At 36.1% G+C, this 72,089-nt stretch overlaps 4 protein-coding genes across 4 annotated transcripts; 1 reads left to right on the top strand and 3 right to left on the bottom strand.

The window, feature by feature from the left end:
• Positions 1–18,617: 18,617 nt before the first annotated feature.
• LOC145156316 (protein SEEDLING PLASTID DEVELOPMENT 1-like) lies at positions 18,618–20,561 on the bottom strand. Its single transcript, XM_079075739.1, has 5 exons — positions 20,337–20,561; positions 19,868–20,258; positions 19,298–19,803; positions 18,960–19,212; positions 18,618–18,757 (listed from the first exon to the last, which is right to left on the bottom strand). The coding sequence occupies exons 2-4, from the start codon at positions 20,107–20,109 to the stop codon at positions 19,034–19,036; spliced, it is 927 nt and encodes a 308-aa protein (XP_078931865.1). The 5' UTR covers positions 20,110–20,258; positions 20,337–20,561; the 3' UTR covers positions 18,618–18,757; positions 18,960–19,033.
• Positions 20,562–28,311: 7,750 nt separating this feature from the next.
• LOC145159058 (glutamate decarboxylase-like) lies at positions 28,312–31,482 on the top strand. The gene is made up of 5 exons (XM_079077955.1): positions 28,312–28,521; positions 28,765–29,170; positions 29,270–29,738; positions 30,233–30,285; positions 30,869–31,482. The coding sequence occupies exons 1-5, from the start codon at positions 28,436–28,438 to the stop codon at positions 31,334–31,336; spliced, it is 1,482 nt and encodes a 493-aa protein (XP_078934081.1). The 5' UTR covers positions 28,312–28,435; the 3' UTR covers positions 31,337–31,482.
• A 9,824-nt stretch (positions 31,483–41,306) lies between these two features.
• Positions 41,307–42,335, bottom strand: LOC145157387 (protein FAR1-RELATED SEQUENCE 1-like). Its single transcript, XM_079076434.1, has 2 exons — positions 42,015–42,335; positions 41,307–41,930 (listed from the first exon to the last, which is right to left on the bottom strand). The coding sequence occupies exons 1-2, from the start codon at positions 42,333–42,335 to the stop codon at positions 41,307–41,309; spliced, it is 945 nt and encodes a 314-aa protein (XP_078932560.1).
• A 63-nt stretch (positions 42,336–42,398) lies between these two features.
• Positions 42,399–44,394, bottom strand: LOC145157386 (protein FAR1-RELATED SEQUENCE 5-like). The gene is made up of 6 exons (XM_079076432.1): positions 44,164–44,394; positions 44,005–44,008; positions 43,622–43,927; positions 43,102–43,516; positions 42,834–43,029; positions 42,399–42,650 (listed from the first exon to the last, which is right to left on the bottom strand). Exons 1-6 carry the CDS (start codon positions 44,392–44,394, stop codon positions 42,399–42,401), a joined length of 1,404 nt encoding a protein of 467 aa, XP_078932558.1.
• Between the last annotated feature and the right edge of the window lie 27,695 nt (positions 44,395–72,089).

Raw genomic sequence — 72,089 nt, 5'->3', positions numbered from 1 at the left:
TAAAATGATTTATTAATATGTTATGAAAATAATATATTAATTATAAATCATTTTGTTTAATTAATATTTAATAGGAAATTAATTTGGAATTAATTTTGGGATTAAAGGAATTAATTAAAAGTATATGGGCTGTTTTGCAATTAATTAATAGTTGTGGTTTTGGGCTCTTGGACCATCCTAGAAGGGATGGATGAAAGTTCTAGGGAGGCCCTAAGGATTTTCGTCCAAGGCCTTAAGGATGAGGAGTCCATGGGCTGCTTAGGCCTTAAGCTGGAAATTAGGGTTTCCTCTAGCAAACCCTAGCTTTGGCTCTAAGCAACCAACAACTATACATAAAGAGCCCCAACCCCTTGAGATTCTGGCTACATGCTTCCAAACCATAGAAGAGCCAAATTCTAGTGCTTCCTCCTCTTCTCTCCTCTCATCCTCTTGCTTGGTGTGTTGGTGAGCCATTAGAGGTGTTACACTTGTGATGCTTGCTCTCAAGAGTTCAAGATCTTCAAGGATTTCATTATTATTACAATATAAGAATAAAGGTATGTATCCTAACAGTAGTTTAATGTTATTTTCGAAAATAATGCATGCCTCCTAGGGTTTCTAGTTTTTGTTTTCAATGCTTGTATGTCTAATAGAGAAAACATAGATCCAACAATTAGGGTTGCATGCACTCATAAGATTGTTTGCTATGCTCGAAACCCATCAATATTCAGGTTGATGATCGCCAGAATTATGTGGAGAGACCAGGGATGATTTTGGATAGGAAAACAAAGGCCTTGCGCAACAAAGTGGTTTCATTGGTCAAAGTTCAGTGGCAGCATCGGACGAGTTCCAAATGGACTTCGGAACCCGAGTTAGAGATAAGAGATCACTACCCTGATTCATTCGCAGCGTCGGACTTCGAGGATGAAGTATGATTCAAGTAGGGGAGAATTATAACATCCGGATCTCGATGTAATTTGTTTTCCAAATATTTAAGCATGGGAAATTTGCCACGTCGTGGGGAAGGCGCCACGACATGGCACTTCAAGAAATAAATTTTGGGCTTATTTAAGGCCGCCACGTGTGGCAATATATGGCCACAACATGGCAACTGGAAAATGGCAAAGCCCAATTTCTGGGTTTTTCTCCCTATTTAAAGGAATGATGAGGCTAGGGTTTGCTTACCCTCAGCCTTCCTCAGCCCTCTAAGTTTTCGCTAACCCTAATCCCCCTCCTCTTTGATTAAACCTTCTTTTAGGTGCTCTTTGAAGCCATTGAAGGAAAGAAAAAGAAGAACGGAGTTATGAGCCAACAAGTAACTCTTCTCATCTACCTTGAGCACATTCCTGGACTCTTGTAATTCCTTAAAATCGAACCTTTATGCTTTATGTGGCTAGATCTATCTATGTTGTCCCTTAATCTTCATGTTCTTGATCATTAAGTGGTGAGATCTCATCAAGTTTTCAACTTTATGAATCTCCATGCCATTTAGGGCATGTGGTGTATTGGAGCTGAAGTATTAGTGATTTTTGATGTCATGCATGGATCTTTGGGCCAAAAACCCTCACTTTGACCTAATAAGGGTCCAAGACATGCATTGGACAGGCATGTATGGTAAGTATGGATTTTTATGTGGTTATAAGATGCTAGAAACGTTCTAAAAAATGGAGATCTAGTAGTCTTCAAGAGAAAGTGCTTAACGGGTTAAGCCAAGTTATGTTTTTGCCCTATTTAGATCTAGAAATGAGATCTCTACCTCTTAATGGGTCATAAGGGATAAAGTTGGAAACTTTATCCAATTTGACCTTAGAATGGACCAGATATGGGCTTTAGAGCCCTCAGGATCAAAGAAATCGACTTAATCCATTAAGTTGTTGGGAGCCCAGTGCCCACGACATGGCCTAGGCTACGTGGCGACTGGGATGAAAATGTCTGTTTTCTTGATTTGTGGCCACGACGTGGCAAAGGAAGGCCACGGCATGACGTCCAACTAAAGTTGACTTTGACTTAGACTTTTGACCGTTGACTTTTACCAAGTTTGACCTAGGGGCATTTTTGGTATTTTGAGTTGTAGTTGAGTTTAGGTCACTATTTTTTCTATAGGTGATCTGTAGAGTTGGCATTTGGAGCACTGTTCTTTTCTTCTATCTTTGCAGACTGTGAGGTGAGTTTTCCTCACTGCACCTGTGGGTCGAAGGCAGCAATGTCGACCTATTTGGTTATGTATCATGGTATATAGGATGTTTTATGTTGTAGTTATATGTTACATTTGCACGATTATTTTTTTGTTGGTTATATGATTATCTGTTGCATATGTCGACATAGTGCGGTTGGGTTGAGGTAATGTTGCTCTATGCGGAAGCCAACAAAACCGGGAGTAAGCCATACATAAACTGTGGGCCAGAAATGCAAGCCAGAATCATGTTGTGGGCTCGAGAGAAATCCAGACATGAGTTTTGGGCCAGGAAGGCAAGACAGACTCATGATGTGCTCTCAGGGGTAATCCAAATCAATGATTGTGGACCCAGTATATACATGTTGTTATATGTTTGTGTGGTGGTACTTTGGGGGAACACACTAAGCTTTGGCTTACATTTTAGGTTTTATGTTTCAGGTACTTCAGATTATCAGGGAAAAGCAAAGTCGCGATCGTACACATCTTTGGTGACATGTCTTGGAGATTTTGTGATACATTGATTTGGGCTATTTGTATTTGATAATGGGTTTCTTATGATTGGGGTTTTTGTAACGAACGGAATATTTTTTATAATATAACGTGAAAGTGTATTATGATTTTAAACTATTAGTTGATGATGTAAGTATATGTTATATTATGTATTTACTCTAAATGCATATAAAGGTGAACTCAAGAAGTGAAATGGTAGTGTTTTTGGGAAAATAACATGTATATCCTTACACTTGTTGCATTATAACAGAAAATATATAACGAATTAGTGATGCGTGATTTATATATCTATGTATATATATATATATTAATTGCTCAAGTTTTAAAATTATAGAACTGATTTTATCGCAACCCGACTAACACACACACTAGGCAGTGAACCTAATCTTGTCATAATATAGTTGTGGTATGAACAGGTGTCGAACACATGGGGAACGGTGGTGAATTAATTTGGAGTGTTTGATTATAGGTTACACAAAACACATAAGTAATAAGAAGAGGTTTATTAAATACTTTAAATACCACTAAACTCTAAACATCAAATATCAATAAACTGACTGGAAGACAAATTTATTTAGGTACTTTGGTCTAGATAAATTACATCTCAAATTAATGGCTAACTACTGATACAATAGATATTTAATCATTATTTATCGATTCCTAATACGACTACTATCATGGTCACGCTACTAATCCTTTGATATTTAATACAATAGATATTTAATCATTATTTATCGATTCCTAATACAATAGATATTTAATCATTATTTATCGTTTTGGCTCATCGCTTTGGCTCATTGCTTAGGTCATCGCTTCGCACCATATTTTATCACTCATATATCATCACTCATCATTCATCTCATCTTTCATCGCTCATCATTTATCTCATCTTTCATCTCTCATCATTTATCTCACCTCTAATCTACCTATGTTTTACCCAACACATTTTGTAGATATAAAATACATATACAGTTTAGATCATTTAAAAAATGTATAAAACGTTTCATACAGCATAGACAGCAAGTATTCAGACAATATACACACATACCACGTAATTTATATAAAACACTTCATATCTATGTGTAAGATGAAAGTAACTATGTACTCACTTGTTAAGGTGGTGATTCCAAATTCGGGCAGCGCTTCGTTTCTAACGATTTTATTTTCCTTCGACGAAACCTAATATTGTTATCGCTAAGTTTTAGTCTAATCTTTATTGCGGCTAATTATTAGTCTAGATTCATCATTAAATCAAAGTCTACTTTCATGATCTATCAAGTAAGGAACAACCAGGTAGGATCATATCGGAGGTAGGGTCCGTTTGGTATATGAAGTATACTGTTTGGAAATCCCACTTTAAACACCTCACTAAATCACAGCCTAGACATCATTCCCGTAAGTAGATCAATTAGTATAACGACTTTGAATCACTGATAAATATTATTTCTAGGTTCATAATAACGATATTATATTTAAACATAAGCTATACTTAAAATCGTGTAGGCGTATCTTACTTACAACGAGTTTTTATTAAAAACCGGGCTTCGCTGGAGCAGCGTATCTGAGCCGAAAAGCTCTTTTTCTCGGAGCCTTCGTGCGCTTCGGGGCTTTCTTCTAGCGCTAGGGAAGTTTCCTAGGCTTTAGGGGGGTTTAGGAAGGCTTATGGTGTGAATAAAATATGAAGAGTTCATCTCTTATTTATAGGGGTTTTATCGTAGATGTGACAACCGTCAATTTTTGGCCAAGTCAAAGTCAACTAAAGTCAACAGGTCAAACCGGTCAACTCATCTAACCCTTGTACATTAGGGTTTCCATTATGTTCCTTATTGAACAACTCGCAATCTTAATACAAAGTATCACCTAGAGTTTTCACGTGTTCGGAAATTCTAAACCCTAATCAGGGCAAGTGATGAAACTACTCGATAAAACATTATTCCTTAACCCTCGGGGGCATATAACAATCATAACGAGACTTAACGAGGTTTACAAACCTTGAATTACAGAGCCAAACGCTCAAAAAGGTCACAAAAGAAGTCTCTCCCAATCTCTTTCACTCTAACTCTCCCAAAACTCTCTAAGTAGGAGAAATCTCTCCAAGTGTGTGAAATCTCTCCCAAATCTCTCTCTGTATGAGAAATCTCTCCAAGAATGTGAAATCTCTCCCAAATCTCTCTCTGTATGAGAAATCTCTCCAAGAATGTCAAATCTCTCCCAAATCTCTCTCAAAAGTTCCTTTAACTTTTTATAATCATTTCGGGCATCCTGACACTTAACTTGGTGAAAAACTGCGCAAAACGGAGAGTTTATGCGAAAATCAGCCAAATAGGGTCGAACCCTCTTAGGGCCGAACCTCTTAGAGGCAAAGCCTCTCGGACCGAAGCTGCTTAGAACCGAAGGTCGCTATAGGGACCGTACTGCTGAAGAACCGAAACCGAACTGCTGAGGACCGAACCCTCTGACCCGAACCCGAAGCCTCTGACCCGAACTCGAAGCCTCTCGCCTTTGCTTCCTACCTTCGCCTTCGGGCTATTTCGCTCCAACTCATCTTCGGTCCAGCAGCAGTAGGGACCGAACCTCGGCCCAGTACTGAGAAGCTTCGCAGACTTCGCTTTTCTTCCCGGTTTTCGACTAGTTTTGCGTTCTAAGCCCGATTTTAATTATTTTAACGTGGGGTTTTCACCCAAAATCATATTTTAATATATAAAACCCCTTACTTCATGAATAATCACGTTTTTAGTGTAAATCTTATCCAAGAAGAATGGGTGAAGTACTTGAGGTGGAGTGTTGACTTTACTTTAGTTTATGACACAAGCAACCACTCACACCCACTCCATGACCAGCCCACACCCCCCACCATACTTGGTCATTTCATTGTCCTTTTCCCCCTCTTTCCAGCCAAGTACTTTGACTCAAGGGTAGGAAAACCCTTATCTCTCCTCCCATTCACTCATACTTCACCAAGAAACAAAAACTCATTCTCTCTAACTTCTCTCTCTAAATTTCGAGATTTCAAGGTTGATTTTCGATTTCTTCATCTACCTTGGTAAGTAAATCTCTTCCCACACTTGATTTCCTTACACTTCCTCACTCAAATCATGAGTTACTTACACAAATATCGTCATATTTGTTGTTAGATCTTTGAATTATCAAGCATCTTCTAAGTGTTCTTGAGTTGAACACTTCTCTTCTTCATCATCCATCTTCTGAAATCACTCAAGGTGAGTTCATACCCCTACATTTTCATGTTTTCTTCAGTTTTCACGGGGGGAATACAAGTTAAAATACCAAAAACTTAACTAAACTCAAACAACAGCTTTCATCAGAAAAGTTGAGTCTTATTCACGGACTGTTTTGACTATCTTAAACTTAATATCTTTCAAAACTGTTTAATATGCAAATATTTCAGCTTAATACCTTTAAAATGACTACTTGCACATCTCCATACGATTTTTCTACAAATTATGGTGATTTTTACAAAACTGCCTATCATTTCAGAAACAAACTCGGACCAGTCTGTGAATATGAACATTTTAACACAAGTTAAAGAATTCTAAAAATCATAATAAAAATTATGAATAAACTAAACACATTTTGTGAACTCTCAGAATTTACGGATTTAGTTTTCGACTTCGTATGATTTTTCTATAATTTTTCTAAAACAGTGTAGAAAGGTTAAAAACTAGTTAACAGCTTACAACTTTCATAACACTTTGTAGTATGCTGAGCAAAGTGTATAACCATAAGTTCTAAATATTGAATGTATTTTCTTGTTAGTTTATCATCATAAACTGAAATTTAGTCATTCATGATAAGGTTTACTCATTCATTTCGAACCCATATAATAAACTTCAATAAACATAGTTTATGGATTTTTACTTCATGAAAAAGGTTTTACTCTCAAAACAAATTGGTTTTTCATATCCTACGTGATAAACTATAATAGTAATAGTTTAAGGGTTTCATATCACTAATTTATTCAGAAAAAGTGATTTTTCTTCCTCCACGGAAGAGGTTTTAATATCAAACTATGTGTAAACTAGTTAACTTAGGATGTGAGGCAAACCTCTCCCCGTACGTTCGAGTACGGGATCCCAATTCCTGTAAGTTATAACCAGAGTCTCTTGTAGGGAGAGTGTGATAATTGTGTATAGATCTATATTGGGTTTGACACCCCGCACCTTGCTGCTAGCTACAGTGGGACCTGCAGGTCTACGGGTGACAAGAGTCATAGTATCTTAACGTCTGAAAAACGTTGTGCAGGTTATTTCTCGTCATAGTATGGTTATAGCGACTCACATAGGTAGTTAACTATCTTTCAAGTTTACATGGAAAATTTTACTTTGAAAAGGGGTTCACTTCCAAATCAAAAAGGGTTTTATGCCGATTTAAAACCACTTTTATATCTTTAAGTATGGAAAATACTTGTTTACTTTCGGTCCTTGGATTTAGGACCACATAACTTTTCTAAGGAAAATATAGGATTTTCTTTGGAATCATATCTCTGTTAAAACTATATTTCATCTAGAATTGTTAGACTTCAGCTATAATTGCTAAGTGTATATGCTAGAGTTATATAAGAATCTAGTCGTAATCGACTTAGAATTGGTGGGCCCGCCTTACTTCCTGTTCCTTGTTTGGTTGTGGACCTAGGGCAGACCCATTATATTCGACGGTTTATTTAACTTAAATTTTGTATAACTTATATACATTGGGCGATTATAGAAGGAATCTATAGGTCTTTCTAGGGTTCATTATCGCATAACATAGAAGCATTCATTTCACTTAATAAAGAAAATATTGGATTTTCTGGAAACATACTTTGTCGCTTTTACAAGGAAAACGGTTTCTTTCACAAACAAAACTTTTATGAACTCACCAACTTAATTGTTGACACTTTTTCAAAACTACTTGTATTCTCAGGAAATCAGTGAAACAGAAAAACCAACAGCATTTTGAGGATGGGACGATAAATCGTCAAACGTTTCATTTTGTCATCATAATGTAATTGATTTTGAAACATGTAAACTTATTCCATGGTATAACCTTTTCAATTATATTTATGATGGTTGTATTTACTTTGAGCACTATTATATTCGTTGTTGTGATACTAAACATGAAGTCCTCCACCCCCGGACGTTTCCGCCATCCTTGGTTTGGGGGTGTGACAGTAGAGTAGGCCCTAAGTTTCGTCCGTATCTTCCACGTACGAGCACTGTTTTCTACGTTCTTTATATCCACACGTTGTTATTTACGAGTACTACAACTTTCATTTAGACCTCGTCGGCTAATTCTCATTCTATCTCCGATTTGCAAAACTGTATCGAATTTATCGCGCTCGAAGAGTAGGGACTAAGTTTTGTCCATATCTTTTGCATACGAGCTCTATTATCGACGTTCTTTATATCCACACGTTGGTATTTACGAGTACTACAACTTTCATTTAGATCTCGTCCGCTAATTCTCATTCTATCTCATATTTACAAAACTGTATCGAATTCGTCGCGCTCAAAGAGTAGGGACTAACTTTCGTCCATATCTTTCGCATACGAGCTCCGTTTTTTACTGTCTTTTTATCGTTGAGCTCATATTAATGATATCTTCAATTCTTGTTTAGACTATTTTGGTTAAAAATCGACCGATCTAAAATTCGAATTTCGGGTTGTGCATTGCTATGCTAAATCTCAGAAAAATCATAACTTCCTCGTACGAAGTCAGATTTGGACGTTCTTTTTATGCACACTCTCGGTTTAACATATAATACGAATTTTGTTTAGATCGCAAAGTCTAGAAAAGGTTTTTATCGTAAATTCACTTTTTACAATTCCCGGTGTCGTGTCGGTTTTGCCGTAAAACTTCGACGAGTCATAACTTTTTCGTTATAACTCGGATTTCGGCGTTCTTTATATGTATAGAACCCTTGAGACATATTCTACAACTTGGTTAAGATTATTTATTCTAAATAATATTTTGTCGAAAAGTCGTTTTCGCCACTTATTGCCTCTAAATTGACTAGCCCGGATCTGCGGGCGTTACAATTATCTCCCCCTTAGGATGATTACGTCCCGGAATCATCAATGAAACAAGGCTGTATAATGATTCCATACGTTATCTCTTCATCCTAGGTAATAACTGTAACCTATATGTTTCTTCGAACGAGTATCTGACTCTTGGACTTCTTTACTGCAAGCGGTGCTTGATCTTGCACCCGCACTTTGTCTCGTATCAGGATTTCAATGATGACCTTCCGGTCACAATCTCGGCCCTTATTGGTGTCTCTTTCTTCTTCTTAACAACTTATGATAAGTTCTCTGATCACTACAATGGACCGATGTGTTATATTCTAATGACCTATCATCGTGTGATGCAACGTTTAGACTCAGGTCTCTTAGAGTCAAATTCCAGAATGGAATATACCTTCCTTCATGTTCTAATTTTATATAATCACCTTTTAGCATGTAGCATTTCTAGCTACAAGTTTCTTACTTTAACAACGATCACAATCGCTTTGATTATCTTCCACTTCAATCTTCTGGCTTAAGTCGGATACTACATCAAACTCGGTTCTCTGAACCACGTAACATACTCATCTTAGTCGGACTCGATATGATATGACCACTAGGGTCGGAATAACAACAATCTTCTTAGTCATTACCGAAACGATGGTAACGACAGACATGAACAAAACAGAATCAATTTCTAGTGCCTTGGTAACCTCGTGACTTTCCCCGATCCAAGTGTGAGTCCTGTGCTTCCGGTAGTATAGGCCTCTACTACCATTCACACCTACTCATACTCGTCCCAAATATTGTCTCGCAGTTTTCCAAGTCACCATACATGAAAATCACATAACAACTTAACACATCAGATAGCAAAACGAAGGTTTTATATTATTCCTTGAAACGATTACATAGGTGTTCAAGTTCACCCTAGACTATGCCTCTAACCGGCTACATCATACGATACTATGGCTACTGCATAACTCGATCCTCGGATATGAAGTCCTCATCCTTGATTCCTCGCCTTGTTATTTGCTTCGTCGAGGATCATGTGAAATGCCCTTGGCTTTGGCGGTGCATTTGGCCTTGCTGCTTCGTTTTTCTTTGGGCAGTCTCTAGAAATATGCCCTTCTTTGTTACATCCGAAACATACCTTCTTGTTGAATGTGCACTCGTTGGCGTAATGGCCAAAATTTCCACACTTGAAACATATCACATCTTCGCCACATTTTCCTAAGTGTTTCTTCTCGCACTTATCACACCATCTTGCTTCGCCCCTTCCTCCTCCAAACTTCGAGAATTTACTCTCCTTGTTGGGCCTTGAAGATCCTTCAAACTTCCTCTTTTCTCCTGCCTTATCTTTTTCTAGACCCCTTTCTCTTATCTGGGTCTCTATATTCTTAGCTGCTCTAATGGTTGTTTTCAAAGTAGTTGTCATTTTGACCGTTGGGCCAAAGTCTGCGGGCAGTCCGTTAGCGAACCTATCTATCTTGGAGAGTTCAGTAGGCACCAAGTAGGTAAATAGCTTCATCCTCTCAGTGAATGCGGTGACATACTCATCAACACTCATCTTCCCTTTCTTCAGGTTCTGAAACTCGTTGTTTAAGTCTATCAGATGTATCCCTGAGCATTACTGCATTTTTAACTGCTCTGTGAATGCTTCCCAAGACATCCGTATGGCTTCTCCTCGTGGTATTGTATCTGCCAGCAACTTCCACCAACTTAACACTCCGGTCTTTAGTTGTCTGACTGCAAAGACGGTCTTTTGCTTATCGCTGCAGTCGCAGCTCTCAAATACCATCTCCATCTCGGAGATCCAGTCCATAATCTCCACTGGTTTTGGGCTTCCAGAGAGACTCGACAGATTTTCACCCAATAAATTCTTATACATCCGTCCATCCTTGTCATTTCCCTTCTCCGGGCCATTCCTTATTGCCCCTTAGGTTCCAACTTGACTCACAGTGCGGCTATAATTTCCTTCCTTCGATTATTCAGCGATCAACTCAGGGTGCACAATGGGCACCGTAGGTTCATCCCTATTTCCGTGCAACATCTGCCTCGTCTCTTCTCTTTGCTCAGTCAGCATAGCCCGAATCATGGCTTGTACTCCAGCCATTGCGATTGGCTCAGGAGTGCCTACTACAACACGTATTTGCTCAATCACTGGTGGTTGAGGAGGTTGATTTCTATTTCCATTCGCGTTTCCACTTCGGGTTCTTGCCATTTCGTTCTATACACCAAATCAGACGTTAGGTGCGAAACGACGAGAATTAAGATAGGAAAGATTTTATTTACGATCGACGTGTAAATCTCCCTATTACTCCGAAAAGTTACATGTCAGTTCTAATACCGTAGTTAAACGTTTAGAAGTCTGAACACATAAAGTTTCCAGATCCGGTCGGCAACAGACCATAGATCCGATCATATAATGCATATCATAAATCATTTAGCACATCAAAGCATGTTAGGCATTTTCCAAAATAAGCTAGTTCTTGTGTCTATTCAGGTGTATTACCTAAATTTATTAGACACACTCCTTACGATCATCACTTAGCATTCTAATTTTAAGTCAAGAAATAAATCCATATTCCTAGTTCGCTTAAACTAATGTTCTGATACCAGCTGTGACATCCCCATTTTCACGGCCAGAAAAGACCGATTTTGTTTATGCTTTATAAAAATCAGAGTACCTCTTTTAATAAAAATGTTGCGGAATTTGTTCCCAGAAAAACATGATAAATACGTTATCAAAGCATTTCCGAAGAAATGTATTTTTATCCATTTTAAAACATTTGGGATGTCATCGTCAATACAGAAACATAAGCATAAACATAACTTACATTTATTTACACTAGTGATCTACATCTCTTTTAAATCCCTCATTGTAAAGTAAGATCATATCGACACCTGTGATACAAATAAGCTTGAGTGGGTCAGGTTGGGAAACCTGGTGAGTACATAGGGTTTTCAACCCACAATAATATAATTATTATGTTATACATGAAACAATCAACCCAATTACCCATCCCCATTATCTTCTTTACTCTTAAGGATCTACCCTAAGATTCAGCTATTCCTCGCTCATTCATTCCTAAGGAGTATCCTAAGGAATCGGCACTAAGTCTGCATAGTCGCCAGGGTTTATCTCGTTTATTGACAGTATCGTTTTCGAGATTCCACTCGTAATACCTGTCAATGGGTTTTTTAAGTACACCGGGTGAACACATCATTCACAACACCTACAGGTTGCGAGCCTGATAGTGTTCCACTAGACTGTCTAGAATAGTCTGTGGTTGTCATCCATACTCTGCTAGATGATGGGGCCATCGCTTGGGTCATCGTTTGGCTCATCGCTTTAGCTCATCGTTTTGGCTCATCGCTTAGGTCATCGCTTCGCACCATATGTTATCACTCTATATCATCGCTCATCATTCATCTCATCTTTCATCGCTCATCATTTATCTCATCTTTCATCTCTCATTATTTATCTCACCTCTAATCTACCCATGTTTTACCCAACACATTTTGTAGATATAAAATACATATACAATTTAGATAATTTAAAACATGTATAAAACGTTTCATCCAGCATAGACAGCAAGTATTCAGACAGTATACACACATAGCACGTAATTTATATAAAATACTTCATATCTATGTGTAAGATGAAAGTAACTATGCACTCACTTGTTAAGGTGGTGATTCCAAATTCGGGCAGCGCTTCGCTTCTAACGATTCTATTTTCCTTCGACGAAATTTATTATCGCTAAGTTTTAGTCTAATCTTTATTGCGACTAATTATTAGTCTAGATTCATCATTAAATCAAAGTCTACTTTCATGATCTATCAATTAAGGAACAACCAGGTAGGATCATATCGGAGGTAGGGTCCGTTTGGTATACGAAGTATACTGTTTGGAAATCCCACTTTAAACACCTCACTAAATCACAGCCTAGACATCATTCCCGTAAGTAGATCAATTAGTATAACAACTTTGAATCACTGATAAATATTATTTCTAGGTTCATAATAACGATATTATATTTAAACATAAGCTATACTTAAAATAGGGTTGGCGTATCTTACTTACAACGGGTTTTTATTAAAAACCGGGCTTCGCTGGAGCAGCGTTTCCGAGCCGAAAAGCTCTTTTTCTCGGAGCCTTCGTGTGCTCCGGGGTTTCTTCTAGTACTAGGGAAGTTTCCTAGGCTTTAGGGGGGTTTAGGGGGTCTAGAGAGAAGTTAGAGAGAGAAAGAAAGGCTTATGGTGTGAAGAAAATATGAAGAGTTCATCTCTTATTTATAGGGGTTTGATCGTAGAGTAGGCCCTAAGTTTCGTCCGTATCTTCCACGTATGAGCTCTGTTTTCTACGTTATTTATATCCACGCGTTGGTATTTACGAGTAATATAAATTTCATTTATACCTCGTCGGATAATTCTCATTCTATCTACGATTTGCAAAATTGTATCGAATTTATCGCGCTCGAAGAGTAGGGACTAAGTTTCATCCATATCTTTTGCATACGAGCTCTATTATCGACGTTCTTTATATCCACACGTTTGTATTTACGAGTACTACAACTTTCATTTAGATCCCGTCGGCTAATTCTCATTCTATCTCATATTTACAAAACTGTATCGAATTTGCCGCGCTCGAAGAGTAGGGACTAAGTTTCGTCCATATCTTTCGCATACAAGCTCCGTTTTTTACTGTCTTTTTATTGTTGAGCTCCTATTAATGAGATATTCAATTCTCGTTTAGATTGTTTTGGTTAAAAATCGACCGATCTAAAATTCGAATTTCGGGTTGTGCACTGCTATGCTAAATCTTAGAAAAATCATAACTTCCTCGTACGAAGTCAGATTTGGACGTTCTTTTTATGCACACTCTCGGTTTAACATATATTACTACTTTCTTTTAGATCGCTAAGTCTAGAAAGTATTTTATCATAAATTCACTTTTTACGATTCCCGGTGTCGTGTCGGTTTTGCCGTAAAACTTTGACGGGTCATAACTTCTTCGTTATAACTCGGATTCCGGCGTTCTTTATATGTACAGAACCCTTGAGACATATTCTACAACTTGGTTAAGTTTATTTATTCTAAATAATCTTTTGTCGAAAAGTCGTTTTCGACACTTATTGCCTCTAAATTGACTAGCCCGGATCTGCGGGCGTTACAATTATGAATTTCATTATGGGATTACCGAGAACTAGTCAAGGGAACAGTGTTATTTAGGTTATCATTGACTTCTTTACTATAAGTGAATCATTTTTGGCAATAAGAGAAACAACTTCTTTAGAAAAGTTAGCAAAGCTATATGTGGATGAAGTTGTAAGAGTTCATTGAATTCCATTGACAATTGTATCAGATCGAGATGCCAGGATTAATTATAGGTTATGTCGACTATTGCAATAAGAATTAGGGACGAAAATTTATTTGAGTACAACTTATCATCCTTAAACTGATGGTCAAAGTGAACGAACAATTCAGACTGTTAAAGACAAGTTGCGAGCATGTGCAAATGATTTCAGTAGTAAGTGGGATGAACATATTCCATTAGTGGAATTTGCTTATAATAATATTTATCATTCAAGCATTGGAATGCCCCCATATGAGGCATTATATTGAAGAAAATGTTGAACACCTTTGTGTTGGCTTGAAGCAAGTGAGAAAAAGCTTACCGGTCCAGAATTGGTAAGAATTACCAATGAAAAGATTAAAGTTGTGCAGACGCACATGAAAGTGGTCCAGGATCGACAAAGAAGTTGCACAAATTTGAAGAAAAAACCCTTTGAAATGAACACTGGTGATTTAGTAATGTTGAAAATATCACCATGGAAAGGGGTGGTGCGGTTTGGTAAAAAGGGTAAGTTAAGCGCACGATATATTGAACCGTTCAAAATTCTGAAGTGAATCGGATCCCAAGACTTTAAACTGGAATTACCTCTAGAACTTAGTGGGGTACATGTTGTATTCCATGTATGTTATCTGAAGAAGTATTTTGGTAAGGATCATGAGATCATTACATTAAGTGATTTAAAGTGGAATCTCATAATCAGTTAGTAGAAGAACCGAAATTGGGTATCAAGTGAAAAAGTTAAGAAACAAAGAAATTGAATTAGTATTAGTTCAATGGAAGCAGTCCTAAGGCCCAAACCTTACATGGGAGACAAAGACTGAAATGATGAAGCGATATCCTCACCTCAAATTTTAATAAGATTTCCAGGACGAAATCTCTTTAGGGGGGAAGATTGTAACGAACTGAATATCTTGTATAATATAATATGAAAGTGTATTATGATATTAAATAATTAATTGATGATGTAAGTATGTGTTATATTATGTATTTAGTCTAAATAAATATAAAGGTGAACTCAAGAAGTGAAATGGTAGTGTTTTTGGGAAAGTAACATGTATATCCTTACACTTATTGCATTATAACAGAAAATATATAATGAATTAGTGTAAGTGGTCTAAATATAAGTTGTATTTCACTTCGAGACAGTCACATGGATATAAAGTTTATGAAAATTCGAGCTAGTATGAGAAAGTTATTACCATTTGAAGTTGACCAGATAAATCAGGAAATCACTACCGCCGACAGTCGGGCCACCCTCCCTTGTGGCGGCATGTGAGGGCGCGTTAGTGGGCCCCACATGTCGGGGTTGATTCCAAACGATGCAGAATGACGTGTTCCTTCTAGATCTCAGGTGGGACCCACTAGAACGATCGAATAATTACTCTAAAGATGATCAAACGTGTGTATATGCATGATTAATGTGGTTCCATTATAAATGGAATCAGTGACTTAAACTTTTCACCATATATATATATATATATATATATATATATATATATATATATATATATATATATATATATATGCCCCATATGAAATATAATACACCTACATACGTATAAAATACGAAGTCCAATCGAGGTGCAGATAGCGGGGTTTCTTCACAAACGATTGTACTGTAAGTAATACGTGATTATTTTGTATTAAGCAATTTATCAGTATTATTTGTTGTATCAAATACAATCTAAGATATTGAATGATTGTATATTGTAATGACCCGATATTAAAAATATAAGTCCTTATATTATTGTTACATGATTTGGCGGAAGCATCCAAATCTAATAGCAATAATGGCAAAAGATTTATACGGTATGGAATCTTGGAAAGTTACCAAGATACAAATGGCACATAAATACTATATATGATGTCATTAGGATAAATAGAGGGGTAGGGTTTTTACCCGCATATGAAAACTAATACGGTTATTTTACTAATATTTATTAGGAAAATAACCAACCAGATGTGGGCAGCTTAATAAGGAAATTGTAGTTAGTCAACCTAACTACCAGGGTGGGTTATAAATTTGTATATGAATACATGACTATGTGTTTAATGAAAGTGTTAATATGTTAATATTTGCATATATTGTGAAAATATTAAATGTTAACAAAATATGTTAATAATATGTAACCCGAATGTAGTCCTCGGGTAAAAGGTCGCTTTACGTGACCTAGCTCAAGTGGAGCATTATACCCGGCTCAAGTGGAGCATTATGCCCAGCTCAAGTAGAGCACTATATGTCACTGTGGTGAATAGCCCAAGTAAGGCACAAATGAGAATATTATTAACTGAATGGTTATAAAAAAAAAATTTAAGTTGTTTATTTTATAACTCACCAAACATGTATGTCTGATATATGTTTTGTCATGTATTACAGGTTCTTGCTACCTTAAAGCTAGTGTTGGGAGAAAAAGGAAAAGACCTGGACTGGAAATAGTTTTGGTATCGTATAATTATGTTTGTTGTAATTATGGTTATGATATGTTTATGCACCCATTAAGTATTCTGGGAAAAAAATTATAGGCTTAAAACTCTAGTTGTAAAATATTGTAAAAAGAAAAACTCTGATAAAATTTCCAAAATAAAAATATAAAATATGTTTGAAAAGTTACAGGTGTTACAGTTTTGAAGGAAACAATGATCTTATTTTAATTGAAAATCAAAAAATTTATTATGATTTTTGGGACGTTACACAAACAATCAACAATAATAATAATATATGAGATCCTATATGGTTTCCTTCTTTAATTTGGGCTATCTCTTGCCTTACAACTCCAGGCTTCTACAAGATCACAAATTATAACAATCATTATGATTGCTTAATTTTTTTACACATTTTAGCAAATTATGAAGCCATGTTTCCAGTACAGATTTATGCAACCAAATTAATAAACTGTCCTTTGATCCATAAACGAATAAAAAACAATGAGTGCTTAAATAAGATTTACAAATTTCTAGAAATTTATGAATCCATGTTTCAAGTTGTTACAAATGTATCCAAACCAAATTGGTAAACTATAGCAAACATTGGTATCAATATGAAAAATGGCTACATAGATAGGTAAAAACATAATCTAATTTTGTTGCATACATTAGAAAAAAGTTGCAACTTCACTACAAAAATAAGTTTTTTACCATCATATTAAGACCATTAAGAAAAAAAGTGCATGCATGAGAAGCAATATTCTAGCAACATTCTGGTATTGATTCAATCTTAAAAACTGTAAACTAAAAGTTAAGTTGCCTCTGTCTTTTTCAACATGATTTTGATAGTAGATCCTGCTAAAGTCATTAAGTGAGACTTTCTTTTTATGGACAATGAGTTTTCTTCCCCAGAACTGCTCAGCCACTTGTTCTTAGCATCTACAATTAATCAATATTTAGGTATCTTACAAGCCACATGAACAACATGTCATTGGAAATGTGTTGAGCAACATAATTTGTTACTTCCCAAAACATTTATGAAGTATCCTCCTATTAATTTGAACATGGTAAAGATCAAATCACTAAATTAATCTAGCTCTGTGATATTCAAAATGTTGGGATTTTGTGACAGCCAAAGAGCCTAAAAATGAAACAGGGTTGCAACAACCAAAATACAAATTTGCACCCAGTGAGTCCAAATTATGAATTAGGGCTTCAAAGTATAATGAAATCACATGGTACAGAGGTATATTATGTAAGAAGGAAATCCAATCAAGCATATTCAAAAAAATATATCACATCATGCAACTCTGAAATACCCTCACTCTGTATCGTGAAATCAGATTGCCGAGATCAGTCACAACATCCAAATGTCAAGTAAAATTGGGAACAAGGAGAAAGGTCGTACACGATTCTCGATGAAAGTTGCAGATGAACAAGAACATCAACACTAACTCTTGGGAAACTTTGATAAGTATTGAGGGTAGAATTGTCATTTCAATATTTAGTTGTTATTAATTGTTATAGTAGTTTGGTTCAAGTTAGCAGCTCTTATTGTTAGCTTAGTGCATGTTAGAAAGTTAGTTGGAGTTGAGTAGCTTGTAGATGTAATATGTAAGATGATGCTTAAGAGTAACTAGTCCTCGACGTGTTGCACATGAAGAAAATTATATATATATATATATATATATATATATATATATATATATATATATATATATAGGCTTAGGTTATTATATTCAAAATAATTATTGTGTTATTGTATTCATAAATGTGGGTCAATCATTTTACTTATCTTAAGAAAGTGATTAATACATATTATTGAATTAAAAATAATCGAAAAATAACATCTAATTTAACTAGAAGGGTATTTTAGTCAATTAATATAGATTTAATAAAGGAAATTTGCATATTTTAAGGGATCATAGATTCTATTAATTTTAAAAATCCGATTTTACGAATTATAAGGTTTTTAATTCGGACATTCTGACAGAATATGCTTGAGTATGTTCAAAAATAAAAATATTCTTGAACCATAAAATAATAAAAATATTATTGAACATGTTTCTTGTAGAATAACAAATTCTCGAACCAGCAATTGAAGAATTAAAACAAAAATTATATTAATTCTTATAGAATACATGTAACAATTGCTAAGAATTACATTTATTGTTAAAGAATATAACTAAAAAACTTTCAAATCGGGAAAAAAACATCAAAATCTACCAAATACACTAATTCATTCTAAAAAAATAATGTTGCTAAGAGGCGTCGTTCAAATTTCGTGGTCCGTTCTTCAAGCATCAGTTTCTGTGGAAACAAATCCAATGAATAAATTAGTGAGAAAATATCCATATTCCATTCCAATATAATTGGAATTCGTGATTCCATTCTGATAGAATTGGAATTCATTACCAATAATTATATTAATGTGGGGCATTCTAACAGAATATGTTCATGATTATCATAAAAAACATTCTTTTCTGATAGAATACTATAAACGAAGAAATACCATTCAGCTGCATAATCGATGGATCCATCATCCTTCAAATTGGAAGGAAGCTGTCTAATTCTTTCAAGGTGTAATTAGAAACCGCAAAGCCTATCTTTGGATATGTGTTTGTCAGGGGTAAGATGGTCATTTTTCATTTCAATCGTAGTGACACTCTTCTTGACAAATGAATCGGGAACAATTTGATCACTTTGTAAAGTTGCATCCAAAACTCCCTCGTTTAACTTGCAAATTTGATATTTTGGGGAACGACCTTTCGTAACATAAAACAAATAAAAAATTAATATATACTAAATGACCATTTTACCCTTAAACAAACTAAAGGGAGAAGAACGAACCATAGACAATAGCCTCGACTGTAGCTTCAAGACTAGTATGAACTCTCAATTCAACCCTAGAAATGATCTCAACAGCACAATCAAAAGTAGAAGGACCTTTTCTTTCCAAAACTGATTTCTGAACACCTCTTCGATTTGCTTCATCATCTCCAAGAGTCACACTTTGAATTCCTCCAACAAGCATTTCTAAAGAAGGATTCATGACTAAATTATCTATTGTAATTCCATGAGCAGTTGCAACTAACTGAATCCCACGTTGTGCGATAGTAATTGCAGTTGTTGCTTCAAGTTTTGTCCCAATTTCATCGATTACAATCACTTGAGGCATATGGTTTTCAACTGCTTCGATTAACACGTTATGTTGCATATCAGAATCAGGAACTTGCATCCTTCGAGCATTACCTATACGTGCATGAGGTATATCACCATCTTCACCGATTTCATTTGAGGTGTCTACAATCATTACACGTTTTTTGTATTCATTTGCAAGCATTCGAGCGACATCCCTGTAACAGAAAGAATCAAACAAAAGAAAGGAGAAGAAGAATGTAAGCGTATGAAATAGCATACCTGATAATTGTAGTTTTTCCACCTCCTGGATGTCCGATAAGGAGTAAAGAAGCTCCATCTTTAACTAGATCTTTAAGTAATTTGGCGCTTCCTGATATAGCTCGACCAACACGACAGGTTATCCCGATAATTGCACCTTTGTGGTTTCTAATCGCACTAATTCGGTGCAATGTTCTGCTAATGCCAGCTTGATTATCAATGGCGAAATCGCCTACCACTCCGATTTCTTTTGTTCTTAACATTACACTCCCGATTGTAGTCACGATTCAGATTTCATTCGTTCACAGGAAGGACATTCACAGCAATTTTGACTTTTCGTTTGACCGGTGTTCTTCCCAATTGAGTCCCCAAATGATTCTGATTGAGCTCCTAATTCCGAATTAATTAAGATCTACACCATGTAACGAACACAAATTCATTACTCGAGAAAAAACAATCGATGTACTTACTAGAATTTTGATTTTCATACCTTTAGATCTGGTCTCGAATATCATTGATGGAGCAGGTTGACGACGAAACGTGATCAGAAACACCAGATACCGCAGTCAAAACAACATTCTCAAGGAAATTGACGTCAATTTCACGTCGAGACTGAAACTGAAGCTGAAAAAAATTCTCCTGATCTTGAGAATCCAATCTTTGGGGAGCCATTTCTCTGGATCGAGATTTGTATCGGCAATAGATGGTGGTTTTAAAAAACGATGGACGGAGAAAAACTAGGTAGCTGAAGTCAATGGTTACCATAATTATAGGATATTATTTGTGGAAACTAATTATCAAATTACCTATTTACCCTTATTTATTATTTAATTATTTATTTTTATTTTAAATTTTGATTGGCCCATATTTATACATACAATAATACAATAGTTACTTTAAATACCTGAACCTATCTCTCTCTCTCTCTCTCTCTCTATATATATATATATATATATATATATATATATATATATATATATATATATATATATATATATATATATTGTGTTTAATATAACTAATATGATAAAAGAGATGTTTATTATAAGGTTTGACATTTAAGAATTATATTATAATGAGAATACGTTTCTTTCAAATTATTCTTCATGTAAAATGGTATTAGAGTGATTCTTCTGTGTTAATCATATCGTATTCTTTTGAATCAATTTCAATTTCATTCTTCTCTTATTGATTCTGTTTTTCATTCGATTGAATTGATTCTTATTTTCATTTATTCCTTTTTTTGTTCATTGATTAATCATGACATAATATTCTGATTCTCAAACTAATTCAGTGAACAAAATTCTGTGAATAATCCATATTTTGTTCATCATTCTAATAATCCTGGAACTATTTTAGTTTCTCAAATCTATATTTTGTCAGCAGTGGTACCATTGGATGAAATTCAGGTGGATGAGCATCAGAACTATGTTAAGAGGCCAATTACAGTTTTAGAGAGGAAGACAAAAGGTGATCGGCTTTGTGAAGGTACAGTGGCAACACTAGAAGGGTTCAGAATGAACTTGGGAACCCAAGGAGGAGATGTGCAGTCAATACCCTGAGTTATTTGTAGCTACGGATTTTAAGGACGAAATCTGATTCAAGTAAAGGAGAGTTGTAACACCTATTTTCTGCTATGTTGTTTGTTAATTATCTTCTTTAAGTTACGTTATAGTTAGGGTTTTAGGGAGGATCACGACGTGAATAATTGATTGTCACGGTGTGTGCCATGTCATTAACTAGCGATGCGACCTTATATGGGTCATGACGTGAAGCCACTATCAACCCAAACCCTAATCTCATGCTTTGGACCCTATATTATGGAACTAACTCCTAGGTTTCTGCTTCATTCTCAACCTCCATACTTAGATCGAATACCCTAGCCCCATACCTCCTTGCTCCTTGGTGTTTTGTTTGATTTTAAAGAAGAATATTGTCATTTTGTGTCAAGTGAATCAAATTACAAAAGTTTTCTACCTTCTTGTGACCTTATTTAGCTCTGTAAGTCTTGAAGATCCAACCTTTAAGACTTTTTCATGGTAGATCTAGGTTGTTGGTGATGTAGAAGTCATTTTGGCCCCTTAACCTTGTTTTTCTTAGAGTTGAAGAACTCTAGGACCTTATTTATGTTATTTCGATGCTTATGGACTTATTAGATTGGACAAAAGGTTCATGCATGTGCTCCCTTTGGACCATGCAGAAGGATGTGACCTTCTGGAAGTTGTAAGGACCTAGGATTTGGGATTTTAGTCTTTTGAGCCTTGATTCTGGATAAAGTTGGAAACTTCATTCATTAAGACCTTTATGAGTTTCAAATCTAAGAGTTTGAGCCTTAATATGAAGGGATTAAGTGCTTAACTCATAAAATGGTTTATGCTTCGGAAAGCATGACACGACCAAAGATAGGTCACAATGCTAGTTTTGTTGAATCTTTGTGACTATTTTGTCATCACGTGATTGCGACAGGACCAATAGTTGGGCCGCGACACATTAACCGTTGACCATTGACTTTGACTAGTTGACCGGTGACTATTTGACTACTTTGATTTTTGGTCAAACTTAGAAGGTTTAAGTTGTATACTTAGGTTTAACCTCTAATTGGTTTCTAGGTGATTTGTGAGACCAATTCATGCGAGTGTGCGCATGTAGCTATGATTCTTCAGTTTTCGCTTCAGTGAGTTATCCTTATACTATGTGTTATGATATATATCCTATACATGATAGGATGTAGTGCTATTGTAGTATGTTGATTATACAAGTAGGCTATCATAGTCTATTAAATGTTTTTTAGGTAGTTCCTATGATCGTGGGAAGGCTCCCACTTGATTGTATTGTATGCGCATCGCAAATGATCGTGAGATTTTGGGGAACTCGCTTAGTTTTTCATGACTAGGTTTGATAAATTTTGATACTATGGTTGGATGATATTTTGGAGCAATTTTGTGACAACCCGGAATGTCTATCTCTAATTCATCTCGATCATTGAAAGTCAGATTTGTTTCGGTTACCTTTTAGCCCAGTTAAGGGTCTGTTTGAGAGTTTCTGAGCCTAGTGTAATTTATGATTGGATGCTAGGATGAGTTAGCTCGAGATCGGGAGGCTAGATTCGAACCAGAAAATCACTCACAATGTGTTCACGGCCACAAACCTGTTCACGGCCGTGAACCCTCCCCATATATATATATATATATATATATATATATATATATATATATATATATATATATATATGAGTGACCTCATTTTCTCCTCATTTCTCCTCCTCCCAACCGTGAACACCCCCATTCTCTCTCAAGAAGCTTCGACCGTGAACCCTCCAAAGCTCCAAAAACGTAAGTGTTTCATCCTTAAACTTGTTATACTTGAAAGACTACTAGATCCTAGTCTTGATTCTTCATGATTCATCACCATCTTCATAGCCTTGAAGAGTTCACGGCCGTGACCCCTTCATAGGGCTGTGAACCCTTCATAGATGGGTCGTAAACCCTTCATAGATTCAAAGGGCCGTGAACCACTAATGAGGCCGTGAACCTCATGAGGCTGTGAAACCTATACGGCCGCAAAGCCGTCCATGGGTGGCCGGAAACCCCTTCCAAGCTTCCATTTGTGAGCCTAACACTTCATTTAGGGTGTTTCCTACAATCTTAGGTGGTTTCCTATACTTTTTAGTAGTACCACTAATTGAATACACATATATGTTAATATGTGCTTAATAGGACCGTACTGTGCTCGGGACTTCACTTAGCATACCAAGCATCCTATCTTTGTCATTCATCCGAGTCATTCACTATCAGGTGAGTTCATACCCCTATATTTTCCGAGTTTTTAATGTTTTAAGTGGGGGGTAAAGGCACAAGTAATCTTGTGTTGAAAATATAATTTGCTTTAATATATTTTCCTATCATTAGTATACATTGAACATAGAACTTACTAAACATGGTAAACATTGTTACTACTAGACTTGAAATCAGTTTTACAAAATATGTTAAGATACAAACATTACAAACACAGTTTTCAAAACAAAGGGAACAAACTTATGAATTATGAAATAAAAGATATTATTTTATAAGGACTCATGTTAATAACAAAAAGGGGTTTTCATAGTATTATTCATGGATTCATTGAGAGAACTACAGTGTGAGACACGTCTTATAGATAGAGTCTCATGGAGGGAGAGCGTGAGTTTGTGTATAGATCTATACAGGACTGACAATCCCGCACACTGACTATTAGCTACAGTCAACCGGGGGTGACAAACGTCTTTTCAGTTTTCAACGTCCGAAGTACGTCATATTGGTATTCGTCCATCAGTATGGTTATAAGAACTCACAGGGGAAACAACGACTCGTTCACGTAATAATATACTTAACAAACAGTCAACAGGGTTAGTAACTATGTGATGACTTAGTACGTACATTAGGGTAATATGAAATTAACATCCAGCATGCAGTGGGATGTGTGATATCCGCCTCATTTCCTGTTCCTTGTTTGGTTGTGGGCTTAGGGCAGAATCACCCAATCGAATGTCTGTTCGATCTAGATTTCTATAACTCGTATGTACTAAGTGATCACAGGAGGGTATTAACAACACTTTCAGTATACAGAACAACACGTTTTCAACTAGTTTTATTTATGTAATAAGACTACTATACATTACCGGTGGTAGCCAGGGTTTTCAAACAGAACAATGTATAAACAACATAAGTATGGTAGATACTTGTACTCTACGATTTAGAACAGATAATTCAATAAATTACATTTAGGGAAAATATAGGATTTTCCAGGATAAACATCAGTACTTTACAAACAATTGGTTTATTATTTAACTAACGAATATTCATTATTAATTCTATAATTCCTTAGTTTATGCATCCGAGTTACGTATGAAGAATATCCGATAGACAGTGGAATGTGTGGTTTCCGCCTCATTCCCTGTTCCTTGTTTGGTTGTGGGTTTAGGGCAGATCCACACAATTAACTGTCCATTCGATATTGGTTTATACGTAACTAGTATGAGCTAAGTAGTTATAGAAAGAATGGGTTTAATCATGCTTTTCATAAGAAAATATTGGATTTTCTTGAAGAACACTTTCAACAGATATCAAAGGACCAATACAGTTAACTTTGTAAGTATCTAGTGAATACTTTAGGATTATGTACATAAGGATCCGACAACCAGTGGAATGTGTGGCCTCCGCCTCATTTCCTGTTCCTTGTTTGGTTGTGGGCTTGGGGCAGAACCACAAAATCGATTGTTTGTTCGATTTGGATTGTATATGATTTGTATACACTAAGTACTCGCAGAAAGAACTAGTAAGAATCATTTTTACTTAACATTCATTACATCAGGAAAGATAAGGTTTTCTGGAGAAACATAACGCACTTTTCGAAAGAACAAAGAACAGTTTTCCAAAACAAAATGCTTATGAACTCACCAGCTTTATGCTGATACTCTTTCAAAACCTACTTGTATTCTCAGGACATTAGTAGACAGGTACACACGCCGGATTCAAGAAGATGGAGCATAGTAGCTTCGAGTCTTTACTTGTATTTACTTTTGAAGTCAGTATTATATGAATCAAATGTAATGTAAACATTATACTATTAATACAATGGTTGTTGTTGCTTTGATTACTATTATTCAATTGTTGTGATACTATACATGACGTCCTCCGCCCCCGAACGTTTTCGACGTTTCGGTTTGGGGATGTGACAAATTTACTACCTTGATTTTTGAAAAATGTTTTGGGTGGTTTACTTATGTTTTCAAAAAAAAATTGGTTTGAAATTTGGGACGTTACACTAACATTGATTAGGCGGGCTGCCCCAATACGTGGTTTCCAACATCAGACAATTATGTACTTGTGGTATGACCTATCTTGGCTCTCAAAACAACAAGACAATATTTTTTGATCAAGTTTTGAAATAGAATATCGTGGCATTAGGAATGCGGTTGCAAAAACATGTTGGCTACATAACATACTTACCAAAAGGCTTCTAGCCCAACGTGGTGCCCTCTTTCTTTGAGGTTGAGGGTTCAAGTTGCGTCGTGGACATATGTGGAATTAGGTGTTAGCATAGGAGTAGATTAAATTTGCCATAAGGCATGCTTGGACTTCTTTGGGGAGCATGCAGTTCATTGTAGAGAGCTCTCGGGTTTCAAGTATCAACACGATCTGGTTAGGGATGTTCTTTTAGACATATTTAGGTGCGCCAGGGTTTTTGCCAAGAAAGATGCACCTGTGAACTTTCTAACTGACCCATTGGAAGGAAGATCAACACTTAGACCAGCTGATGTTTTAATTTTTGGATGGGATGGAGGGAAGCATGCATGTATGGATCTAACAGGGGTTTCCCCTCTTATGGGCTTGGGGAGTGTTGTTTCATTACGGGGCAAGTTGCATCATGCAAAGTGGCAAAACATGAGAAAGCATGAATAGATAATCAACAGACGTTTATACATTTTGCATTTGATACTTTCGGTTTCCTTGCGTCAGATGATGTGGAGCTCCTCAATAGAGTCCAACGAGTCATGCATAGTAATGTTATGACCTCAAGATCCATGGATATTTTTTTAAAAGAATTAGTATTGTCATCCAAAAAGGGGTTGTGACACAGCTTGCTGGTTGTTTACCCGCTACATCTATGTAAAACTTTATTTAAAGTTATATAATTTAGTATATTTAGCTAAGAAAACATAATATACTTTGTGAATTGCACCAACCACTTGTTAAAACCACCATTGTCTATTGCCATAACGTTAATGGTGTTTATTTGTAAGACAAAGCGCGTCAACATCAGAGAACCAAACATATTTAAATTCATATTCATTTTATTCGAGGCAAAGTCGTCATAGGCCATTTTCGTATGTTGCACGTTCCCTCATCATCTCCATATGCATACATTTTCACCAAAAGACTCGCCTCGTCTCTTTTTCTCGATTTTACATTCCATCTAAAACGTCCGTAATAGACCTCTCGTTATATTGCGAAAGATATTAATATATTATTTACTAGGTGTAAAACTCGTGTATTACACGGGTTGATTAAAAAAAAATAAATATTAAAATGTAAACATTAAGTATTTTTTTAAATAAAATTTTAAAATAAGGAAAGAAAAAACGTATTAATTACGATTACTATCATATTTATTATATATAATACTTTGCATATATAAGTATTATGTGACTTTTTAATTTAAAAAATTAGAAAAACTTAGAAATTGACATGTGAATATTATTTAATTTCAAAAATATCATAAAATGATAAGTATTAAAACTCATGAAAGATTGACATGTGGCAAAATGGATCTTCATTTATCATAGTTGATGTTTGTATTCCGGTCCTTGTCCTCCATGGATTGGATCCGATCCATATTTGTTGTATGCATTTTCTCTATATCGACATTAATGAGAAGATAATGGGGAAATACTTTGATTACAATACATTTATAAGGTTTTGGATCGATCATAACCCTTATGAACACAAGAATAGAAGTAAAAACATTCTTTAAGCAGATAGTTGCCAATCATTTGACCTTTGCGCCAAAAGAGCAATAGATCTATTGTTATAAAATTCAGATATAGTAATGTTTAAAGACTCGAAATTCCATCTTGCCAGTTAGTTATACCGTGGGAAATAAACGTACACTAATAAGACCAATTTATTTATAAAAAAAAAAAAAAAAATCATGTCTAACCATGATCATAACATCATTTATAGATCTGCTGTTATTTTAATTTTTTCCATCGATTATCTAACATTTTTCACCAGAGTGAAAACTGGTCAAAACTTGGTCACCTCAATCTCAATGCTATCTTAGTCAAACACGACACATGCATTCAGACCAAATTTTATGAATGGAGGTCATAAAACTGTACGCCAAAGGTTACACGTGGATGCACCAAAGGACTCAAGCTCTTGTGCTGATGCCACGTAGTATTTTTGTTCTATGTTTATTATATACTTTAATTTAATTTAATTTAATTTAATTTAACTATAATCTTTAATTTCATAGTGTAAGTAATATGTATCAAATTGTACATTCATTCTAATAAAAAGTTCAATGCAATATTGCAAATGCGTAAACAAATACCTTTCTGTAATTACAAGCATAAAAAAGGTCAGCATCTATGTATGATGTACATGAATAATAATTTGTGCTTTATTCGTTATGTAATAAAAAGATAAAATTCCAAAAACATTCTATTCAAGTCTCACCATTGTATTTTTCATTTTAGAAAAAGCTCACAAAATTTTATGTTACTGATTTAATCAATTTATTTATACTTAAAATTGTGAATTCAGACATAATTCTCCATGATAAATCTTCTAACAGGAATATCGTGTTTGATTATTTACATATTTTTAGCATGTAAATGAGTTCACAAAATATATTATAAAATATGTTTATAAGGTAATAAGGTAAAGTATATATATATAAGTTAATGCAAGTTTACGTGTCACTTTTGAGAGTCGATAAATAGATGCTTAGAAAAAGAATCTTATAGAGTGAAACGCAGTTCAAAGTTGCAAAACTTACCGGCGAAGTCGACGGTGACCGGAAACAACCAATCGACGGCAGGGAGAAATGGTGATCAGCACTACAATCGCCGACTCCGATCAGAACCTCCACTCCACTTTCGCATCCAGATATGTCCGTACATCTCTTCCTAGGTACCTTCGTCTCTTAATTTCATCTTCTGTAGACACCATGACTCGATTTTCAAAGCTCAATTTCACGTTAATTCGTCTTTTTGAAACCGATCGGAAGACTTTCATGTCAATTCCATGTTGACTGATTTTGACCAGCCTATTCTCATATTATTTCCATATCGCTATTGCTATCAATCGAATTGCTAACAGAATCAGCGAACTAAACAATGATAATTATGTGATTAATAACTTAATTGTTTGCAGGTTTAAGATGGCTGATCAATCTATACCAAAGGATGCAGCATACCAAATAATAAGCGATGAGTTGATGCTCGATGGAAACCCGAGATTAAACCTGGCGTCATTTGTGACGACATGGATGGAGCCAGAGTGCGATAAACTTATCATGTCATCTCTCAATAAAAACTACGTTGACATGGATGAGTACCCTGTCACTACTGAACTTCAGAATCGATGTGTGAACATGATAGCGCATCTCTTCCATGCTCCCATTGGAGAAGACGATGCTGCTGTTGGTGTAGGAACCGTTGGATCATCAGAGGCGATAATGCTTGCAGGTCTTGCTTTTAAAAGAAAGTGGCAAGCCAAGCGGAAATCTCAAGGAAAGAGTTGCGAGAATCCTAACATTGTCACTGGATCTAATGTGCAGGTTTGGTTACGACATATATATACTAGGATAAAAGCAAGAAACAGCAACGTTACTTTTGTTTATTTGCATGTAATCATTGTCTGTGGTCGTGTTCCGTAGGTCTGTTGGGAGAAATTCGCGAGGTACTTCGAGGTGGAATTGAAAGAGGTGAAATTGAAAGAAGGCTATTACGTGATGGACCCTGCAAAAGCTGTAGAAATGGTGGATGAAAATACGATCTGTGTTGCTACAATTCTCGGATCCACCATGAACGGAGAATTTGAAGATGTGAAGCTTCTCAACGACCTTTTAGTGAAGAAAAACGAAGAAACCGGATGGGAAACCTCGATTCACGTTGATGCAGCGAGTGGAGGGTTTGTTGCTCCTTTTCTTTACCCTAATCTTGAATGGGATTTTAGATTACCACTTGTGAAGAGTATTAATGTTAGTGGACATAAGTATGGGCTCGTGTATCCTGGTGTTGGTTGGGTTGTGTGGAGGACGAAAGATGATTTGCCGGATGAGCTTGTGTTTCATATAAACTATTTGGGATCGGATCAACCAACCTTCACTCTTAATTTCTCTAAAGGTAAAACATGTCAACAGCCTTACTTTATATTTTACTCATAATAGTAATACACTTATATTTTACTCATATTATAGCAACACATTTACGTTTCTTTACTAATAATAGACAATGTATTCCTTTTTTTCATAATAACAACATACTTGTATCCTTATACCCATAATAACAATGTACTTATATCTTTTGGCGTATAATAGCAAAATACTTGTATGTTTTATCCATAACTATGATGTACTTACATTTTGCTACCAATATGATCAATGCACATTGTCAAATACATATTTCAAGTATGTTGCTATTATGGGTGAATAATTGTAAGTACATAGTAACAAACAAAGTATAGTATCTATATCGGTGAAAAAGTAAAATATTATGTTGTTTAATGCAATTTGTCCTTTATAAAAAATGAAATGAAGAATGTATAAAGCTATTATACACATAAAGAGTCTTTACATAATATCCGAGGATTATCTTGTTTGTCTTGTAAACGTGGACAGGATCGAGCCAGATAATTGCGCAATACTATCAATTCATACGGCTTGGTTTTGAGGTAATGGTTTGAACCACTTGACTGTTTCTATCGCTTATTTTTTGTTAATCTTTTTTTATACCAATCATATTTTAATGTGTTTCACAACATAACTACACACAACATCACCATCACCGAGTCTTGGAGCAACTTGAAAGGTTACTCTTTTATGATAGGATTAAACGCAAGAAATATCAACGTACTTTCATTTATATGTTCATTATAGCATCTCATTTTATTTTTCCTATCACAATATTATACTTTTAGTTTTTTTTTCTTATTATGACATTTTAATATCAAATAACTACCCAACTACAACATTGAACTTCCTTTTTAACTTCCATTTTTTCCTTACATTGTACTTTGAAATATCTACACAATGCATTAAAATTTGCTTTGTTTTTGGATAAGATGTTATAAGTAGGTAAACTATTCGAAGCACGACATTTTAATAGCAAGAAATGAAAGTAAAATTTTATAATAACCAAGTAAAAGACACCATGTTGTTATTTCTTGCATTTAACTCTTTGTGATAAAAGGTATATGCATGTTTGGATCATAACTCTAAAAATCACTCTTGACCCAAAACACTTTCATTCACTAGGGTTACAAGGATATCATGACAAATTGTCACGAAAACACAATGGTGCTCAAAGAAGGGTTAGAAAAGACGGGAAAGTTCAATATAATATCCAAAGACAGCGGGGTCCCATTACTAGCTTTTTCTCTTAAAGACAGTTCAAAGTACACCGTGTTTAATATATCCGAGTCTCTAAGACGATTCGGATGGATCGTTCCCGCTTACACCATGCCACCAGATGCACAACATATTTCTGTTCTTCGAGTCGTAATTCGTGAGGACTTTAGCCATAGCCTAGCAGATAGACTCATTGCAGATATTGTCAAAGTAGTTCACGAGCTTGAAGGTGCACGGTTCACGGCTAACACGAGTGGTGCACACGATGGTGGAACCGTTGAACATGTTGAACATGGCTTGAGGCCTATGGAACGAGGAATAGCCAAGTATTTGAGGAGGTTCGTTCATGGCAAGAAAACAAGTAGTGTTTGTTAGCGTTTTGGTTTGTTTTTCTATATCATTCAAACTAAGGGTTTTTTTCATATTAATTACCGAAGGGATAAGATTTATAATGATGTCGAGGTTGCTTTTTGTTTTCTAGAATAAATAAAATGTCTAAATATGAATAATAATCTTTTATATCCTTATGTTCATAAGTTATATTTTTTTGAAAATGACTATCAATTTAATAATTGCCATATATATATATATATATATATATATATATATATATATATATATGAAAAAGTTCAATTCAGAACCATTATTAACCAAGGAACCAATCCAAAGCGTCGGAATTTAAAGTGATCAACGATAAAAGGAAGGGTTGTAAACTTTTATAATAGACGCACATATACCCGATTATAACAAAACTCATTTTCTTTTTTTTCATTTAAAACTTTTTTTAGACCAAGTTTTTTATCGAAAAAAAAAAACGAATATACCGTTGTTCACGATTTTTCGTCCTCTTTCCATAGAGATCCATGATGATATATAAAAAACGAACTATTTTTTTTCGAAAAAAACTCACTTAATTTTCTTGGTTTCAATATTTAAGTTTATTTTTATAAAAAGAAAAACTAATTATACCAAAAATATTAATTTTTTGTACTCTATTAATAAACATCAACACCAATTTAAAAAAAAAAAAAAAAAAAAAAAAAAAAAACCTCAAACAGTGTAGATTCACACTGTGAATCTAAACTTTAAATATTTCAATTTTTAACATTCATAATATGAAAAATCTCGAACAGTTGAGATTCACATTGTGAATCTGAATTAATATTATGCACACTGTGAATCTAAGAAGGTTCACAAAAAAAAAAAAAAAAAAAAAAAAAAAAAAAAAAAACTCGATCAATGTAGATTCACACTGTGAATCTAAACTGTAAATATTTCAAATTTTAACATTCACAATGTGAAAAAGCTCCGATCAGTTCAGATTCACACTGTGAATCTGACTTATTATTATGCACACTGTGAATCTGAGGAGGTTCACAATGTGAATCTGAACAGGTTCACAATGTGAATCTGAACTTAAATATCGTTTTTTTTTAACTTGAATATGAATCTATGTTTAAAAAGTACAAAAATATGAATTTTGATATATTTATTAATTTTTTTTCTATAAAAAAAATAGACCTTAACTTTTTTTATCAAAGAAAATGAAGTGGGTTTTTTTCGAAAAAAAAAGTTCGTTTTTTATATATCATCACGGATCTCTATGGAAAGAGGACGAAAAATCGTGAACAACGGTATATTCAGTTTTTTTTTCCGATAAAAAACATGGCCTAAAAAAAATTTTAAACGAAAAAAAGTTGTGAGTTTTTTTGTAAATGGTGGATTTTTTGGTATAATCTGGTGTGTGTGCGTCCAATGTAAAAGTGTACATCTATTTCCTTGGCCGTTGATCGTTATGATTTCCGACGCTCACGATTGGTTCCTTGGTTCCTTGGTTAATTATAGTTCTCTATTGAACTCCACCCTATATATATATATATATATATATATATATATATATATATATATATATATATAGGGTTAGGTTAAATTGAGAACACTTTTTTATGTGAGAACATGAAGACTAATTTTATCCATTAGATTTGGTGTATTTAAGGGTCAAGATTAAGTATTCCTAATTTATATGTATTCTAACGTGTTTTGTTAATAGTGGTAATATTCAACAGTGATATTTATGTATTTAATGAGGTTTATGTAACATACGATATTGTTAAATAAGGTAATAGTGTGAAATTGCAAACGGTTACCGATAAACCCTCCGAGAAAAATCTAACCAAATCGTTTCCATTTGGGTGAAACGATCTTGATTGTAACACCCCAAATTTCAATTGTTCAATGAAGGGCCAAAAGTGTAAATTTAGGAAAGGGACTCGACGAGTAGGTCCGCTTACTCGCCGAGTCGGAGGCTTGGACTCGACGAGTTGGTGCTGAAGAGAGAAAACCCTAATTCTGGGGGTTGTGCCCTATATAAAGCACATTATAACCCACCCTCAGCCTCTTTGCTACCCTTTTGAGATCCAGAAACCCTAATTTTCGTGTGAGACTCCATTGTGAAGAGATTGGAGCTTGGAAGAGAAATTTGGTGGAAGGAGCTTGAGAAATTAGAGGCTAGCATCAAGGGGCTTGGGTAGATCTGGAATCTACATCAGTTTGGGCACATCTCAGAGGTAAGGAGCCATTATCTTAAGCTATTTCCTTTTCGGTTCATCCTTGGTGGTTGATTTGGAGTTCCTTAGCTTGTTTGAGATCTATTTCGGGTTTGGAGTTTAGATCTGAGGTTTGCTACTCCAGATCTAGACTTGTGATGGCCTAGAATGTCATAAAGCTCCTGTCTAAGAGTTGGTGGTGAAGCCCCCTAGTCCTTAACCCTAGCCCTAATGTGTTTTGGGCCTATATCTCCTTGGTTTCACGTAAAGTTTGCAACTTTATGTGAGGGTTAGACTGTAGAAGAGTGGATCTATGGATTGGAGCCCCTGCATGGCTCGAAAAGCCACTGTATGGATTGAGAACTGGAGAGACTCGACGAGTCACATGGGTGTACTCGACGAGTTGTATGAACATGTGCATGGACTCGGCGAGTTGGAAGAACAACTCGGCGAGTCTGTTGAAGATTGCCTTGGACTCGGCGAGTCTGTTCTTGGACTCGACGAGTCTGGTCACGGAACCCTAACCTCTTTTGGTTAAGCCTCGAATCGGTGAGTCGAGGGACGACTCTGTGAGTTGAGCAGGATGGGACTCGGAGATCGTTGGACTCGACGAGTCTTGGGGCGACTCGGCGAGTTGAGTCGTGTTATGGGAGTTTCTGAGTATAGGAACTCGACGAGTCGACGGGTCGACTCGGCGAGTAGAATCAACCAGGAAGGTTGACTTTGACTGAGGACTTTGACTTTGACCAAGAGTTGACCAGTTTGACTTCCAAGGGTATTTTGGTAATTTTGGTATTTATGGAATTGGTTCTTTGGTAGTGTTCTATGGTGAAGTTCGTGTCGGTGGTCGGAGCAGCTTGGTCTTATCTCTTCAGTCGGTAATTGCAGGTGAGTTATCCTCACTATATTGACAGGGTCTACGGCACCAAGGCCGACCCTTTATCGGATGGAAGTCCGGGTATTGTTGTTATGTTATTGCTTTGCTAGATTTGCATCCTCGTATTTAGGGTAATGTTATGTTAGTGACCGGTTAGGTCGGAATCCAGGCTAGGATGTTGATATGCTATGTGATCTGTTAGACTGTTTGTCTGGTTAAGGATCTGTTATGTGATTAGTTGTTTTATGTGCACATGGTTGTTTGACGGGGGTTGGGTTGAGGCGGGTCCTGCTTCGTGCTGTAGGCCAACATACCCAGGGCGGACCGGATATTCCGAAGGCCCAGCGAGCGGTCCGGATAGGCTAAAGGCCCCAAGAGGGCGGACCAGACGTTCCGAGGCTCGGAGAGTGGACCAGGACGACTGAAGGCCCGGTGTGGGCGGACCAGTCATACTGTAGACTCAGAGAGTGGACCAGGTGGATTGAAGGCCCGGTGCGGGCGGACCAATCACACTGTAGACTCGATGTACATGGCTAGACTCGGAGGGTGGACCAGGTGGACTGAAGGCCCGGTGCGGGCGGACCAGTCACACAGCAGACCCGATGTGCATGGCTGTTCTATTTGTGATATGTTATGAGAATGTTTATGTGCGGTTGGTATTCTGGGGGTAACTCACTAAGCTTTCTGGCTTACAGTTTCAGTGTATTGTTTCAGGTACTTCAGGAGATCGTGGCAAGGCGAAGGCGTGATCGTACCGCTCCTCATGTTTTATGATTTATGTGATATGGTTCTGGGGGACACTCTGATGTTTAAACTATTTTGAAAACGAGATGTATGAACTTAATGGTTTTTGAATGAATTAAAATGTTTTAATTTGGTTGAAATTTTTGGTCGTTACATTGATAGAATCTTCAAAAAAATTTCCAAGATATTATGTGAATCGTTTTATGTTATAAAATTGAAGCGAAATGAGGTGGACGAGAGCACAGAGCTTGAGAAGGAGTCCAAGAATGATGGAAGCGGGATTTCAGTCAAAGTTTACTAATACGGCTAACAATGCTATCGATCTTGAAGAAGAAGAAGTCTTGTACATTGAATCAGGTAACATAAAGATTAATTTTTTGTTTTTTGATCTACGATCGGAAATAGGGTTTTGTTTTAGGGTTTTCTGAGGATTTATGATGTTTTGGCTGTTTGTCGTTAAAATCGAAGTTTTTTTTGTGTTACAAGTAGTTGGTAGTGAGTGTGTTTTGATCGTAGGTTTGGTTTTCTTGAAAAAAAATTTGGCTGTGAATGTGATATGAGCTATAATTCTGTTTTGAATGAATGTGTATTTAAATGTGATTGTAGAGTATGTGATAGAGTTGTTTGATTAAACTCTGAACTTTATTTTGTTTGATCTTTGAAAATAAGAGTTCGTAAAACCTTAAATGGTATTTGTAAACTGTAAATTGGTTCAATTTTAGAAATTGTGTTCCATGATTAAGATTGAAATGTGTATTCCTTTTAGGCGCATACTTCTGTATAGAAAAATAACAATAGAAAAAATGTAGATGCGTTTATGAAATTGTTATGTAGAAGGTGATATTCTTTTTTGAGTTTGGTAATACTGATTTTGCGGATTTATGTGGATGCTTTAATGAATGTTTTTTCTTGTTTTGAATATGAGTAATGATGCATAAAAAATTCAACATCTAATAAGTGTATGAGTGAATGGTGTTACTTCTAAGGCCATAGTTTGATGTTGTAAATAAATAAGTTTAGCAATGTCTATGCGTGTATGAATGGGTGCATGAGTAGTGTTGTTATTTATGCTAAGTAAATGAAAGTACATTCAATAGTGAATATGTATGGAATTGAATGAGTAATCTGTATTGAATGTGAATGCATGTGTGGATGTGTGATTAAGTGAATATGTAGTCTTTTATAAGAGTTGTTGAGTATGATAAGTGTTGAATATGATAAATGTTTTTATGTGGTAAGTTAATGAATGTGTAATCAATAATGAATATGAATGACTATGCAATAGTGAATGTGTGTGCAAATGAATGAATATTCTGTAATGACTGTGAATGAAGTTTTGTGGGATAAGTTTTATGCCTACAGTTTGTTATTGATTAAGTGAATGAGGAATCTGCAATGAATGTGGAAGTGAATGAGTAATCTGGAAGTGAATGTGTATTGTTTTAGGAAGTGAATGTGTAGTCTTTTATGAGTACATGATATGAGGGATTAGTTTTTTGCACATGAATATGTATTCATGTGTGAATATGTGAGAAAATGAATTGTAGTGATTAATCTGTTATGAATTTGTATGAATTTGTCAATATATGAGAGAATGATTTTTTTTTAGTACATTAGTTATTGGATAAATTTTGTACATACAATTTGTAAAATGTAAGAATGATAATTTTTTATTAAAATGTACAGGGTCATCAAGCGTCTGTGTAGTTGAAGGAAAGAAATCTATGAGGAGTGCAGGGAAGAAAGGGGTACCTGGTGGGGGACAAAAACTAGAATTACCCAAAAAGACAAGCAATGGAAAAGCATATAAGAATGACTCAAGTGATGATGATTTTGTTGAGAAGAAAAATAAGGTGGATTCTGGAAAGAATGAAAAGAAAATGAAAAGGAAAAGGGTTGACAAGAGTGTTAATGATAAAAAGGTTAAGGTGAAAGGGAAAAAAGTAATTGGAGCTGAAGGAAAATGTAAATAAGGGAAGGTAGGAACTGAATTTCAAAGGTTGAGTACTCGTATGTCTCCAAATTCTTTCTATCTAGCCATGAAAAGTTTGTTAAAAAGCCAGAGAGAAATGGTACGCGATATGGGTTTTGGATCTTTTCTGGGAATGAAGATTGATACACTACCTGGAAAGCTAGCATATTTTGTTGTAGATAGCTTCACAACAATTTCTTGTTCCATAAGGGTTAAAAGTGGTGAAGTGGCCATAACAAACGAGACAGTGGAAGCTATGTTTGGACTTCCGAATAAGGGTTTGGATTTTAACACACTGGATGAATGTGATAAGAATGATCCTTTGCTTGAAGCTTGGAAAGGACAATATGGGAAGGGAAATTATTATAATGGGAACTATTTGAAAAATATAAGGAAAACAAATGTTGCGGATGAGTTGTTTAAGCTGAATTTCTTGATGTTATTCATTAACACTTTTGCTGAAATAGAGACAATGGGGTCTTGTAGAATTAATTTTATTGAAAAGTTAATTCAATGCAAAGATGTGTCAAGGATTAACTGGTGTGAGTACATAGTGGACTGTTTAGGAAAAAGCAAGAATAAATGGAGCCAAATGACAAAAACTGCTACTTCACAGGACCTGTAGCGTTTCTAATGGTATGATATTGAATATTGATTTAATCTTTTAATTTTTTTTATCATTAAAATTTAATTGTAATGAAAAAATTATTGAATATAATTGTGCAGATGGCGTATGCAGACATAGTGATATGTGAAGATGTAAATTTGCATAGGCATAGGCCCTTCATCACAGAATTTGATTCAGAGCACCTAAGAGTGTTAGAAGAATATGAAGTAAGCAGGGGTGTATTTGGAAATCTAAGTTTAAGGGAAAATGTGGATGGTATGTTTTATGATGCGATGATGAATCAAGATCATTCAAAAGATAGATCAGTTGAGGTAAAATGATTTTATAATAAATATAATAGGAATAGTAATTATTTTATTTTATTGTTTTTTAATTGTATAGCATTAAAAAATATTAGATTGTTAAAGTAACAGTTCATTTGTTTTTATTGTAGGAGAGTTGTGGGATTATTGAGAGTATGGTTGGAAGGTTGGTTGAACAAAAAAAGGTTGTAGAGGCAAGTAGTTTGATGTGTATGGAAATGCATCCGAATAATGATAAAAAAAGGCAGTGATTAAGAAGGTTGTTGACATCTTTAATGGGACAACACTAAAAGCCTTAATTGTTGATGGGTATGATGATAGAATGGAAGTTGATGGTACGAGTGTGAATGCAAAAGAAGGAGGAAAAACAGTTGAGGATATGAACCAAATGATTATTAATTTGACAAATAAGATGGGGGAGGATTTACTTAGTGGACGAAAAGTTTATTCTGTATCGAATGTGGATGCTTCAGATCAGGGAATGGAAGGAATGTCCCCGACAATTGTGAAGCCAACTGGTATGTGCAATGATAAGGTTCTGTTTGAGCATCATGGTGGTTCACATCAACAGAATATAGGAATGGAAGTAGTAATGTACAATGGGAATTCTACTTTTGATTCTCCTTGTATATTAACACCTGGTTGGATAAAGCAAGCTGATGAAATAGAAAGGAACAGCTCTAAAAAGAGTAGTATGTTTAATAATGATTGTCCATCGTTTGAAGCTAGACTTAATGAATGTGCAGATGAGATGAATACTTCGAAAGGGAATGAAGGTAAAGATGATGCAATTGTTGAACAGGAATGTCCTAAAAGAACAAAGAGAAATGTTGAAGCTGTAGTAGGGATTAAAATGAGAGAAAAAAGAGAAATGAAGCATGGACCTACATTGAAGTCACCTTTTGTACAAATAGTTGTGGACTTGAAAGATTCAGTTGAGCAAAAAGAAATACTGGTTGCACAAGCTATTGCTGGATTAGGAATGGATAAAAGGTGTAGTTGCATACTTTTTTATTTGTTTTTTTATGATTAATGTTGTGTAAAATATCTGATGTATACAACCATGACAAATGCAGGGAGCTCGTATGGGAATCAAAAGAAGGGTTTGGAATGCATCTAGAATATGCCAGAACTATTGCAGCAAAAGTGAATATTCATTCAAATGTAATAGACTGTTGGAGTGTTCTACTAAACAAATTGGAAGAGAGTAAGGCAGAGTTGTCGTATTCTAGACTTTTTTTACAACAGGCACACCGGTATGGTTTATTTTAAAAAATATAATAACAGTTTTAAAAAAATTTAATGTTACTTATTGTGTTGTTTAATTGTAATGCCCAGCGTGAATCAATGTATGACGAGAGGGTAAATGAAGATGTAAGATACAAGGAGTTTGAAATTATGGTTTCCTCATCAATTGAAGATCTTACAACTGATTCTGAGCTAAAAAACGTGGATTTGGTAATAAAAATATGATGATTAAAATGTTTAATATTACATTTATTTGTTTTTTTATTAAGTGTTATATGTTGATTAAAATGTTGTAGGTTTTCTTCCCCATTGTTGATGGGAATTACTACCTCATATGTTTTAACCTTAAAAGTTTTTCAATTTTGATAATTGATCAAAGGAGATTGGTGTGAATAGTTGAGTCGGTCTATGGGAACATACCCCGTGTGCTGGTAAGTATGAAAATAAAATCATTAATCTTAATATATGTTTATGTGATTATGTAAATGGTTAGTACAATTTGTGTTACATAATTAATGATTGTCTGTAATGTTTTGTTAACAGCAAAAAATTTTCTGCCGTTTTCTAAATGATGTCTGTAAGAAGAAGGTGAAGACCCTGATGACAAGGAATGTGGTGGTGTTGAAAATGAAGTGTAAAGCATACAACCGTTCAGATGATGGTGGAATCTACCTTATGCGACATATGGAGAGTTTTATGGGGGATCAAACATCAAAGTGGGATGGTGGGCTAGCTGTGGATTTAAAAATACAAGATATGTATTTACAGAAGTTAAGGTACAAGTATTTGGTGAGGTTGCTTTTGTCTGATCATAATATTTTGAAGTGTGATTTTGAAAAGGAGTATGCAAAGTTTGTTAAGATGGATAAGGCGACAAGGAAGAGAATAGTTCAAGAGAATCTAAAAGTAGTCTTTGATGAAACAATTGGTTAAAAGTTGATGGGGAAGGTGTTTGTTTTTTTGGGTCTGGTTTGTTGATTAGTATTTTTTTGACAAACAGCTTTCTTTGGTGGGATGGTAGGTTTTTGTTTAGGGTTAATGTAGTATGGATCTGTTTTTGTTATGTGTCTAAAGTTATTATGTTGGTTGTGGTTTGAACCTTTATTACTACTAGTTATGTATGGATTATTATGTTGACTATGTGTTGACTGTTTGATCAATGTGTCTGAAATGATTTAGTTTAAGGTAAAAGTTAATTCGATTTTCAGCAATTAATTTTTTTAGAGTTTTTACTTTAATGGACATGTCGTGGAATGTGATATGAATGTTGTATAATCCAAAACTGTAAATTCAAGAAAGAATATGTAATCCAAAGCTGTAAGTAGAACAACCAAATCATTATAAATTCGCAATTAGCAATTTATGTACATTTTTGGTTACACTTATATGTACATTTAATGTGTACAAGTTTTTTTGAAAACACAATAAACGTGTATACGGTACAGTACAAGATATGTACATTAAGTGATGAAATTTTTGTACTTGATAATGTATGTAGTATCATAAATGAATGTCATTGTGAGTATGCTCTTTTCGAGGGGTTTTGAAAAACTTAATATCTTTTTAAGTTAGAGAAACGACTCATCATATATTGAGTGTTCCGTAATAGTGTGAATACTAATATCATTCAATGATGAATACTAATATCATTCAACGACTCATCATATATTGATTTGAAAATACGTCATATTTTTATGTATGCAACACAACATTTGTTTTGAAAAACTTAATATCTTTTTAAGTTAGAGAAACGACTCATCATATATTGAGTGTTCCGTAATAGTATGAATACTAATATCATTCAATGATGAATAAATTTGTACATAAAAATTTACTATAAAATAGTATAAAAATAACATTTATAGAGAAATGCAAAACAATATAAACGACAATCAAAATTCTTATTAGCATTCAAACATGTCTTTAATATGAATATGACAAATCTAAAACAAGCAGATGTAAAGAAAAAAATTTAAGTTTAGAACATGCATGCACAATTAAAAAAATAAAAAGAAATGCTTAATATAATTAATTCTTCTTTCCTGGACGTTCTTTGAAAATGTTGTTCTTCTCATCTTCTTTCCTTACAGGACAATTTCGCCAATCATGATCGTTGCCCTTGCGACAATAACTGCATCTGGAACCCTTTGATTTTTCTGTTGCAACCTCTCTCGAACTTTTCATTCTTTTTTTAGTACCACTTCCTTTGTTCTGGATTTCTCTTGGATTGTGAATATCCACACTAGTGGGAATGGTAACACCAAGAGTTTTTTCGAACTCTTTATTCTTGTTTCCTTTATCATGAGTTGTGAAATTGGAAAGGAACTTTGCTTCAAGCTGCTTTATTTCGTCCAAGTATTCTTTCAATTTGGTGTGATTATTACTGAGAGAAGATACACAGTTGTCAACAGTAGAAAATATATCAAGTGCAACTCTTTGGGTATTCTCGTCAGAATCAGCATAACGAAAACACTTTTTCAATAGTTCTGTGGGGATGATGTCCTTCTGCCAGCGTCTGAGTAAATATTTGGAAGGAATCTCTTTGATGTTATATGTCTTCATTACGGTAAAAATGTGGCGACACAAAAAACCAAATTGCTCAAACTTCATACAAGGACATGTAAATGTTTGTACAGACTTATTGTGTGTAACCTGTATTGAATAAAGTGAAGAAAAGTTAGTAAAAAAATATATGAAACTTAAAAGAGTAAGAGTACAAGTTTCAAGAGCAATTACCTTGTAAGTAGACTCACTTATAGGTATATCCCATTGATCATCATTTTCAACTTCTGGATCAAGCTGAGAAGCATTTGAATTAGAATGAATGTAATGAATAAATTCCTTGACAAGACACTCATCAACGTCATCAAATGTGCTGATCGAAATTTGTGTACATGAAACCATAGACAAGTACATTTCATTTTGAACTTGACGAAAAACAGTGCGAGTGTAAAACATAGATGCATTCCTCTCGATCTCAAATGGTGTCCTCATTGTTGGATGTTTGTTGTTAGTTTTGAAGTCAAATGATGACTGAGTGAATCTTTGCTTCTCCATAGCAACTTCAAATGAAATCATGAAATGGACAAGAGTAGAACCATAATGCGTGTTCTGGTGAAATTATGAATTCTCACTTTCAGAACGAGATTCAGTTCGCATTAATCCTGATAAAGGTACATGCTTGAAAAATGCAGGTATCCAGAAATGTCTCAATCCATGCATATCATCCAACCATTTATTATCCGTGAGCTTATATTCATTCAATAACGACTTCCACCCTACCTCAAAGTCATGAACTTCAAGCCTAGAATTCCATATCAAGAAGTTGAACTTTTTACGAAATTTTGGATTGTTGACAATGTTCAAAGAAACCTGTGAATTTGTAAATGTAATATCTGTAATCAACTATAAAACCAATACATTCTGGTTTGAATACACCAAAAAAATGATTGTTTTATTGGTAAAGTGTATTACATAGACAAGAATAAATACCTTCAATGGCAATTTAGATGTGATATGTCACATGCAAAGCCTATGAATCGATTGTGGAAAAACAGTTTCGATGGCTTTCTTCATTGCAGGGTCTTGGTCGGATAAAACCAACAATGGTTGTTTGCCAAAAGCTTTAAGAAAAGATTTCAACAACCATATATAGGAATCAGTGTCTTCTCTGCTCAACAAGCCAGCACCAAAAGTGACACACCTCTTGTGATTATCAATTCCAGTAAAAGGGACATAAACCATATGGTACCTGTAAACGTATTTGAATTAATATGTATATTATTAATAAATAGAAATATAATAAACTACAATCATTTACAACCTGTTAGTTCGAAAAGTAGCATCGAAAGAAACTACATCACCAAACTCTTTATAATTTATCTTGGATGTTTCATCTGCCCAAAAAAGAGCATTCAACTGCTTATTCTCAACTCGATACTCAAAAGAAAAATTATTAACATTCTCTTTTCTGTTATTCAGCTTGTCCACTAGCATATGAGCATCACTACCACCTATAAAGCAATTGAGATCCCTCATGTAATTTTTGAAGTCATCAATTAGACCGCCTACAAAATTGTATCCACCAAGAATACTTGTATACAGCCTGTGAGCTATGGTTGCACCAATATTCTGATTAGACATTGTAAGAATGAAAGGTTTTTGAGTGTCATCCAGCTGCCTATGATGACGTGAAAACAACATATTGTCTCTTGATATAAGTGGGTGATTGTGTTTTTCTTTAAATTCATATAACAACCATTTGGTAGTTCCAGGAAAAATTTTAAATCATATACGTGCCTGGCATCCGGTCGTACTAGTGTCAACCCTTCTCTTAATTTTACTTGTTTTTGGGTCCAAAGTATCAACGGGAGATGTATTTGGGAAACCTTCCCTGTTACATAGAAGATATTTGATGTACACCATACCACGCTTCTTTTTGTTTGTTGACTTTCTAACATCAAAACCTGTTGCACATGCATATTTTATGTACATGTCTTCAATTGCATCATCAGTTGGGTATTTATGGTTTATTATTGGCTTAAGATCATCAGGGACAGAAGGAATCCAATACGATTTACCAGCTATTACCAAGTGTTGATCAACACAATCATCTTTTCTCTCATTACATAAATCAATGTCTGTAACATCTAATAACCATGACAAGTTAATAACATAATACAAATAACAAATCAACAAATCAAATAAACTTAAATATATATTATACGATACTGAAATGTCAATTAATGAAATAAGCTTAAATAGATAGTATACGATACTGAAATGTCAATTTTTTGATAGTATTCTAACAATATACAAAATTGTGTAATGTAATTGACACATATTTAACAAACTTAAAAAAAAAAAAAAAAAAAAAAAAACATACCAAGAACTTGAATAGATTGATGAATATTTTCAAGAAATGTGAAATCCCGTTGATTGTGGTCATCCATGATGTCGACTTTTCCAAATGCGGTATTATCATCATCAGTCGAACAAAATTCATCATCACTTGACAAAAATCATCATCGACTGAGGCAGTTTGAGCGTAATTGATCTCGTCCTCTTCATTGATCTCGTTTATATCATCAAACTCGTTGCAGAATGACAAATCCATTAATGGATTCTTACGGACAACTTTCAGAACAGCTTAACTTGAATATCCGATTCGGTTTGTTAATATTGATGACTGACACACACGATTGATGATTGAAGAATTAATAAATGTTTGTTAGAGATAATATAAAACGTTCCTTAATTATAGGAGTTTGATTGATATATTCTTTAAAGCTGATTAAACAATCAAACATTGCCTTTATTAATTTAAAATATTATAAATTTTATATTTAATTAATTATATATATTGATTGGCTGAAATTTGTCCTCATGTTCTCACTTTAAAAATAGTTCTCATTTGAACTTAATTATATATATATATATATATATATATATATATATATATATATATATATATATATATATATATATATATCGATTGTCAAAATCATGAATTATTAGTTCCTAGTTCTACTTTTAAGTATTTAAACAAATAAATGGTTTCTCAAAATCAATTAAAGAAAAAACAAAAAAAAAAGTAAGAAAAGAGGCATAATCTAATCGCATATCATCACCACTACATGTAAATTGCTATCCCATTAATTTAAAAGCTCCTTTGTACATGGGAGATTACTAATGAGAAGCTACGAATAAACGTTGAAGTGTGGTTTATGAAGAAACAGATTGAGGGTAAAATTGGAAAATAGGGATCTGGAAGTAACAAGTGTCTATATCCTCACTTAGGATAATAAAACATGTTCTATATATTTAGTAAAAAAGATCTACATATCTAGTAAAAAAGATCACAGAAATTTGTATCTATTAAAATTGCTTTCTATTAAATCCATCTAGTCAAAGAAAAACAAACACCCTGAGTATAGTTGCATATGTCCTAATTTCATAATTTTCAATCTTATTGCCACCCTTTTTCTGTGTTAAATCTCAACTTCAAAAAAATAACGATAAAATTGTGATATGTAAATTACTAAATTATCATCATAAAAAAAAACAAACCTATAAGATAATAATGCATTTGTAAATTGTAATAAATAATGTAGAGACAATTTTTTGACATTCAATAAATGAACCATTCCAGGGTAAATTATTATAGTAAATTAAATAAAAGACATTATTAAAAAACACATTTTTTTAATATGTAGATAACAACATGCATCTATTACTCTCTTTTTATTGTTAATTCTTTATAATAAATAATATTAGGGGTAGCAATTTTGTAGGGTGATTTCGTTTTTGCAAATTATGTATGTTTTCGAATATATATATATATATATATATATATATATATATATATATATATATATATATATATATATATATATCCCGTGACAACCACGGTTATAAAATTAATTAAATTTTCATATTAAAAAATCAAAATTATTAATCAATTATTTTAAATATATTATTACTTTAAAGATATTTTTTACTTATATAAAATTATAATCATTGATTTAAATAAATATGTAAAGTTATATCACCTTATAATCTGTATTAATTTTATTTTATTTTTTAATCTAATTTTATTGATTTAATATAATTAGAGTGAAAAAAAAAATATAATTAGAGTGAAAAAAAATTTAAAATTTAAAATTTAAAATGGAGAATCAAATATTAATTTAATGTAATTAGAGCGAAAAATTTAAAATTAATAATTAATAGGTTGACAAATGACATTATAGGTGACCTATAATATTAATGAGAAGTTCTAATAGTATGACACTTGTCAATAGGAGAATAAACATGTTCATTTATTAAAATAAGGATATATATATATATATATATATATATATATATATATATATATATATATATATATAGGGATGTTATTCGGGTCGGAACCGAACTGAACCGACCCGAACCCGAATAAACCGAAAACCGAATAAGGGTAATTGTACTAACCGAAAACCGAACGAAATAAGCAATACGGGTTCGGTTTGGTTCGGGTATTATTCGGTTCGGTTCCGGCCCGAATAACCCAAATAACATGTACAAGATGATTAAGGAGCCGAATAACCCAAATAACATTTACAATGTGATTATAAATATTATATTTTGTATGACTTTTGTAGCTTATGATAAACACGAATAACACGGATTAACTATTCTTGATATATAAAATGTAAAATCCAACCACCACAATCTTAAGATATAGTTATTAAGCAACATATTAAACACTAAACATTAAACATCCACAACACCAAAAAATCTATCTATAAGTATATAAGTTAAACATTAAACATTCCACACCCAAATTAAAATATGAATCTTATGTTTTTATCCATATCCAAAATAATATTTTTCAAACACGAATTAACTATTCGGGAATATTAATTGCTTGTTTTCCCTTTCCATCTTCGTTCTTTATCGCCTCTTCTAAAGCTTTCGCGACCCCATCGTCTTTCAAAATTTCATCAATGTTGAGCACAATTAGCTTTCTTGATTTCCTTACCCAATCTTGAGTGCAAACCAAAGCCTCTACTATATTTGCAGACAAATTTGTTCGATATGGATCCAATATACGCCCGCTTGTACTAAACGCCGCCTCTGACGCCACGGTAGAGATTTGCAGTCCCAAAATATCTATCAACATAAACATAGAAAATGTTAAAATATAATTATAAAAAAAGTATACAAATAATAAAGTTATACCTTTTACCATACGGGATACAATAGGGTAATATCGTCGATTTGGTGTAATACGCTACTCTCAATCGATTTCGTTGATTTTTCTTGGTGTATTACGTGGGTATTTTGGGTAACGATCGATAGAACACAAGACCGATTAAGCAATTGTGCAAGGGGGGGAAATGTGACTTTTCATATTCGGTTCGGTCCTTTTGGACCGAATAAGCCCTTATTCGGGTAACCCAGACCGAATAAGCCTTATATAGATACCCGAAAACCGAATCGAATTGCTTATTCGGGTATAATTCGGTTCGGTTCTCGGTTCGGTTCGGGTTTTCAGGCCAAATTCTCATCCCTAATGATGATTATGTATTGGATTTTGGAATCAAACTATGATTGTAAACTTTAATTAAAAATGAAAACTTTTCTCCTAGTTTTTGGGCTGTTACAAGTTGGTATCAGAACCTTGGTTTGAAGGATTCAGGCAAACCCTCGGGTGTCTCAGAACTCAAGCTGAGGAAATGATAATCTTTTCAAAAGAAAAAGAATCAGGATTTTATGAAAAAATGTTTTCTTAAGTAACAAGGGAGAGTGCAATGCGTGCGATCGACCGAGCTTAAGTAAGTGTTTCCCAAAATTAAACCATGCTTATGAATTGCAACTAGTATGTTAATATGTGAAGTGCATGCTATAGTAGGGCTAAGGACACCTTCAAGAATTATGTGATAAAATTGCTTGATTTGTGGGGTGCCTTGTAGCCTAGGAGAATCCGATGTTATATATTCCTTGGAATCGATGTTGACTCTTTATTTGCTAAGTGTATGCTTTCAAAGTTATATATGCTTAGGATTGCATAGACCTAGAATGATGGATTTTGCCTCATTTCATGTTTCTTGTTTGGTTGTGGACTTAGGGTAGAAACTTTATTTGACAGTCTATGTGATTATATTTATGCATAACTTGCATGCATAAGGCAACCTACAGTGTTGATTGAGGTTCTGGTTCTGTGAGGATTGAGAAATCCTAGAAGAGTCTAGGATATGCGTATATGTTGTGTTATATGGGTCATGTTCTGAATATGGTTGGGTGAATTAGAGGTATCAGGTATGACCTTGTGGAAGGTACAGGTAGGTGTGGAAGGTAGTATTGGGCCCATAATACTGAAAGCACAAGACCTGTACCTGAGACAAGGGCATACCTGGAAACTCTAAGGAGTCCGGTGAGGAGGAATCCCTTCGAACTTCCTTATTGGTTGCATTCTATGTTGTATTTTCAGTTTGAGGATGGTGATGGCTACACGAGGAGGTTCAGGTTCAGGATCGGGCTTAGGATTCGGTTTAGGTTTCGGTGCAGAGCCGATTGATGAGAGGTTATGCGAACTTATCGCAGCCGAGGTCACTCGCAGCACCCTTGACGTACCTCGGTGATTTTCAGTATCATCAAGGAGAGGATCATGGAGATTATGGAGGAGCGACTCAGGTCTTTCCGAGCCGAGATCATTACGAGTCAGATTGGGACTCGAAATCCCTCATCCCAGGAGTTCAAGGCATGTGGAGTGCCTAAATTCTTTGGGGCTAAGGACCCCATCGCTAGTCGTCATTGGATCGCTGACACGGAGAATGCTCAACACAGGATCTTTTGCCCCGAAGCGGAAAAGGTGGGATTCGCATATTGTATGATGAGGGACCCAGTGCGGGACTGGTGGGAGGAGGTTACCAGTGAGGTAGGGTCGACGGGTGTGGCGGTGATGACATGGGAGGATTTTGTGCGGAGGTTTGATCGGGAGTTTGCACCGGCCATTGAGGTGCAGCAGCTGGTGAGAGAGTTCCAGAGCCTTCACCAGACTATGGAGACTGTGGCAGAGATCACTGCCAAGTTCAAGGAGAGGGAACTACTAGTTCCACGGTATGTTGCGGATGAGGAGACGAGGAAGACGAGATATCATGCTATGCTAAGGGATGATATCCGGGAGTTCGTGAGCTTTTCAGGGTGCAAGACCCAGAATGATATGATTGAGAATGCCTGTAACACTGTAAATTTTAAAATAAATTTTTCATTTTTAAAATCACATAAACTCAACATCACATTTCCCAAAACCACAAAATGTATAAGTTGTTAAAACACAATTCAACAAATGTTTGATAAAATCCCAGAATCCTCAAACATAATATCTCGAATAGGTGTGTATAATCAAGCCGGCGCCTTCCCACGATCCTGAGAAGTACCTGAAACACATATCACACAACACGGTAAGCACGAAGCTTAGTGAGTTCCCCAAAATACCACATACACAAATAATAAGCCTCTCGTGGCTATAGCTCGGCATGGACCCTCCGATCATGCGTCTCGGTGAGGACCCTCCGGTGTCACGGCTCGGTGTGCACCCTCCGGTCATGTGTCTCAGTGAAGACCCTCTGGTCTCACAGCTCGGGTTGGACCCTCCAGTCATGTATCTCAATGAAGACCCTCCGGTCTCATAACTCAGTTTGGACCCTCTGGTCCTAACTCAGTAAGGCACATAATAATATAGCATATATAAAAAGACAAGATGCATAATATCACATAACTTAATATAAGCACATAGGACCCTCCGGTTGATAACTCAAATAAGACCCTCCGGTCACACAGTATTACCACTCAGGTAAGTATAGTGAGAAGACTCACCTCGTAAGTAAAGCAAGTATGTCTCGTAGTCGAACCACCGGTCTAGCCTCCGCCTAACATATATCGTAATTAACTCTAATTAATAAACGACCCCCAAAGATGTTACGCTAAACCCTCTACTAATTCTCAGAAGGATAAAAGACCATTTTACCCTTCCATGGCCTCCAAAGTCCACAATTTGACTAAACCCTAAAAGTCAACAAAATTCAACACCAAGCGCGTACGCTGGGCGTACAGCCCTTTACGCTGGGCGTACTACTTCACCATGCATGCATCAGGAAACTTCGACGCTACGTTGCACGTATCTGGGAGTACGCTCAGCGTACGTCCCAGACTTATTTTTTCCCACTCTCCTGGTCTTAATCCGTTAAGACCATAGCTATAATCTCATATTTGGACTCACTAAAGGCTAATACTCCATAAAGTTTGTGACTTTAAGCCTTAGCATGGCTGAGCAAGTCTAAAACTCATAAAACTCTTACTCCTTACTCACAAAAGTTCTCATATATCATGCATGGGGAGATCTTGACGTCCAAGATCCCATTTTTATGAGTCCACTCAACTAGAGACACTTAAAGGAACATGTATTATGCTCTGGAGTTCAACAAACTCATAAAGCTTCAAGCTTTGGGACATAAACCCTAAAATGAACCACAATATGCACAAATCAAAATAATGAGAAAGCTTTGAGCTTGATACCTCCAAATGATACACCAACCACAGGGAAACTCAGATCCAAAGCTTGGACACCAACTCTACTCTCTTCAAAGGTCCTTCTTCACCCAAAGAATCCCACAGAGATCACTCAAAAGCTTCAAATGGCCACTCAAGCTAAGAAAACGGAAATTAGGGTTTTGAGGGGAGTTGAAGATTGGAACTGGTGGTTGGAAATGAGGCCATCATTTTCCTTAAATAGGGACACACCACACAATTATGGTTTTCGCTTTGAGCCTAATACGCCCAACGTACCCTCTGGTACGCCCAGCGTACTAGATGGCTCCGCGTCCATAATACGCACATGAGTACGCTGACCGTACACACGCGTACGCCCCACATACTCATTTGCCACCTTTTTGTCAAATAAGGGCTAGCTTTAACAATTCAATAAAAGTAAGGGTTATCGATACATACCTTATTTCGGGGTGTTACAATTCTCCCCCACTAGGATTAGACTTCGCCCTCAAAATCATCCTCTGGAAACAACTCCGGGTACTGCTTCCGCATCTCGGACTCCAACTCCCAAGTCCACTCGGATCCTTTCCGATGTTGCCACAGAACCTGAACCAAAGGCACCTCTTTATTCCTCAAGACCTTCACCTTCTTATCCAAGATCGATATCGGCTTCTCAATGTAGTTCAGGCGATCGTCAATTTGAATGTCCTCTAAAGGGACCACTGTCGTCTCATCGGCTACACACTTCCTCATCTGGGACACATGGAAGGTGTTATGAATCTGGCTCAACTCTGCAGGCAGCTCTAGTCGGTAAGCTACCTTACTCACTCGTGTGATCACTCTGAATGGAACGATGTATCTAAGGCCCAGCTTGCCCCGCTTCCTGAACCGGATCACCTCTTTCCATGGGGATACCTTCAGAAGGACAAAATCCCCGACCTAGAACTCTAGCTCTGAACGTCGCCGGTCTGCGTAACTCTTCTGACGACTCTTGGCCGTCAGTAACCTCCGTCTGACCTGCTGGATCTGCTCTGTCGTCTTGAGCACTATCTCAGTGCTCCCCATCACCCTCTGCCCTACCTCTCCCCAACAGATGGGAGTCTAGCACCTCCTCCCGTATAAAAGCTCAAAAGGAGGCATACCGATGCTGGAGTGATGACTGTTGTTGTATGAAAACTCAGCCAAGGGTAAGTAAGTGTCCCAACTTCCACCGAAGTCCATAACACATGCGTGTAGCATGTCCTCGAGTGTCCGACTCGTCCGCTCGCTCTGTACGTCTGTCTGTGGGTGATATGCGGTACTAAAGTGCAACCGGGTACCTAACTCCTCATGAAATTTCTTCCAAAACCTGGAAGTAAAACGTACATCTCGATCTGACACTATCGATGTTGGCACCCCATGTCATGACACCACCTCTCGAACATAGATCTCGGCCAATTTCTCCACAGAAGAGCTCTCACTTATAGCCAGAAAGTGAGCACTCTTCGTTAACCGATATACAATCACCCATATCACATCAACACCTCGCGCGGTCCTCGGTAATTTGGTGATAAAATCCATGGAAATCTGTTCCCACTTCCACAGGGGAATCTATAAAGGCTGCAACTGGCCATGAGGACGTTGGTGCTCCGCATTGACCTGGCGACAGGTCAAGCATCTCTCAACTACCCATGCCACATCTTTCTTCATACAGGGCCACCAATAATCCCTTTTTAAGTCCAAATACATCTTGGTGGCCCCCGGATGGATCGAGAATCTCGACCGATGGGCCTCCTCCATCAAAATACATCGAGCTCCACCCGTATATGGCACCTATATCCGCTCACGGAAGGTCATAAGCCCCTGACTATCCGTCTCAAACTCATAAATCTGTCTGATCACCCGCTTTCTCTTACGGTTCTCTGGTCTCACGGCCACCACCTGGGCCTCTCGGATGGTATCTAAGACTGGAGTCATCACCGTCATTCTCATGCACACTTCTCGGATCGGAGCACTCCCTGCTCTACGACTCAGGGCATCGGTTACCACATTAGCCTTGCCAGGGTGATACAAAATCTCACATTCGTAGTCTTTCACTACATCTAACCACCTCCTCTGTCTCATATTCAGGTTGGGTTGATCCATAAGGTACTTCAGGCTCTTATGGTCCGTGTATATGGTACACCGGACACCATAAAGATAGTGGCGCCAGATCTTGAGGGCAAACACGACCGCCCCTAGCTCCAAATCATGGGTGGGATACCTCGTCTCGTGAGGCTTCAGCTGCCTCGACTAGGGGTGTTAACGGGGCAGTTCGGTTCGGATAGTAATAAAATTGTGAACCATCACCACGAGGCGGGTACCTCAAGTGTACTAACCGAAACCGAACCGAATTGACAAAAAAACTGAACCGAACCGAACCGAACCGTATAAATGCGGGTAACCACGGTTCGATTCACGGGTACCCGCTAAATATAAAAAATAAAATATAATCAAATTACAAACTCCATTCCAATAATTTCTTTCTAAAAATTAGTAAGTCCAAGAGTTATAAAAACATAATAAAGTTCAAATAACATACATTATAATTGGTATAATAAATATAAAAATAAAAATACATGAAAACATAATGTAGAAGTGTAAAACTTTCATCATCAAGTATATTTTTGTTTGGGATATGGTTAACAGTCCAATGGAAATGAATTATATATATATATATATATATATATATATATATATATATATATATATATATATATATACTAGTAGAGTACCCGCGCGATGCAGCAACGCTAGATAGTTCCTTTCGGCACATAGTTTACATGCGGCAATCAATTTTCTTTCGTGTGATATAGTTCGTTTTAGCCTTTTTGTGGATTGTTTTCCTTCGGCGAATAGTTTCTAGCTAGGTACGTAGATCCGAAGGCGACAAATAATTTTTAAGGCGATTAGCTTTATTTCGGTAAGTTGTTTCAAAATAAAAAATAAAAGTATGTTGAAATGTAACCAAATATTTTTGGTTACATATGAAAGTACGATCTTCCGACGCAACAACGTCCAAGATAAGCATCAGCACTCGATGATCACCACGTGTGTATTGCCCCTTTCATGCATTCGGACAATTTTTCAAACCCAATGCTTACCATGGATGTTCCTTAGTATCCACAGCTTGATTTGCTGTATGTAATTATTTGTCGTCACCATGATCAGGCTTGCGTGAATATATATTATTGTAATACTCGTAAACATACACACAAAATTTATTCAAACATTCTCATGCGGTTCAAAAAATTATTCAAACGTATGTTGTCGCATATATAGTTTATTACAAATCATATTTTTAACATATTATTCGCTTCCATTAGGAATTAAGAGAATATTAAAAAAAAAATTGAAACATACTAAACGAAGATGGATCGTGTATTGTCCGTTAAAAACTATCAAAATAACACGAGGAAAATTAATAGTTGGTTGAAATTTAAAAACTATAGAATAATATTATATTTTTTTTATTTTGTACTTGTATTACTCCTTCCGTCTCAAAATTATTGTCCATCTTACTATTTTAGTTTGTCCCAAAATTATTGTCCACTACCAAAAATAAATTATACTTTTACCATATTACCCCTAACCTTTAATAAAGTAAACTTGAATAATTACAAACATACATTTCCCATTGGTTTTAGAAAATGGTAAGATGGTCATTTTAGTCAAAAAGACAAAACTAATGATTGTTTTTCTTAATCTATGTGTTTTTTGTCTGTGAACAATAATTTTTGGACGGAGGGAGTATTTAATAACATTTTTTAAAATAATTTCTTAAAGTTTTATTATAAAATTAATTATAATTTTTATTGATTATCTTTAATAAATTATATTTTTTATATCATGTTATTTTAATCTTAAAATAAGATATAACTTTGTGATTAATGTTATATTGATCTTTTGTTTTTTCATGATAATAGGAAACCCCCCCCCCCCCCCCCCAATTGCTTTGTAAATAATTAATTTTTATTTTCTGATAACTTTTATTAAATACATATGGTGTTATTAATCAATTGTTTGCTTTTATCATATTATTTTATAATTTTCGTAATATATATTGTAATTAAATAATAAGTAAATGACATTAAAATAAAAATTGGTGGTTACCTACATGAAAGCTTTCTTGGAAGTTGGAACTATCAATTTTAGTTTCTTGGAACTACCAATTTTGTTCTCGAAAAATAGCTTATTATAACAAAATCTACAGAACATATCTTATAAAATTTTGAGATATTAAAGTTTATAAGAACAAATTGGCCAGATTAACAAAACTAATTTATGAATTAACAAAACTAATTTACTTTCATCGTTATATTCGCTACACATTTTTATTCCAACTTTAGTCAAAAATATTTTTTTATTTGAATAATTATTTTCATGCCCTGTTTATCTCTTAAATTGATTGTGTACGTGAAAAGTTACTCAAAATTGAAATATACTATAAATAATGTATTTTTATGATTGATAAAGTTTTTTGATAAGATTAAAACAATTTAATCTAAAGAGTTTATGATTAATTAATTATTGAAACAATGTGCCATATTTATTCCATTTTGTTGTGTAGCCGGACAAATATAGTTATTGTTTAGCCATACATATCTATTAGGCCATGAGATATGGTTACACGTTCAAGGCCTGTCACATCATCCCAATAACTACTTCACATGTTTACTACCATGGGGGTGGTGTTCACTAGTGAATAACTAGTGAACAAAGAGAGAGATAGAGAGAAACGAGAGGAATGATTGGAGAGAAAAAATTCAGCCAATAAAATTGCTCGTAATCGTCCGTGAATGGCTTCAATCCGCGTCACACTCACTATAGAGGGGGGGGGGGGGGGGGGGGGGCGATGTTCACGCGTAAATACCCCCCTCCACGTCAGCTGTCACGCGTGAAAAACCCATCCATACCCTTTGGCCTTATAATTCATAATTTTCGATTTCAAATATAAACTCATTGTATAGCCGGACAAATGATGGAAAAAAAATATATTCTTATTTTGAAATTTAAGAATATGTTTTGTCTATTTTAAACTTAGTTCGTTAGTTAGTAAAAAGGTAAATAGGTTACAGAAGTATCTAAGATTTTGACAATTATTTAAAGCTAAGAATGAAAAATGATTAAACAGTTAAAACTTTAAAATTTTGTAAACATGAAAAATCTGTTATTTTTTTTTCTGTCAAACATCTTTTTTAAAACAAGAGTCTACCGATAGACTATCATCATGTATATTCTCTTTTGCTTGATAGTGATTATTGATAGCTTTCCTTACACTTAACATCATTTTCTTTTCTTGAATGTAAAATTAAATATTCATCGTCCTATTTGCAACATCAGTTGAAATTCAAATTTAGTTAATATCTAACAAAAATAATTTTTCTATATTCCCTTAATTAATTTTTATACAAACATACATAATGAAACGTAGTTAGAAAACGAAATGACAAAAAAGGATACTAAATCATGTAACTGTTAAATTATAGTTTAGATTGTGTTATTATAGAAGTATAAGCAATGTAAGAATTAAAAATGATCGATGTTTTATAAAACGAATTTCCAACGTATGAACTTGTAGGTGGATAAATATATATTTGGTTTTTAACTTTTTGTATAAAGGCGATGGATGTATTGTTTTAACAATGTAACCCATTCAGAGAAAAACGTGCAAATATTGTAACAAATGACACTATTATATTCATTTAATGTATTATGCCTTAACAAAAGAGCATGACATTATAATTATTTAAATAACACTAAACAAACATTCATTAGTTGTGTAAAAAAAATCAAATTATAACCACACAAATATGAGATCACAAAACCAAAGCATTATGAGAACATATAACCATGAAGCAAGTTATGGACACAAAACGGTTTATTTTTGCTTTAACATGTAACAAATTTTAACATAGACAACATTAAGAACACAAAACTATGTCGATAATCTATTTTCCAAAATAAGAAAAACAAAAAATCTACAAACAACTATAAGATCTAGTCAAGTACTCTGAGATAGATATATAAAATCTCAAAGTCAGATTCGAATACAAACATACAAATCTAGTAAGAAACTCTAAAAAGTATAAAAAAGAAGAGCAAAATGGATCCACACCCAGATCTAAATTAAAAATCGCTAATGGATGATTGAACTATATGCTCCCTATCTTCAAACATTCATCCTGACAAACACACAAAAAACAGTAATACTAAAATTAAATCTTGCTAAAAGTTTATGAATTATATATCAACTGCAAAACATGAAAATTCATTCTAGCTTCATGGTTAAGGCTCTTGTCTGGAGAGTTGGAGAACAACTATTTGAATTGCTGCATTTCCAAAAAAACTACAAAACATGAAGGAATATCAAAAACAAACTGCTCATATTTGATACATCCGATTCTTAGAAAAATCATGTTAAGCAGATCATATATAACTTGGGATTATTTTTGGCTCACCTCCAATGCTCCTACATGACGAAATTTCGAAAACAACTCGAAAAAATTCATATGAAAGCATATCACAAATAGAGTTAATATCAGAAGTCAAAAAAGAACTCACAAAGGAGAAATGCATCATTTTTCCTCTGAAATCATATTTTTCAACCGGATTACAAAACCACATACAAATCCAAAAGGTCTTTATGATACCATATCTGAAGCTACACAAATGAACAAACACACATAACTCAAAATATATACATAAGAAATCACAATGAAGAGAAAGAGACGATGGAAAAACAAATCTTGTTGATATCCGATGTGTTTAGCATGTTTTTTGAAGATCAAAAATATAAGCCTACATAGAAATCGGATAGTGAGATTGAGAGTTCGTACAAGTGCGGTCTATTTGTTGGATCAACATGTGTATTGGTAGCAGTCTTGGTGGAGACAGTGGTTGAAGGTGCTAAAAGGAGAAAGTAGGTGGCGTAGCAGAGGAATGCAAAGTGGCCGATAGGATTTTTGAAGGAGAGAAAATGAGGAGGTTATGGTTTTTAGAGGGAGAGAAGGCACGACTGTCAAGCTTGAAGATGAAGGTATAATACAAGGTTTTTATATCTAGGGTTACTACATTTAAACCTTACATTTTTATTGGCCGGTTTTTATTCACAAGGATTACTGTCTTGACCATTGAAATTAGATCTAAATGTCAACATTCTTTCTCCTTGTTTTTAAGACAATGTCTTAAAATTAGTGGGGACCACCAACATATATGTATTATAAAGTAGTAAGATAAGATAAGATATATATATATATATATATATATATATATATATATATATCAATCGGTTCGGTTCGGTTATCCGCGGATACCTAAGTATCCAAACCAAAACCGATCCGTTGATATCTGATTTTTTCGGTTTCGGTTTTTTTCAGTTTCGGTTTTTTTCGGTTTTCTGATCTCCTCGACGTATATGCTATCACGTGTCCCCTCTGCATCAACACATCACCCATCCCTGATATAGATGAATCACAGTAGACTATGAAGTTATCCACTCCCTCAGGAAGAGCTAACACTGGAGCTTCGCACAATCTCTGGCGAAGAGTTTCAAATGAGGCCTGCTGCTCAGGGCCCCTGACAAAAGTAACACCCTTCCTGGTCAACGTTGTGAGAGGAACGACAATCTTGGAGAAATCGCTGATAAACCTCCGATACTAACCTGCCAAACCCAGAAAACTCCTGATCTCGGATGGGGATCTCGGCACCTCCCATCGCATAACTGCCTCAATCTTGGTCGGGTCAACCAAAATCCCATTCCGGTTAACGAGGTGTCCCAAGAATTGGACCTCTCGTAACCAGAAATCACACTTGGAGAATTTGGCATAAAGCCTCTCCATCCTCAATACTCCAAGAATCTTCAGAAGATGCTCCTCGTGTTGTTCCCTGACCTCGAGTACACCAAGATGTCGTCGATGAACACGATCACCGACCTGTCCAACATGGGCCTGCACACCCGGTTCATGAGGTCCATGAACGTTGTCGGTGCGTTGGTGATCCCGAAAGGCATCACCACAAACTCATAGTGCCCGTAACGAGTTCTAAAATCCGTCTTCTGGATATCCTCCTCGCAAACTCTCATCTGATGATAACCAGATCTCAAATCAATATTGGAAAACCAAGATTCCCCTACAACTGATCGAATAAATCGTCGATCTTCGGTAGTGGATAACGGTTCTTGAATGTCAGCTTGTTTAACTCCCGGTAGTCGATGCACATCCGGTATGAACCATCATTTTTCTTGACAAAAAGGATCGGCGAGCTACTCGGCGTAATAAAACCCTTCCCCAGCTGTAAGTCCCAAATTTGCTTGACGTATCAATCAGATCCAATTGATGGTTCGGAATCCCAATCAATTGGATGATGCAAGATCAAAATAGAGAAGAAGGATAAGAATAATAAGATGAATCTTCAATGTATTCAAGATTGGAATGATGATCAATACATGAGATTCACACACACACTTGCACCTTCTCTACTTTCTCTCTCTAGAACACCTTAGAGTACACACACTTAAGCTCCTTGTCTCTTCTCTCTCTCAGCCGTGTACACCTAACACTATGTCCTCGCATCCTGATGTCCACTCCTCACCCTTACAACTATATATAGTGGACATGGGCCGCAAATGGGTTCACGGCCGTGAACCAGTTCACGGCCGTGAACACCTTACAATCGTAAACACAACCGCAAACACATATTACATGACCGTAAACTAATAAATCCTAGAAAAGTAAAGTATAAACCATATTTTTGACCCAACAATCTCCCCCTTGGTTTATAGCTTTCTTTTCTAACTGACCCAACAAACTCCCCCTAAAAATGTAACTGGCTTTTCTTGTCTATCTTCAGTGGGAGCTTGGCTTCAGTGTTTATCTTCGATGTCTTCACAGCTTCAAGATGAACTTGATGAATCTTTAATAAATGACTTCATCTTGAGCAGTTGGGCTTTTCTTCAAAATTTGACTTTGAACGCACATTGGGTGAGCAGGCTTGATGTACTTGTTGGATAAGGTGTCTAAGTCCATAACTATTTCTGGTATGTACTTGACCCGACCCGGCATGGTCCATTTGGGTTGCATGGCACCATGCAATTGGATAGACTAAATGAGAGAAATAACACTTGTGGATTATTAATATATTATAAGTTCTAATATATTAATAATATTATTTAATTAGTTTGATCAAGAATTAATTTAGAATTAATTAAGTGATCAAAAGATAACTAATTAAATATATGGGTTGATTATGTAAATTATGCATAACTTGTATAGTGGGCTAAGAGGCTCCATGGATTATCAAGTTGGGTTAAACCCATAGGATGCTCCATGGGAGTTACAAACCCATGGGTCATGGAAATGAAGAGTCATGACACATTAGGGTTTACATGGTGTAACCCTAGATGTGTCAACACTATATAAAGAACCCATGCTCCACCAAAATCGGTTGCACACAAGAATCAAGAGGGCTAGAGCCGATTTTGCAAGTGTAATATTCTCTCAAAAGTTTACTCCAAAAGCATTTGGTGTTGTGTGAAGCATTTGAGGCATCACACTTGGGGTGCTAGGCTCACAAGGTTTCAAGGATCATAAGCAACAACAAGGTAAGTTATTCTATCTTTCATGCAAGTTAAAATTTGTTCCCCATGTATGCTAGATAGGAATATAACCTTGGAATTCAAATTTGCATGATAATTAGACAAACATAGATCCAAGGTTATTAGGGTTGCATGTACACTTAGGAAGTGTTAGAATGCTCAAAACCCATCAGTGGTATCAGAGCCTAGGTTTGTTTGTTGTTTTTTTTTTTGTGCAAACTGCTTGAAAAAAATCGTTTTTCTGTTTTCTGCTCGTATGAAAGTTTGCACATTTGTTGCTGGAAATGGACTAGAAACATTACCCTAAACTGTTTTGATGTTTTAAAACTTGTTTTAGATGGTGTAATGTTTATGCTAATCCATTTACAATGGCAATTATCAAAATTACAAGTTTTTTTTAAGTGTAATTTTTGATTCATGAAAGTGTTCATATTCATGTTCATGAACTTATGAAGATTAGATGATCATAGGAATTGTTTGTAACCTTCATGGTAGTTTAATTCATGATCATAATGTGTTTTAATGGAGTCCATAACTTGTTCTCAAGTTATGGAAAACCAAAAGTCTCACTTTTATTAAAGCCATTAAAAGAACACAACAGTTATAAAAATGAAGAGTCTTCATTTTTATTACTCAATTAATTCATAAGTTATAAGAAATGAAATTTTTTTGAAGTTTACAAAACTAGCCCTCAAGTTTTGGAACAAGTAAAGTCTTGATTAAAACTTTAGTTCCATCCCTTAGAATTTTAAAAGTTAAAATTCAACCCTTATACTTTATAATATTATAAGTTACTAATATATATATGTATAAGATCAAGTCGTCTTACCGCTAGTACGCCTCATTCACGAAGCCGGTCTATAAGATGGTATAAGGTTGTTGCCTATAAAATGGCAACTTAATGGGTGTCCACTCTCACCCACCGCTTCCTTGATCGGTGGAGGGTCGTTAGCCGAACGGGTAGGACAAGGACTTATAAATTCTCATTAAAAATACGATGAATATTATAAAGTAACTAAATGCTTTTATTAAATTCCCAATTTTAGTTACTTTAGGAAAAATGTGAATAAGGTGCTAATCCATGAAATTACACTTTACACTTTGTTTAAGTCGTTGGTGGAGCGTGTGTGGTTAACCGGCACACTAACTTGGACTTAACAAGGTAGGTAAAGGGTGACTTAAGGTTTATCATAGTATCGGTGGAGCGTGTGTGGTTTACCGGCACATCGATTGAGTGATAAACTTTAAGGGTACCAAGTGATTTGCATGGTTACTTCACACCTCGTTTTGTGATCCTCGGTATCCCATTCACAAAACTTGGAGGGCACACTCGAGATTGAAACATGCCTTTGAAAAAAAATTCATTGAATCTCAAAAGAATCTAGGAATTTCTAAGAACCAATTAAAAACCTAATATCTATATTTCGTTTTTCATGGTGGAAATTGGTGAATCGTCATTCACCTACCTTTCAAATATGTTATAGCTTGGATTACGGCATACCTCTTCTAAGTTATAATATATTGTGATTGGATCCTAGCCTTAATATTACATTTGGGTGTTTTATTAAGGACTCTCTTAATATCTAAACTCATCTTGTTCTCTTCTTTCAGATGTCTTCAAACAATGCTGCTTCTGCTCTAATCCTAATGGCTCCTTTACCCTTATGAACTTGTGTGGGAAAGTCATTTTTGATGGATCCAACTTCAATGAATGGATCAGAAACATCAGGATGATTACCCGCTATGAGGACAAAGAATATGTCCTTGACAAGGAGCTTAAGGAGATTGATGAGACCACTGCAACTCCCCAGGAGATCGCTGACTTCCGGGCACATGAAAGGGATGCTACAAAAGTGGCATGCATCATGTTGGCCACCATGACAGCGGAACTCCAAAAGTCCTATGAGGACTTCTACCCTTTTGAAATGCACCAAGATCTGATGGAAAGATACCATCAAAGTGCACGACAAGAGAGGTATGAAATCATATGCTCTATCATAACAACCATGATGAAGGACGGGGAATCCGTCACGAGCCACATGCAGAAAATGCAAAGGTATGTGGATCGGTTGCTGAAGCTTAATGTGAACTTCCCTGAGGAGCTTGCAATAGATATCATTTTGCACTCCTTACCATCGTGCTATGATCAATTCCGCATGACATATCACATGAATAAGGAAGAGGTCACACTCAGCAAACTTCAGGGACTCCTCAAGACCGCAGAAACAGGTCTTAAGGGTAAGTCGGTTGTTAACACTCCTACTCCAAACTCCGCCCCGGTTTTGGCAATCGGGAAAGGTCGAGGGAAGAAGAGGAAGAGCTCTTCGAAGGGTACCAAGGCTAGGACCCTTGATGGCTCTTCTTCAAGTGGAACCAAGAAAGGTTTCGTCACTCCTTCTTCTGACCCAAAAGAGGCTGAATGCTTCTATTGCCATGAAAAATCACATTGGAAGCGGAACTGCCCAAAGTACCAGCAAGATGTGAAGGATGGGAAAGTTAAACCCAACCATGCAGGTATTTACACTATCTTATCTAATAACTCACCCCATTCTAACTCTTGGGTCCTTGATACCGGTTGTGGTATTCATATATGTTCTGATTTGCAGGGACTAAGAAGAAGTGAGAATGTGGAGCATGGAAGAATAAACTTAATCATGGGGAATAGGAAAGCTTTACCTGTCACCAAGATTGAAGTTTATACTTTATCGCTAAGTAGTGGGTTTAGTTTAGATTTGAATAAGTGTTGTTATTCGCCAGAAATGGCAAGAAACATTATTTCCTTTCATGCATTGTATAAACAAGGTTTCACCTTTTCATTTGATAATGAAGTTGGTTCGATTAATGCTTTCTTTAATAATGTTCTTTATTTTAAAGCATTACCTTGTGATGGCGTGTATGAAACTGTATCTGTGGTTGATAACTTAGGAAATAATGTATTGTGTATTGATTCTGTTAATAATAATAACTTGGATAAAGCATCATTATGGCATTGTCGTCTTGGACATATAAGCAAGAAACGCATAGACCAACTCCAAAAGGATGGAGTCTTTGAGTCATTTGACCTAAAGTCAGATGATAGTTGCGAATCATGCTTACTTGGAAAAATGACAAAGTCACCCTTCACAGGTTCTTGTGAGAGGGGTGAAGGTTTGTTGGATCTTATACACACGGATGTGTGTGGGCCCTTCAAACATGCCACAAGGGATGCTAATCGTTATTATTTGACTTTTACTGATGATTACAGTAGATATGGATATGTCTACTTAATCAAGCATAAGTCAGAGACTTTTGAGAGGTTTAAAGAGTTTAAATAGGAAGTCGAGAATCAATTGGGCAGGAACATTAAGATGCTTCGATCCGATCGAGGTGGTGAGTATCTTAGTTCAGAGTTCCTCGACTATCTTAGGGAATGTAGGATTGTCTCACAATTGACACCCCCCAGGACACCGCAGTTGAATGGTGTAGCTGAGAGGCGTAATCGAACCTTGTTGGATATGGTTCGTTCCATGATGAGTCGAGCTTCGCTACCAATCTCATTTTGGGGGTATGCCGTAGAGACTGCCGCCCATATCCTTAATCTAGTTCCCACAAAGAAAGTTGCCAAAACTCCTCATGAGATGTGGACTGGTAAAGTACCCAAACTAGACCACATTAAGATTTGGGTTTGCGAGGCTTTCGTGAGACGCAAGACTCATGATAAGCTCGAACCTCGAAGTGAGAGGTGTATTTTCATCGGCTACCCACAGAAATCCTTTGGTTACCTCTTCTACAGACCTAGTGAGAATGTGGTCTTTGTAGCTAGGAGGGCTTTCTTTCGAGAGAGAGAGTTCATAAGCCAAGGAGACAGTGGGAGGCAAGTTGACCTTGAAGAAATTCAAGAGTCAAGTGGTGAAGGAACTTCAAACCCTAGCACTCAACTTGAGGAGGAAACTCCTGTTGATCCAATTGACAAGTCTGTACCTCTGAGGCGTTCCACAAGGGTTAGGAATGCACCTGAGCATTACTATGGATTCCATATTACTGCGGAAGGTGATACACTTATCAGTGATGAGACACTGATAGGTCTGGATGAACCTAACAGTTACACGGAAGCCATGGCAGGCCCTGAGTCAGCCAAGTGGAAAGAGGCAATGGACAGCGAGATACAGTCCATGTATGACAATCAAGTTTGGAACTTGGTTGAGAATGTACCAGGTCGTAAGACTGTAGGGTGCAAATGGATCTTCAAGAAGAAGACCGACATGGATGGTAATGTACACACTTATAAGGCACGACTGGTTGCAAAGGGTTTCTCACAAACTCCGGGAGTTGATTATGTTGAGACCTTTTCTCCAGTGGCCAAGATTAAGTCTATTAGGGTTATGTTAGCCATAGCTGCATTTCATGACTATGAAATATGGCAAATGGATGTCAAAACCGCTTTCCTTAATGGAAAGTTGGCTGAGGATGTTTACATGAGTCAGCCAGAGGGTTTTGTCAATACAGAGTACCATAATAGAGTGTGTAAGCTTGAGAAATCCATTTATGGGTTAAAGCAAGCACCTCGCAGATGGAATCTTTTCTTTGATGAGAAAGTCAAAGAATTTGGCTTTTCTAGGAGTGAAGATGAATCTTGTGTATATGTCAAGGCTAGTGGGAGTATAGTTAGTTTTTTGGTATTGTATGTGGATGACATACTACTCATAGGAAACGACATCCCAACTCCGCAAGAAGTTAAGTCCTGGCTTGGGAAGTGTTTCTCTATGAAGGACCTAGGAGAAGCTGCCTATATTATAGGGATAAGGATCTTGAGAGACCGGAGTAAAAGACTAATTAGACTTAGTCAGAGTACCTACTTGGATAAGGTGCTGAAGAGATTCGGCATGCAGGACTCTAAGAAAGGAGAGTTACCCATCCAGAGTAACGCCAGATTGAGTAAGACACAAAGCCCTAGTACTGAGGCTGAGATAGCAGAAATGAGTCGAATACCTTATGCTTCGGCTGTAGGATCGATCATGTATGCTATGACGTGTACTCGACCTGATGTAGCCTTTGCTTTGAGCATGGTTAGCAGGTATCAGGGGAACCCTGGCAAGGCACACTGGACTGCGGTAAAGAATATCCTCAAGTACCTACGGAGGACTAAGGACTGGGTCCTTACCCTCGGTGGGAGTGAAGACTTGAGAGTTGTAGGGTATAGTGATGCTAGCTTTCAGACTGATAGGGATAATTTCCGCTCTCAGTCAGGCTGGGTCTTTACCTTAAACGGAGGAGCAATTTCTTGGAAGAGTTCCAAGCAAGAGACAGTGGCTGATTCAACTTGCGAATCAGAGTATATAGCAGCTAGCGAGGCAGCAAAGGAGGCGATATGGCTGAAGAACTTCATTAGAGACCTTGGAGTTGTACCAGCTATTAAAGAGCCAATGGAAATTTTCTGTGATAGTGAAAGTGCAGTTGCCTTAGCCAAGGAACCAAGGGATCACGGGAGATCCAGACACATCGACAGAAAATACCATTTCATCAGACATCGAATAGAAGAAGGACTCCTCGTGGCAAAGAGGGTATCATCGGATGAGAATCCAGCAGATCCCCTCACGAAGGGACTAACTCGGGTTAAGCATCTCCAGCATGCTTGGAGCATAGGGCTGAAGGATGATATTAGATTTAGTAGTTAGATAACCTTGAAATTTGTAAAGTGTAATTGACATTAGATGATGAATAAAAGGTGTTTTATTTATGAGTAAAGTGTTGCTATCTCTTGTCGATCGTTTACTATATTTCTTTTGCATGTTTTGACTTCCAGAATAATTATGTTTGGTATATCATATTATTCGAACCTCCACAGTCGGTCATATGTCGGAAGTAGGTATGAATCAAGACTATCATGATTGGTTGCAGAGGTCTAAGTTGTTGGACATGGCTACAACACTCATGAGTGCTCATAAGTTCTGAGCATTGGACTCAACCCACGCTCACTGGAATCACTTCATGGAATTTATCTCGAGTGATCGTGAGACGGTAATATCATATAAGTCTTCAAACCTAGATATATGATTTGTTACTTATGAGTTGGTTATGCATTGATTGTACGAAAACGCATTGGTAAGTCGATGTTATAAAACGTGCTCTTGTGTATAATTCAATGAGTAGTAGAACAAACATATGAGTCGAAGTTTATCTGTTCCTTCTTGGATTAGAAGCTGATATCTGGGGCCCTCGATGATTTTGTTTTGACCTATGTACCGGGCTCGGTCAGAACTAAGTTGATGTGTTCAATTAAGTTCTTTGTCAAACAAATCGGAAATCGGGAAACAAACTGCTGGACAATAAGTAAGACATTGTTCCATGTATTTGTCCGACTGATATCTCGAACAGAGGATTATATGATCACTTATCTTAAATGGCGTATCATCATCTTCTCCGTTCCGAGAGACCTTGAAAGAGCTACGATTGCCGTTCGGTTCCTGAAGTATTACAGTTATAGTTTTTAGACTTATCCAAGTGGGAGACTGTTGGATAAGGTGTCTAACTCCATAACTATTTCTGGTATGTACTTGAACCGACCCGGCATGGTCCATTTGGGTTGCATGGCACCATGCAATTGGATAGACTAAATGAGAGAAATAATACTTGTGGATTATTAATATATTATAAGTTCTAAAATCCGTCTTCTGGATATCCTCCTCGCAAACTCTCATCTGATGATAACCAGATCTCAAATCAATATTGGAAAACCAAGATTCCCCTACAACTGATCGAATAAATCGTCGATCTTCGGTAGTGGATAACGGTTCTTGAATGTCAGCTTGTTTAACTCCCGGTAGTCGATGCACATCCGGTATGAACCATCATTTTTCTTGACAAAAAGGATCGGCGAGCTACTCGGCGTAATAAAACCCTTCCCCAGCTGTAAGTCCCAAATTTGCTTGACGTATCAATCAGATCCAATTGATGGTTCGGAATCCCAATCAATTGGATGATGCAAGATCAAAATAGAGAAGAAGGATAAGAATAATAAGATGAATCTTCAATGTATTCAAGATTGGAATGATGATCAATACATGAGATTCACACACACACTTGCACCTTCTCTACTTTCTCTCTCTAGAACACCTTAGAGTACACACACTTAAGCTCCTTGTCTCTTCTCTCTCTCAGCCGTGTACACCTAACACTATGTCCTCGCATCCTGATGTCCACTCCTCACCCTTACAACTATATATAGTGGACATGGGCCGCAAATGGGTTCACGGCCGTGAACCAGTTCACGGCCGTGAACACCTTACAATCGTAAACACAACCGCAAACACATATTACATGACCGTAAACTAATAAATCCTAGAAAAGTAAAGTATAAACCATATTTTTGACCCAACAATCTCCCCCTTGGTTTATAGCTTTCTTTTCTAACTGACCCAACAAACTCCCCCTAAAAATGTAACTGGCTTTTCTTGTCTATCTTCAGTGGGAGCTTGGCTTCAGTGTTTATCTTCGATGTCTTCACAGCTTCAAGATGAACTTGATGAATCTTTAATAAATGACTTCATCTTGAGCAGTTGGGCTTTTCTTCAAAATTTGACTTTGAACGCACATTGGGTGAGCAGGCTTGATGTACTTGTTGGATAAGGTGTCTAAGTCCATAACTATTTCTGGTATGTACTTGACCCGACCCGGCATGGTCCATTTGGGTTGCATGGCACCATGCAATTGGATAGACTAAATGAGAGAAATAACACTTGTGGATTATTAATATATTATAAGTTCTAATATATTAATAATATTATTTAATTAGTTTGATCAAGAATTAATTTAGAATTAATTAAGTGATCAAAAGATAACTAATTAAATATATGGGTTGATTATGTAAATTATGCATAACTTGTATAGTGGGCTAAGAGGCTCCATGGATTATCAAGTTGGGTTAAACCCATAGGATGCTCCATGGGAGTTACAAACCCATGGGTCATGGAAATGAAGAGTCATGACACATTAGGGTTTACATGGTGTAACCCTAGATGTGTCAACACTATATAAAGAACCCATGCTCCACCAAAATCGGTTGCACACAAGAATCAAGAGGGCTAGAGCCGATTTTGCAAGTGTAATATTCTCTCAAAAGTTTACTCCAAAAGCATTTGGTGTTGTGTGAAGCATTTGAGGCATCACACTTGGGGTGCTAGGCTCACAAGGTTTCAAGGATCATAAGCAACAACAAGGTAAGTTATTCTATCTTTCATGCAAGTTAAAATTTATTCCCCATGTATGCTAGATAGGAATATAACCTTGGAATTCAACTTTGCATGATAATTAGACAAACATAGATCCAAGGTTATTAGGGTTGCATGTACACTTAGAAAGTGTTAGAATGCTCAAAACCCATCAGTATTGATTCTTGAAAGATAGCGCTTTCAGCTTGAGAATCTTCAGAGAGAATATCAGAGAGAACGAATATTCTGGATCACTTCAGCAGGTTCATGAATAGCAGCAAATTGATTGAGGAGGCTTCAATGCAATCTGTCACACAATCTTCAAGTCGGCTTCACCTTGCTTCTGGAGTTGAAAGATTGAATGTTGAAAGAATAGTCTTCATTTCTTGTTCCTTCAAATGAGAATTCTTTGATGATCACGGACGAAGCCTTGGCTTAGAAAATCTCGATACAGTCTCAATGAGTCTCATCTACATCTGAATTCACTTTTCAAGACAAAACAAAACTAAAAGAAAACTTAGAACACAATATTTTTGTATTTTTTTATATTTTCTGGAAAAATAAAACAAAAATAATAAATATTTTTGGATTTTTTTTTATTTTCTGATTTTTTTGTTTGATTTTTGAATTTTCTGATTTTTGTTTGATTTTTTTTATTCTCCCCCTAAATTTGTGCATAGAGGAAAACTATGAACAAATTTAACCAAAATAAAAATAATAACTAAATTCCAAAACTAATTTGGGATCAAAGTTGTCAAACAATTCAATATCGTTTATCTGCACACACCTGCATGTTTAGATCTGGTCAATCACCGGTATTGTGGTCCACTTAAACACAAAAGGATGTTGACAAATTGGACATGTTATAAGTGACAAGACAGTTGTACCTATATACTTAAATAAACATTTAGCTGACGACGACCAATGATATTGTTGTCCACTTAAATTCAACAGCGAGATCTACAGACAACCTATTAAATGGTTCAATTTTAGATGTACTAGAACGTGTTCCCCACTTTCCGATATACCCCGATTATCAAGAACTTCCAAAGAACTCTTTACTTTAGGCGAGTAGTCAATCATTAAGAGGGAAGTCAGATTTAGATATAGGTGCATATGTTGTGTCCCAAGTCGGATCTCTTACAATCACACAGAGGGGACAACATATGGCTAACTGATATAGAGGGATTGAGAAGTAGAATGTTGCATATGTTGTGTTTCAGGTCGGATCTCTTCCAATCACGCAGAGGAGACAACATATGACTAACAGATAGAAATAATTGCATAGATAAGGAGGTGCATAGAAATAGAGTTGCATATGTTGCATTCCAGGTCAGATCTTCCGATCACGCAGAGGAGGCAACATATGACTGACAGATAGAAAGCAAGAAAATGAATTCCTACAGACCTACTTTATCAGAACCCCCAGTCACTCTATCAGCACCAGAATTAAGGACATAAGTCCGTACATCGAGGAAATGTTGAGCCACAGTTCTAGATAATTAACTTTTAGTGTATCTCGCAGGTTCCCATGTTTGTCTCACTGCTCAATCTACCCGAGCATCGTATTGTCAGACCAAACGGAACTATCTAAGTCAATATTTGTCAAGTCTTTTCACAGTCCATCTATGCCTAGTCTAGTCCATTTAAATCCTTTGTGCCTACGAGCACATTGAACACAGAGTCTAGACAATTCGACTTTAGTGCATTACGCGCATCATAAATTGCCCTTTAGCACTATACTTCATATCACTTCCCAAACAATACCTACTAACGAAAGACTATAAGAAAATAAAAGATTATCTTTGAAACGAATCAATGTAAGAGAAAACTCGGGAGTATCGAGAAGAAAACTCAAACCGTAAGTCACCGATTGAATTTGCATCCAGAAGGTCTGAGAACAACACACATATTTCGATCTCAAAAGAGATCCGACAATTCTTCACATCATTAAGCACAAACCCCATGTGTGATCCTCTCATTTCTTCCTTTCTTTCCTTCCCCGCAGAGGACACATACTCTCAATTTAAGATCTAAGTGTTGTACAGTTGAGAGATGTCTCCAATAATATGCCAGGAGCAACCACTATCAACAAACCGAAGTCTGATGATATGCCTCCATAGTTACTCCAACATAGAGCGGGATCAGTTGGTCTTTGGAACCCAGTCCATTTTGAAACTGGGTTGACCTTTGTCATCAACGCACGGTACTCTCTCCCATGACATATCCTGCTTATCACACACAAAAAGTGAATAAATGTTAGAGTCATTAGAAGATTTGGGAGAGTGAACCTTCGGAACCGATCTGTAGTTGGTTTTAACCCATTTCATGTTCGAGCGGATGGGTGCCTCGGCACTTGATTTTGAACTCGAAGCCGATCTTCGAGATGACTTTCATTTCACTGATCTTGGTTTCACTGGAGCATCTCTTAGATTGGACTTCTTGGCCGACATTCCCTTCTTGACCTTGGAAGTTGGATTCTTGGTCTTCTTTGCATTCCAATCACCATTTCTCGATTGTGGCCTTGAAGGGCTTCTCTTGGTGTATCTCCCCCTGGGCCCACAGTGTGAGTCTGGATTGCCTTACGGACCCACAACTCACATCTGGCTTGTCATCGAGCCCACAGTACGAGTCTCCCTCAGCTCGTATCTGGAATGCTCCAGCTATTGGATTATAACTGGGCCCACAGTGAGAGCCTAGATTGCCTTCCGGGCCCAAAGCTCACATCAGGATTGCCACCGAGCCCACAGTATGAGTCTGGATTGCCTATCGGGCCCACAGCTCGTATCTGGAATGCTCCCGGGTTTGTTAGTTACCGCATGGAGCAGTATCACCTAAACCCATCCCCATAACATATCAACATATAACATAACTATTGAGCATGCAAATAATCATATAACAACACAGGTAGTCCTACAGATCTACCTAACTGGCATAAACACTAGCATGCAACACTAACTCATACCCAACATCTAACACTGTTAGGATAACATATCCAATGGGTCGGCCTTGGTGCCTTAAACCCCTTAGTATAATGAGGATAACTCACCTCGCACTGTCGACTCGAAGATAAGCTCAAAATCTTGGATTGTCGGTACAACTCCACCACCTGAATGCACCATAGAACCATGCTTGTAAATTTCCATTTTCCCAAAATGCCCTAGAAGTCCAATAGTCAACCCTTGGCCCAAGTCAAATTCAACTGTCAAAGTCAACAATCCATGTTGACCTCAACTCGTTGAGTACAACCAACCACTCGCCGAGTTCCTTGCATAACTCGCTAACTCGCCGAGTCACTTGAGCGACTCGTCGAGTTCCTAATGTCAGTGGCCGCAACCTCCTTGGCCAACTCGTCGAGTTTCCCCTTTACAACTCGTCGGGTTCATACATGCCCAAAGGTCGGGAAAACCCTAGCCGACTCGCCGAGTCATCCGACTGACTCGCCGAGCTCAAGGCAATCTTCATCGGACTCGCCGAGTTGTTCATCCAACTCGTCGAGTTCATGACCATCATCATATGACTCGCCGAGTCGACCTTGCGACTCGCCGAGCCCCTTCAATCCTTCATCCAAACAGATGCTTTTTAAGCCATGCAAAGCCTCCAAACTGCAGATATAAGCTCCTAGGGCATGTTTATCACGTAAAGTTGCAAACTTTACGTGCATGCAAGATGATAATGGCCCAAAACAAGCTAAAGGAGTGGCTTAGGGTAAGGGAAAGGTCATAGCTCAACAAAGACTGGAACTTTATGATAAGGAGGGGCTGAAGGAGTCCAGATCTGAGGTTGCAACCTCAGATCTCGACCCAAATCGGAGAACCACTACAAAACCCTAAAATCCCAACCCATAAATGAAGAGATCTAACTAAGAGAGAGCCAAGGTAACAACTTGTTACCTCCAAAATGATGCCAAGACAGAGAAGAATCTGAATCTACAACAGCCCCTTGCTCCAAACTTCTTGAACTCCAAGCTTTTTACTC

This window comes from Lactuca virosa, chromosome 2 (genome assembly GCF_052849685.1).
Source record: "Lactuca virosa cultivar CGN04683 chromosome 2, Lactuca_virosa_CGN04683_v6, whole genome shotgun sequence".
In the NCBI taxonomy this organism is placed as follows: Eukaryota; Viridiplantae; Streptophyta; class Magnoliopsida; order Asterales; family Asteraceae; genus Lactuca; species Lactuca virosa.
Note: the sequence above shows the minus strand (reverse complement) of the source record. Positions and strands in the feature narration are given on the sequence as shown.

Coding starts and splice junctions, on each gene's coding strand:
- LOC145156316 (XM_079075739.1), bottom strand. CDS start 20,109: ATGTTAAGAACAAAAGAAATCGGAGTGGTAGGCGATTTCGCCATTGAT. Junction 19,804..19,867: donor GGAAAAACTACAATTATCAG/GTATGCTATTTC, acceptor TTTCTGTTACAG/GGATGTCGCTCGAATGCTTG. Junction 19,213..19,297: donor AGTCGAGGCTATTGTCTATG/GTTCGTTCTTCT, acceptor ATGTTACGAAAG/GTCGTTCCCCAAAATATCAA.
- LOC145159058 (XM_079077955.1), top strand. CDS start 28,436: ATGGTGATCAGCACTACAATCGCCGACTCCGATCAGAACCTCCACTCC. Junction 29,739..30,232: donor CACTCTTAATTTCTCTAAAG/GTAAAACATGTC, acceptor AAACGTGGACAG/GATCGAGCCAGATAATTGCG. Junction 30,286..30,868: donor TCATACGGCTTGGTTTTGAG/GTAATGGTTTGA, acceptor TTCATTCACTAG/GGTTACAAGGATATCATGAC.
- LOC145157387 (XM_079076434.1), bottom strand. CDS start 42,335: ATGGAGAAGCAAAGATTCACTCAGTCATCATTTGACTTCAAAACTAAC. Junction 41,931..42,014: donor TAAGTGAGTCTACTTACAAG/GTAATTGCTCTT, acceptor TATTCAATACAG/GTTACACACAATAAGTCTGT.
- LOC145157386 (XM_079076432.1), bottom strand. CDS start 44,394: ATGGATTTGTCATTCTGCAACGAGTTTGATGATATAAACGAGATCAAT. Junction 43,030..43,101: donor GCTACTTTTCGAACTAACAG/GTTGTAAATGAT, acceptor ATACGTTTACAG/GTACCATATGGTTTATGTCC. Junction 42,651..42,833: donor TGAAGAAAGCCATCGAAACT/GTTTTTCCACAA, acceptor ACAAATTCACAG/GTTTCTTTGAACATTGTCAA.